Source organism: Mya arenaria, chromosome 4 (genome assembly GCF_026914265.1).
Source record: "Mya arenaria isolate MELC-2E11 chromosome 4, ASM2691426v1".
Taxonomy (NCBI): Eukaryota; Metazoa; Mollusca; class Bivalvia; order Myida; family Myidae; genus Mya; species Mya arenaria.
The window spans coordinates 48,629,198-48,701,286 of record NC_069125.1 but is presented as its reverse complement, the minus strand read 5'-3'; the positions used below and the strand labels follow the sequence as shown (position 1 = coordinate 48,701,286).

Genomic DNA, 72,089 nt, shown 5'->3' with positions numbered 1-72,089 from the left:
TTACCTGCGTTCTCTGTAATAAAATACAAGCTCCGACTTTCAGTGCAATTTTGTGGCAAGTGCTATAAAGCAACTCCCAAGTATATGGCTCTTTGGCGGGTAATAAAATTAAAAACAAAGCATGATATTATAGGACCTGTACCATAGCTTTTAATGTGGTCTTATACTTTTCGATAATATCTGCCTCAACTGTAATATTCTGTGATAACGTTTTCCTCTGTCTCTTTACGGTGGCTCACAAATCGCCTTCATAGTCGTTTGTGATAGCTTTCTCTTTAACAATTGCAGACCAAACAATTTTGTTTGTATGAAAGCCAAAATGTATATTTCACGTGAAGAAAGCAATCATAATATGTATGCGAAAAACTACAAACAAACATAAATCATGCTTCTATCTCTGCTATAGAGCTTGATGACAGATTAGACTTCCAACCGTTTTGATGAATAAAACCGCTTACATGATAGAAACTAGTATTTCGTGAATTTTTTATCTTAAGTTATGATACCAAACTAAGATGCCGATGGAAGAATATATTTTCTCCACATACAGGACGCATACATTTTTCAATATTTAAAGAAAAAGTCCACTTACCAGGCAAAACTTGGTACCTGAATCGGTACTTTTCATTCTTAATCCGCCATGTTGTTTGCCATGAAACATTTCCTCACTTAATGTTTGCATAAAACGAAATTACGTCCTCCCCCTTAACTTAAATAACATGAAATGTATACCGAAAGAAATCAAAACAAACACATTATTTTGGCCTTCGAAAATGGCAAAATATGTCGTTTATGCCTTATTTCAGTCGAAATAAAAATTAAATATACAAAGTCTTATCATTTTATCTATGATGTTCTGTATGCGTTTTCTTCTTTCATAGTTCGAGGTAAGATGAAAAAGTTCTAAGAATAACAGTCACATAAATAAAGCTAATCGTTTGGGCCACTTTTAACAAAACTTTGTATTAATTTATTATTAGATGGGCAATTCATTCCTTACATTAGAATTGTTTATATAATGGCTTGAAATACTAAAGGCCTACGGGTTAATTCCAATGCTTATCTCTTACTTAAGATTGCTCTTCATTATTAAAATATTGGGTATTCATGTCTTATCCATATACGTTTTAAAGGGACTAGACACCAGATCATACCATTGCAAGAAAAAAAGTAATTATTCGAAAACTTACATAAAATTGGTATCGTTGTGTACAAAGCATTAAATCTTGTTTTCTTATGTATCATTTCGCTTACGACACTTGATTCTTTCGTAGTTTTAGCGTGTTTTGTTTTTCCAATTTAAAATTCACTGGATCTGTCTACCACGTATCCAAGTTAATTTAAAAAATAATAAAATTATCTATACTGATCACGTGACTTTCACATACTAAATATACACTAAACTGGGAAACCATTATGTCCTATGTTTTAATGGGTATACTCAGCTTAGAAGACGACATAATTTTCTTTGTATCATGTAAATTAATGTATTACTGGTCTCATACCAGCTCATATTGACTATTCTAGTATTGTATTGAGGATATACTGTATTTTCTGATTTTGGGACCAACTCGTGTCTCGTCCATCTTTGACGACCATATATAGGTTATCACGGTCTTGGTCTAATAATGTTTGTTAAGTTATTTACTAAATCACAAAAACAATTTTCCTACTGTCGTTTTCAAAACCAAATAATGTTATCCGTAATATATAACATGAATCCCGGCCTGGCATATGTGAGTGTGTGAAGTACACGGAAGCAGTTTGGAATAAATGTAGAAACTACGTCTTAAAGTTGTTATTTTAAATGCGGACATACACACTCTGAATTCTCCATTTCGTAAGTCTAATCGACCATTATAATCAAACTGTTGTGAACGTCTTTGAAACTTCATCGTGCACATGCCTGTGCGTTTGTTATTGTATTCACAGGAGAAGTAGAATTTAATAAAGGCATTGACTTGTGTCCAGTGCAATAAAACAACTCACGAATACCCTCCCATCTGCTTGCATAGAGTAGAACAGTAGCCCAAAACCTGCATTTGATGTTGTCATAGCTTTGTCTAGACTATTATTCGATATATTTGTAATCGCCATCAACCTATTCATTAAAGTCGTTTATCTCTTTGTGCATTTGCAATAACATAAAACACCAGTATCTTGGTTGTATTTGCGTGGAGACAAACAATCATACGTGTTATTAATATATTTGCTATAAAACACGTTTGACAAATGTGTTTAAGTTTAATGCTATTCAAGCTGTTTGTTAAATTAAACCATCTACCATAATGGAATTTTTTTTTTCATACTGGAAAATGGCTTTAAACCATCCATATTTTCTGTCTTAAATCAGGATTCATTTTCGAAGCACACGCGATAGCAAATAAGATTATATTTATATCTTTAAAATAATATATACAAATGACATAACTATGTGTTCTTGAAAAAACAGTCGAAAAGAATACCCAAATAACATGTTGGTAATCGCACAGCTCAAACTGCCTTGGAACGCCCTCTATTAAAAAAAACGATAGAGAAAGAAATATGTGTGCGTAAAAAAGAGATTACATGAACAAACAAACGTTTCATTTACATTTGAAAACTCAGTATTAAGAAAAACCTGTCCCCTGATGTATTACATGGACTATTTTTAAAAATGCCTTTTTTATTTTGGTACTGCAAAAACAGTAACCTCTCTTCAATCTACACGCATGATGAAATCGTGTCAGCTTTTAGTCCTCGAAATACACTAGATACATTTTTTGACGAATATCTAACATTGTGATTGTAAGTAACAAAACATATACAAACTATTTACACATATGTGTGATATGGCATAAGCAAACACAAGTTGCGCCATGACATTTTTAAATTGTGGATTATGCAATCGGGCTTCAACTGTGTTGAGGAATTGTTTTTTTCGCAGGGAAGTTTATTTAAGACATTATATTTTTTACTGACAATACATCACGTTTCCCATATTCTTGCACAACAAGCGAAAACTATTTACGAAGTGTACTTCAATCGCAAATTAACGTCCAGTGGTATAAGCCAAAACAGTTCGTAATGATTCACAGGTAAGCATGCTAACACTTACATTATAACATAGCAACATGCCTTTGAAGAACTTGCATCAAACAACTTACATATTAAATTGTATTACTACTGTATTGACTACAATATGTTTGTTCTGATTTTCTCCCTCTGTCAGTTCACGTCGTGTTTACCCTGTTCTTAGATGATTTATTAAGATTAACGTTTTTTATCGTAGTCGTATTGCAAATTGCTCGCAATAACTTTTACAATCAAGCGCGCATGTTTCCTTGTATTTTCTCAGCAATGCACATGCTTAATCTGTGATATACTACCTCAACATAATGTTATACAATACGGGGACATACATCTGATTTGTTTATATTTTTTAATTGTCTAGACACGTATGGAAACGGCAACCTTATGAAAAACATTGTTCGGATATACTCAACATTACACTAAATCACGAGTTTCTCTGCCAAGGGAACGTCATCAGAATGTATAGCGTGAGTTTTATTTTTATTTTCGCCTTTATTGTGATTCCTCTATCATTAAGCTAATAAAGACAAACGACTTGTGGAATCTATCCAACTTCATTTTTTCTCAATTGCGTCTCTTTAAGATTAAAGGAAAAAGGAAATTTATGATTTTGCCAATTTCCACTGTCGTATCGCGTGTGTTTTGTATAAAGGTTGGCTCAATGTTTCCAATACAATTTCAAACTGTTTTAAAGTAAAGTCAAAGGAATATTACAACAAAACATATATATTAAACAATGGCCCGATTGTTTAGAAAGTCGCTAGAAGTTAGCGATTCCTGAAATTAACAATCGCTACATCTTTAATGTATGGCTTGCTAACAAATTGTTAAAATTCCGATTGTTCAGACTATCGTAATCGCTATCGCTAACTAATAATCGTTAAACTATTTAACGATATCGCTAGAAAATTTAGCGATATCGCTAAATTTTAAGCGACAAAAGTACAATGGGGTTGACCCATAATGCATTTGCTTTTTCCCACAATGCATTTAGATGCATCAAGTATTACCCACAATGCATTGAAAAAACATAATGGGTGCCCAAGCAGACAACACTTTGACTTTTCAGAAAAAAATAAGAAAACAGAGGTTGCAATTTTACTGCATATGAGAGGGAAATTCACATAACTGAGTATGAAAAAGTAAAGGACAAATCAAATAATGCAAAGGTGTCACAAGATGCGAAAGAAAAGATGTGGGATTGTATTGGTCAAGCTGTTTCACTTGCTTGAGTTGGACTTAGAACTGGAAAAGATGTTAGGAACAAATTCCACAACTTGAACCGGGTTGCAAAGTCAACAGAAATGCAACAGAGAAAGCATTTGAAGGGAACAGGGGGTGGACCACCATCAGAAAAACCATCAGAGGAGGTGCTCCGCCTTATCAACATAAATAAGGCAGACCCAGGCTTCAGTGGGATTCCTGGTGGGCTAGAAACCAGCATTGCAGCAGAGAAGGGTATACTAGGACTTCTTAATTCATTGAACATATCATGTTTATTCATAGATTTATTCATCAAGTACTACTTAATTCATTAAGTATCATGTTTATTTACAGATATATTTCTACACTACCAAATGCTTATTAAAATATTTCCGTCTGCTAAAAAGATATACAAATGAACTCGACCAGTTCTTAAAATAGAAAATGGAATTCCTACCTCCATTTTGTTTCCATATGGATTGTGAATATGGCAAATCCTTGAATAATGAAAAGAAGTCATGAAAATTTACCATAGTCAATTGTCCATGACATAAGTTCATACCTTTGCAAATACATGCTACGAGTCGCAGCTTCAAATATTATCCAGTAAAGCGATATTTTCTTCCAGCTCTAGCCAACTTCTTCATGATTCATGTGCCACTTGATTGTAGAATGGTTTAACCGGTTTATGTTATTAAAATTCGAATGTCACAAACTTTTATCACAATAAGATAATCAATAAATCACAAACAATTGTAAACAAATAAATGTGATACATGTAAATGTATCTTTTGCAAGCATTTTATATCAATTTGTTTAGAACTATTAATTTATTTATTTAAACATGCTAATCAAGCAATTCTATATTTCATGATAGTGCCTTCCCTTGATATTTGAGGCCCTGACATGGGATCACCATAAGCCATTGTATAAATAAAATCCATAGTTTGAGATGTTTCGATACAGCTCATTAGATGCATTCGATTTTATTTTATCCTTTCAATAAAGTTGATGTAGCTTTAAAAATTAAACTTAACTTATATATTTGCAGAATTAAAGGTCGATGAGCTGCCAAATGCTGATGTAGTTATTCAAGTCATACCAGAAGCAGATGTATGTTTATTTAATTCAATTGTAAATTATCATGTCAATATAATGTATACATTTATAAATTAATTTCTTTAATTTTTAGCAATTAAAATTGAAATATATATATATCAATAATTGACCATTAAAAAGTGAACATGTAATCACACCCTAGTCTTAAATAGTACACTTCAATGTATGCCTTATATATTTTCAGTCAGAAACAGAGAGACGTGCGGTGTTCGATTTGGACGTAAGAAATTAAAAATATGTTCTAGGCTGTTTTAAAAGTGTAAATGGATTAAGAAGGAGGAAACATATTCTGAAATATAATATAAAATTAAATGGGTGAGATTTAGTGTTATTGTCAAACTCAGCTGCAAAATATATATTTTATTACATTTTTTGAAAGTAAGGTACACACGTAAGAAGCCCAAATCATGACTTGTAAAACAAAAGTGTAGTATTTATGCAACAAGACGTGAATAGACATAATAACATTGTATTTATCCCATTGAATGTTTTCGTCTAGATATGAAGATGATAATACCTTTAATAACCTGAGTTTCAAATACTAGCTGATTAAGCAATGGTAGGGCAACGCTGCAAATGTAGTTTAAGTTAGTTATAAGATACAATAATGTAAAAGTTTTTGTTTTATTTTTCATGTTATCCTTGCAGAACATCTCTCCAAAAGGACAAAACAGAAAGGTTGAGCTGGAGATGGAGCTCTTGAGGGAAAAAAATAGCAACGTCTAGGGAGAAGAGGAACTTGTTTAAAGCTTTGCAGACAGAGTTGAAGGGGAAGGATGACATGAACATATTTCCATTAGTTTGTGACGAATAGGGTAAGTGGATCAGTTAACAGAGATGAACACGTAAGATAATCTTGTTATATCAAAACAACAACACAGCACCAGCTGCATGCTTCCTTCCAATAGAAAATGTTCCTATCCAAAATAGGCCTGCACGGATGGCAAATCCATTTTCACCAACAACATAGGGTATAAGTGGAAGTTCATCCACATCGCCGTCATCAACGTCAGGTTCACCAAACAACATGGCAATGTTATGTTAAACTGCGCAAGCGACACTCTCTCGACAGGCTTGAGCGGGTGTCTTCCTTACCTAGAGTATACATAAAAACAAAATGAATAACTAAACATAGGCAAAGCTTCTATCTAGCTATATATATACATATATATATGTATCATTTTTTTAAAACATATATAGCATTTTTATATAACCTAAATTAATCTATCAAACATACCTTCTTGCACATGACGGAGAATCTTCTCTTCCATCTACCAAATGTTCTTTCTTTAACAACCCTCGAACGGCAGTGGACTCTGTTGAATCGGGTTTTCGCCGGTGTATCAAAGACTCTGTACGGCGTCAACATGTAACGCGAACAAGCATATCTTAAAAAAAGGCAAGAGCGAGAAATACTTTAATTTTATGGCTGTTAATAATGTATATTCAATGTAATTATTTGTGGTTTCAGATTGGACCATAGCAGATAGAAAACAGGGAGAGATCATAAGTTCTGAAAATAATACTGTGTTAAAAAGATGACACTATTCATTCTGAGTATTAATATAACTTTAATTGGTCTCATCTTGAATTCAAAGGTTTGAAATATACATTAACAGTGTCATATACAGTTGTAATAATAATGTTGATTCAATGCATGTATTTATCAATGTTTTAATCTTATCGTAGATAACTTGTATCTACATGTAGATGACAGTGACCATCTATTCAATTTCAGCAGTTGAAGGTAAATTTTGCTTTGTCATTATGACACAAGTATAACATTAACAATTAATATCACGGATCTATTAACTGATTAAAGGTCTATGTTAGACCGATAAACACGTTTTTTTCTGATGTTTACATTCAGAGCACCAATTAATGTGGCCATTTTGTTTGTCGTTGTTAACCGTCGCTAAATTTTTAATATTGGGGCAAGAGGTGATTTAAATTTGTCGTTAGTTTAACGAAAATGATGACGATCGCTTTTGCTAAAAACTTCTGAACAATCAAAAACAAATTAGCGAATGTGCAAATGATCGCTATCAGTATATCGCTAAAGTTAACAACGATTTTCGTCGTTAAGTATTTAGCGACTTTCTGAACAATAGGGCCATTAACAACCAAAACATTGTATCGAGGGATATTTAATTCATGTTAAGATTTCGCGTATTTTTGGATCGATAGAGCAATTATTATATGGTCATATATATTATAATTAATTGCATTTACAAAATCAGAACAATTCCAGAATTACGTTCTATTCGGAAATAAACTAGTTCTTAACTGTTTGAAAGACACTAGTTAATTGAATGATGGTTCATTTAAAAAATACGCAGCTAAATTTGTTGGGGTTTTTTGCCGATAATTGTCAATGTATTCAAAACAATTATTCGGAGTTAATGTGTTCATAAATGTGAACGTTTGTCTTTTATTTTTGTTTTAGACTGAATTGTTATGTTGATTGCTGTTACTTGTGATGCAGTAAAAATCGGCATTCTGTACTTGGAATAGCTGGCTGGCGACGCTGTCGACTGCACCGATATGCTTATTTATCATTCTTTTCGTCTCCAACAATCAGCTGATTGGAATGAGTGTTGATCGCTTCCTTGCTTTGAGGGATTACGGTATCATTATTTAATGTCTTGTTTAATTAACAACGTCTGGTAGAAACACTATATTATCTTTGTATATTGAAATGATACCAATATGATGACATTTTGCTTTTCCTATTGTTTGCTACGATCCACAATTTCGTTAATCTGTAGCCAATATTCTTTTTATGTGCAACATGATGATTTATTAAGTTTGCATCCCATCAAATTTACAGGTTTCTCTTTAATATTTTGATTCATTCTATACCCCGTATTATTCGTGGTGTATCCTCTTGAATTGTTTAACCATTTTTTATCATACATTTTAAAAATACCAAATCTGAAGACCTTCAATACAGACGATGTAGTCAACATTATAATGTAGTGTAGCTAGGGTGTAACATATCCTTCGAATATATATCAAGGCATATATTGGGGGGACACTTGGGTTTTCTTTTTGCTCTTTTTTGCTATTTGTCTGCTATATTGGAATCTTTCTGGCAACTCCGGACGGATGGACAGAGGCTACAGAAGTGAAGGACAAGTCTCAAACATAAAGTTTCTATTTGAATCAACAAATGCTTATGTTCCTTTTGATAATAACGTCTGCAGTTGATTTCATGGTATATCGTTTCAGTTATAGTAATAATAAAAGGTACATCTATTAAAAGAAGCATGCAGTGGTTTCTTAATAATGCAAAGAGAATACGAAGTTGTATTTGAGCTTGATCTTAGAGAGTGCGCGACCAAAAAGGTCAGGGTTGCTTGAAAAGGCCAAAGAAAAGTCTATTAAAATTACTTTAATCGTTTGCCTTGGTGTGCTTATTTCAATGATTCTAAATTTTAAAAAAGGTTATCGGTTGATACGAGGTATGCTCCCCGACGGAGTCAATTTTGAAACTTGTATTGACCTATATCAAACTATATAGAAATTAAATGGGACATTTCTTTGAGAAAAATTCTCGAATCGGAACGGCATGATAAACTACGAATGTTTCTTGTAAATTAAGCTTCCCATCAGGTTTCAATGAATTCAAGTCAGTGGTTGCTGGCCATTTCCATTGGAAATTTCTACGGCAAAAACTCCCTCCTGGAATGTTTTAATATTATGCGAATCTTATATTGTAAGTTTTGCATATATTACCATTGAATGTATAGAGAATTATTGTGTATTTAGTGAAATATCATAATACGTTTCCGATTAAGAGCAAAAGTTATATCTTACGGCTGGCGTTTCACTGAGTGATATATATTGCGATCTTACACTGAATGAATCTGTTTATATATTAAAGGACATTTAATTTCATTGTTTTTAGAAAAACGCGTCAAACTGTATGCGCAAGTAACGTCATTTCGGAAATGATTTCTCTGATATTGGGTCCAAGTTAGGTGCCCGCTGATGATTGTTTTAAATAGCTGAACAGGCTAATTTTCCAAAATAGTGAAAACATTCAAATTTATGTTTTTAAATGTTTGAAACACTGAAATATCATTTTATTTTTCTGTAAATTACTATTAACCACCAGAAAGCATAAAATAAAAGCTGGTGGTTGCTGAGAAAAACCAGGACACGCATGAGCTATATCAAAAGTATTTGGAAATTAAAAGGGTCCACTTCTACGAAACTTGCTAATAATATGCTCATATCTTCCTCTTCGTGAACTTTTCCGTAAAGAGCTATTGAGTTCAAGCCGTTGGTTGCTGAGAAAAGCCTGCACTCGAATAGTGTTACGGACGGACAGAATGATACATTGGCAGACGCACGGAAGCACGGACGATGCGGAAATTATATATGTTACGGTCATTGTTTCCGGGGAGTATAAAACTGTTAAATTAATCGCCACCGATCTGTTCCAATATTGAACTACATAACGTTGTAGCCTTTAATTCTGCATACTATTTATATTGACGTTTTCCTTTCTGGTGAACACAATAAGATAAACGGAAATACAGAAAAAGAAGTAGTTGAGCATTAAAGCTCAGTAAATTGGCCATGTATTTTTTTTTCATTTATTTCAGTATCTTTGTCTGTTGGCTACAGCGGTAGTGATCTATCTTTTTCACGTCCACCGATTAAAATCCATTGACAACACGTTAAACACGATAAAGAGGTTATATATGCTGAACAACCGTTTTAACCCTCTTATCTTCATATTGTTCAAAACGAAACTATTCACGTGGTGTATTAAAGATAGACAAACACGCACGTGATAACGACAGCACATGTACACAGATGATAACAGTCTAAATTCTATTGGAGAAATTGCCTCGTTAGTGTGTGAGAAGTATTTCGCTTGTAATATAAGTTATGCTGAATTAGCCTCATAGAAACATGCAGTAGTTCATAATACGTATATGTTCATATATCGTCTTTAGAGTCTTATGCATGAGTTCGAACGTGTTCAAATGTCTTAATCATTCAATTGAAGTGTTTGAGAACGTAAAACGTTGGGCATGCTGCACTATACTGTACATTAGCAGTTTTTTATCATAATGTATATTTGAGTACAGAATGAGACGATAAAAAACAATGAGAATTGTAGTTACTTGTAGAGCGATCGTAAAGGTAGCTCTACCATGTATAATAGCAAGAGCGTTTAGGAAAAGTAGAACAACTAAAACATGTTGTTCAATCGACTATTTACATCCATCAACAATTGCAATGTTCCGTATCCACCTGTTCGAAATTTTCACTAATTTGGCTTTTGACAATTCCAAATGTAAAGTGTTGTTTGTGGAGTTTTGTGTTGTTGTTCTATGCTGCAGGTTTGAGATTGTTGGTGTTTGTGTTCTAAGTCATTGGCGTTGACCCTGTGCAATTAACCGGGGTGTATGTTTAAACTTTCGACTGCTGGACTTGTTTCTATAGTTTTTTATATATACATATTAATACCAACATATGGCTAAAGATCGATTAAATCGTTTTTGCTTCATTCTATATTTCAGATAAAGCGAATATGACACTCAAACCACATGGTTCTACTGATAAAAGTTTATTTTTTCAACCCCTTTTAAACCAAAAGAGTATGCGTCTCAAAGTGTAGTTTATATACAAATGTTTACTTATTTTCAAAATATTTTTTAATAGAGGAAAACTGTTTGTTTCAGATTGTAATATATTTCACTGAGTGAGAACCAAAAGCTAGATTTCACGATAGGCATAGTCACGAGTGTCATATTCACTTTTGGTATTCACGAGGTGAAATACGCTGTAAAAAGAACGTCTTGCGTTATTTTCGTAACGACCAGATTCAATGCGTAAGCGATGCGATGACAGGGTAAATTTTGTGATACGGTACTTGAATGGTTACAAACAAGGTTTGTTGCATATTAAATATTATTTTTACCAACTTAAACACAGATAAAAATGGACTAGCATGGACAATATTATACCATGTTGTTTTTTTTTAATTCTTGGGTTAATACAATTTGGAAATTCCTTAAATCTACACATAAGGGGTTTAACCAGACATTTGCACATCTAAAGTTTTCTAATAGTTTTTTGCTCTTTCTATTGTCTGTATCACTATTTAATGTCTTATAAAATGTACTTACAGTGATTATTTCTAGTTAGACAATTTCACCAGTATTTTATAACCATGGCATGTATATTTATATTGATGAGCCCCAGATTTTCCTTGTGTATTATTGTGATATTTGAACTATCAACAAAGAGATTCTTAGCATATTTGTTGTGATCTTTTCGTAAACGTGCGTGTTTCAAACTAGTGAGGGCAATAGCAATTTATACAAATCTGCCTTTGTTAATTCTGACAAACAGACTGTAAAAAATAATTAACAACCCTCACCATTTTCCTAGTCTTTTAACTGCAAAATTCATTTGCTGGACATTCTTGTCTTCTTTTAATCATTTCATTTCTTGTCATTTATATGCATGCTAGAACTCTGTGACAAAACATAGCAGTTGTCATTTTATCTAAACTTCTGTTATATTTCACCCACAATTTTTTGATTTGGGTCTAATGATCACCACCACTTTATTAACATTAACATTTAATGTCAGTGTGTGCATTTTATTGTTTTATTCCAGTAATCCAATAGGATTATAACTTTTTGGTTGTTTACTTTTTAGATGGCCGACATCTTGGTTTTCATAGAGGTCATTTGGATCGACAGAGGTCACAAAGTGCTAAGGTCATTTTTGGTCGACCTTTGGCAGATCGAACTTGGTAAGGTCGACCTCAGCGTCTGATTTTGGGTCGAACGTTTTTGTTTTGGAGGTATAATGAAAGACATCTACATTTACACAATTTACATTTTAATACAAACATGTATACATGGTAAACTAAACACTGTAATGCTGAGAATCGATTCCAGTTGATCCAAGAGTATTTTAACCTTTATATAGTACTGATTTCAGCAACTTTATTAGAAAAGAAACTTGATTTTTTTTCTTCTTTGAGTACACAGTGTATGTCGGTGGAGACTCATCGCGAACCATAGTGTTTTCGGTTTTGCACTGCTAAGCTTTTAAAGTTTCATTTGACATTGTTGTTATTCAACACATCCAACCAGTATTAGATTCAATCATGTGCAGCAATAACTGTTAAGTGTTTTTGGTCTTGGGTTTTCTTTTGAAGAGTTCAATTAAAACGGCATAGAACAAATAATTTAAACGGTCATTCAGCAGAAAGTTTAATTGCCGCACGGGTACACAACAATATAAAGCGGAAACATATGTAATTCCTCGTAAATATCAACTGTTGAAGTAGACCACTTAACATGCAGTTATGATTTTCAAAATGGAGATGGATTCTCTCCAACCTTTTGTTTTTATCTAAACCCCACACTTCATAAGCATAGTAAGGGATTGGCGTTGCACAAACGCATAAAAAGCTTAAATATTGTTTTAGGTTAAAAAAAGAAGATATTTGATATTACATCTAAGAACATTCAGCGATTTTAAGCATTTCCCAGCTGTTGTAACTACCTCTATAATTGAAAACTGTTCCCAAATAATTTCAATTCCCAGCAGTATCAAGTGAAGCATCATTAAATAACCACTTCTCGTCATATAGATAATGAAAACCGCGTTGGTAATGAAATCCAAATCCCAGTAAACACTTATTAAAGAGTTTGTTAAAATGCATGAACAATCAGAAATATCAGAAATATAATAAAAAGGAAAAATAACTTTTTTTTTCACTTTTATACTTCAGAAAATGTGATATATTGATGTTCGTAATCTAGAAATTGTGGTTTCATATATTCTTTTTCAATTCAGCAATAGGTTTAAGCATTTATACACTTTAATATTATAAACATATCGATTGCCTTTTCGGTTATGAAGCTATTTTATCTTAACTTAGATGTACATATATCTATGCTATTGTTAAAAGAAATACGTAAAATCAACTTATTTCTGAGGGTAGCTTTACGTTCCGTGCATTATTATATAGTTCGTAATTTATATATTGGTGAATGTCTATGTCGTGTCTCTAAATGAATACGATTGCATATTTCAAGCACTTGAATTCCAGATACAGACATATCGAATAGAGTGCTCACAGAGCAATACTAACATTATTTTCTTTTAGAGCTTGAACCAATTACATCATTGTTTAACGACATTACGACTATCCTTAATATTGATATGAAAATAACAAAAAAGACCCGGTAGTCGACAGTTTAAACCTTCTTTATACGTCCCTATTCATCACGTCTTGACATGAAGACCAGTAATTGAATCATCCTCACAATGCCTCTGTGGATACTCGGTATCTCGAGTGAGAATGATATATTGCTGGTTTCCAACAAACCAGTCTTTAAAAGGTTACTTGAGACATATGAAATGTTGTTTATGTGACACTGTATGTCCTTGCTTTTAATGTCATATGATGCCAACATAAAATCACATTAAAGTATAATTGTGAGATTGCTTTTGATAATCATGTCGACAATAAGCAACGAAGAAAGGAATGTTCGTTTTGTGGCACATCCTATTGCTTTTACTTTTTTAAATTTAAGTATTTAAATGATTTAATCCTCTAAAACACTAAAATTTTCAGAAGTTAAACAGTAGAAAAGTGTGAGTATAGAATTATTAAGGGTACTATATGTGTAAGTGAAAGTTTGAATATGAATTCATCAGACAATGTGACCAAAAGAAACAGTAGGTAAGCCGAAACAGTTCTTACATACTTGTTGTAATCCTCAGCAGGAAAACATTACGACATGATTGTTTTAATTTATCAGTTCCCTTTGTATACCGGGGCATATTAAACTGTAAATGTTCGTTATTTGCTATTACCATTTTAAAACTTCCATTTGCCGACTCGCATTTTTTTCAATTTAATATTTATGTTAAAAACTACAGAAACACGTTTTTTTTATTCGTCATACTTTCAAATGGCTTATTAAATGGCTAATGATATTGCCTTATTTAAACGCTGCTTTCATCTTTACACCTTACAGCTCATTTCCAGAATATTATGGTTGAAATCTCACACGCAACAAATTAATAACGACGGTTATCATGGTTGTTAAAACTCTACCTATGATAAAACGAAAATAACAATGAATGACAATATGATGTACATGTCGATAAACTTTGCCAGGACGTCATTCTTTGGAGTTCGCAGCTTTTATGCGCGTTACAATTTTAAAGAACCATACATTAATAACTAAATTTGAATGAACTTTTTTGATGTGCACTTTCTGTTTATTGTTCTCTCTAGGTATACCTTTTTCCAAAAGTACTATAAATGATACATGAACTGAAACATGTGTTATATATTGACATCGTCATTTTTTTATAAACAGTGTTGTTGAGCATGCTCTGCTTCTTTTAGAACTGCCATTAAAATACTGTCTATTTATGTTATAATATCATTTTTTTTCTATTAACGTGCAATAAACTGTCATAATGAGTGAACTGGTTCGAACAATCTTACATAAGGTATAGTTTTTGCAGGGAAGTCTTTGCAGAATTATTTTAACTAAAGACTCATCCGATGGCCATACATCTTGGAACAGTAGACATTCACCTGTACTGGGTTTAAGCATTCTTTATTGTGCGGAAATACACACCATGTCAAAACAAAAACAATTCATAATTATAGGCAGAAACAAAGGTATGAACAAGCCCAGAATAAAAACATGTCACAATCTAAGATAATTGATGCATTAAATCTATACGTTGTGTGTAAACCCTTTTTTGATGAGGAAATAATGTCACTTACAAAATCATAAGTAAGTTGGAAAACAACTAAACAGAACTGAAAAAGAAAAGCACGGTTGATATTAATAGTGTTAACGATGGATGCCAATAAACTCTTTTCATCAAGTGTAAAAAGCTGTGAACTGCATTGGTTTGCCCTTTTGTCGACTAATCGTCCAAATATTGCAGACAACGTAAGTTCATATTAGTCTAAAATTGCAGGAAGTTAAGCATAAGTCACCTTTTGTATGGTTACAATAGAAAAAAATAAGATATATGGTTTCTTGAAGTCCACAACTAAAGGGGATTGGTGAGGGGGCGGGTGCTCGGAGGGAAGAATGTTTTGAAATAGAGAACTACAGATCCTCAGAGAACTACAAATGTGAAGAGGTGTGAAGGTTCTGCAACCAATGTTTTCCATAATTGGCCCGACTAAAAACTCGAAACATTTTCAAATAGGTTCATTTGAAACACATGCAGTGACATAAGACGAGAGCAGCCAGTGACGATTCAAGCGGTTTCGTTGTGGATTGTGTCCCATTTATCATTTTCATATTATGTGCTGTTGTATCAAGTAATTTCAGCAAACTGTAGAATTGGTCTAAAGAAGTACTAAACACTAAACTGCTATTGAACGTTGTTTTTTTTCATAGCGCTGCCATACAGTTAATACCCGTGCTTGTTGATGCTGATAATGCAAAACAAAAACATTGTAACCTGCCAAACAAACTTTTTAAATATGTATTCACAACATGTCACTGATCGCAAAACTAAAATAACATCCCACTTACATGCATTCTTATCTTGTTTTCAAAACTTGAATGATATCTCTTTCCATACAATATCACAAAACAGTTGTTAATTATCTAATCCAAATAATAAATTTACACTATTAACGCTTTTGACACCCGGAAGCTGATATCAAAATACAGTTAAAATCATCCACAATCACCCAATTTTAAGAATTTGAAAATATTAAAAAAGACACCTTAGTTGAAACAAGATTAACACGTACAATGATTTGCATTTGAAGCAAATGCAACTCCAGTATCAATCAGTTATACCACCAATGAAGTTTGACATTTTAAGGAAACTTACAACAAATTTGAATCGTGAATTGTTTTATTGAAATATTTGAATTGTTTAATACATATTTGTGTGCGAATTTTAGTACATTTACCTCAAGCTACATCTTACATACGCGGACGAAGTTTGAGAGGTAACTATGTTTTTCGTACAAATGTCAAACAAACCTTGATGATGGAGGTTTGCAGAAACAAATAATTATTATATCGCTCCTCTTATTCGGATAAAATTTACATGATTCTTAAAACATTTCATCGTCAACCTTAATATATAGGTCCCGATTTGCCCGTATATCGATTGTACATGCACAAATGGTTTTACAGTCCGGCGATTGATATCACACCTTAGCAACAAAAAGCAATACATTTAAAAAGTGAAATCTAGATTGATCACTTCAAGGGTATATTTCTATTTCTGTTTTAGTGAGTTTGTCGTGTTTTTGAAATGTCGGACTAAATCATACCCTACCAAAACAAACCACACATTATTTTACGATTTTAAAGCACTGAAGTTGGTAACAAAAGGCAGATAAAACCAACCGCATATATTTTTACCTAGTTTTGAGACTTCTTTACGATATGAGAATGATGCGACTAACATCATACACATCATTAAGTTATCGTTTTAGTTGAACATCTAAACGAAATGTAAAATAGTTCAAGTATTATTATACATAGTTAGCCATATCACGTACCCAAACGTAAATAATCTTTTTAATACACACGAATTTGATCTCATTTCAAACCAGGACTATATCTGGTTCTTTGGTGCAAACTGCAGGTGGTGAACAGGTATAAGCAAATGATCATTTAACCGAGGCTGTAAATATGTGCTTAAATCATGATGTGATGAGCGAAAGCTACTAAACCGGAAGCGCATACTGAGTACAGGCAGTATGACCTCTAAGATAGAAATACAACAGAAATTAACAGAAATAACAAAAAACATAAACAGAAAAATGCATAATTCTTATAACCACATTCAGAAACGTTTAATTGAAGTATGATGAACATAAATGTTTGTATTATATGTATTCAGTCTTTAATTACAATACTAACGTTACTTTTTGCCTGCTAAATGTATTCGTTTTACTATAATATACATTTCAAATATTACTATAATGTGAAAGCCACAAAAATCGCATGTATGTTTTAGCTCATGACTTTTTAACAACCTGTTTTGATAATTTGGTAACTTTTCGTATTTATTTTACACTTTGTAGATAACATGTGTTAAAGTAAACGGAGAATCAATGTATTAAGTTATTACCAGTACTACAAGTCTCCAAACATTTCATTCATTACAATAGTGCCACAGTGGTTCCAATTATATGCCATTCAATTATAAAATGAACCTTTCATTAAAGTGATGATATCGCCATATTAAAATAAATATGTCCGTGTGAAAATAGTTGCGAATGGACTTAAAATCCTTAAGAATATGCAGCTTTTAATTATATTGTTCTCTAATATCATATCTTTAGGCTTCTCCGAAATTATTCAAATAACAAAGGTGTCTGTTTTGATAATTATTGATGTATATTTATTTCACTTAGTGTTCAGTTGTCACTGATAAGCGGAATAATGTTGGCGGTATTCACTTCAGAGCTTTATCTAAGATTTCAACTGATATTGACATTCTTTGCGTCCAAACATTGCAATACATACACAGAAACTGATGTGGAGCGTACATACTAAATTAGTTTGTATGCCTTAGACAAGCCTTAGGCTAAGTTATGTAATATCTGGAGCGTGGTTGGAAAGTGGGTGTACTACTAATCAGCTGTACTATAATCATACCTATACATACAGCCACTGAAACACATCGTTTGATATCTCTACACTTAGTATTACGAAAGTGAACTAAACTTTACTCTTCAAGCCAATATGGAACGGAATTTTCGGGGCGTTTAAAAGTTGAATGCTCACAAATGCATCACACATTCAAATGTTGAGACGTGTCGATCTTTGATTGAAAACGGTTCACGATCGCAACTTTTGGTAAACGAAGGTTTCAATTTGAATATTATTTTCTACCATTGAGGTTGAAAACCGAAGTGAATTTTGTTGTGTCTATATCATATTTGCAAAAGATATTGATAAATAAAGCATATTTGTTGTAGTTCTTTATTACTGAAATGTAACTAATTAGACATAAAACTGTTAGATAATCGCTACTTTAATGGTGCCAAAACTTTCAGAAGCTTCATCATCTTATTTTCAAGTTGTTTCTTACTATATTCACGTATACAATACGAATGCATTGAATGTATGGATAAAGGTAATAGGGGCAAACCAAAACGCCGAACACCACTATGCTCCTGTTTGTTGAAAATTGATCCTTTCTTCAATTCGGGCTTTTAACTACGAATCTTGACCGTGAAGTGAAAGGAGAAGATAACAGCACTAGAAAAGCCCCGTAGCAAAGTTAATTACGATGGAAAATGAAATCTCAAATTGTTTGACAGGTCGAATACGTTAAAAATAATCACCCTGCAAAAACTTAATGAACAGTGAGATTCACATTTTCCACACTATATATACATTCAATCATTACATTTGAACAAGTGATGGATATGTGCTTGACGAATAAACATACATTCAAAAGTCCCTATGTTTAATTTAAATGGTTAAACTTTTAAATAGTTTAGATGTAATTCACATACCTGTACTCTGTTGAAGTAAGATAAATCTAATCAATGTGAAATTTCTGTCATATATACAACAATGATTATGAATACTGTCTTTCATAATCATTTTTGTTTATATGACAGAAATTTACCCTCAAACCTTTTCTATGAAGTTCTCCTCATCACTAGTTTTCCTGACACCAGGCATGCATAAACAAATCTGATCACCTACACTATGTTCATGGGTCGACTGGGTATCTAGAAATAAAATGATATATGGCTGGTTCACGATAAGAAATTCTTTTAAAGGTTTATTCAGACATAAACATATAGTTCAGTGTAGATTATGGAACACTTTACCTCCGTGCGCACATTGCCCTAGTATGCATACATCCTAGTACATAAAAGGTTATTATGTAATAATCGTGTAGGTTTAATATTTAGTATTTGAAGAGTAGTACGGAAGAAGGAAATGTAAAGACTTTAAGTCTGTTTTCTGACTTACACATATTATGTCCCATTATAATGCAGCAGCGTTTAGCGCTCTAAATTATAAAAAAAAAATCAGAACAGAAGAAATGCATACTGCATATAGGCTGATTTGGGGAGCAAATCATCTAAATTGATATTTTAAACATTAAATAGTAAGATACCATGGTCAAATAGGGAGTGGGTTAGCTCAAACAGTCTGTTGTTAGCTGCTCATGTCCTCAGCGGGAAAATTTCATTTGTTTGAAATTAACTTGTTTTCAAGTGCTGGAGTGTTGCGTAAATATACGTTAGTCATTTGTTTATTTATTAAAAAGTTTGTTTATTGAAAATTGAGATTAAAAGCAACGCTAATATAAACTTGCGCAAAGCTCATTTTTCAGTTCACTTACAATCAATGAAAAAGGTGCATATATTTCTTTATCATACAACCACTAAAGACATTAAAGTCAAATCATTTGGACTTAATCCAGAAAATTGTTTAACATTTGCATTAACCTTGATTTGTTATTGAATCGTACCAAACTGCAATTACTAAAGCTCTGACTATTCATTATGTTTCATCCATATCCGGACTTCCATATTCCGATTACGTCACCTTTACCCTGTTTTTATATTTAATAATTTCAAATATTGAGCCTGTAAGGTAGTTAAACCGCATGATAAAGCCTGACTAGAAGGGGTTTCATCTTCTTAATTCATTGAAGTCATATCTGCAATGTTCATTTCTAGACAGGCTTCATTTGTTCTCGACCAAGATATTAATTTGTTGATAGGTTACACATAGTTTGCCATACTCGATATATGGGAAAAACACTAAAAAGACTACAAAACGTCTGTAAAAACATTTATTTTTAGCATTACTATAATTAGTTAACACTGTTTTATGCGACTTGATTACAGACGAATTTTCTGGAAATAGCAATTATTGTGTATTATTAAAGTGAGCAAATTCATATGTCAAGACAAATCATTGAAATTTTACATATTGAATTGCTACGGTTCTACTTAAGTGTTGTTTCTAAATGGAAAGAACCAAGCTTCAATGATTATGTGTAATGATTAAACAGACGTATGATCATAACATCTAATATATAATGAAACATAATGAATAAGGGAAAATAAAGTGTTATTTTTTTATAAAGCCATCCGAGTCAAAATACCTGCATAAATGAGTGATATGGATTTGTGAAACTATGTTTATCAGTAACTAAATTCCGTACATCGAATGTCTAGATTAACCGGCTTATAGGAGCTTAGCCTAGAAACGAAACCTATCTCATCCAATCTACCAGCTAAACCACGTAAATAAAGCAAATTGATGAAGGTTATTACATTAGTATACTGTATTTTTATATCACCATAGAATTTCGTACGTTTACGTCTGAGGTTTCAATTAACGCAGACAAACTACTCTTGATCATGAATGGAACATGTTAGCACATTCCTGTAACATGGACTCAACGAGTACTAGCATACTTGATAAGATGTAATGGTGACACTGGTAAGTTGAGAATTGCACTTGATGTACTGAGCATTAATTCACGCTATATAAATATATTTATTAATTCTATATCAAGGATTGGAACGGTAGAAATAAACTAAAACGCTGGAAGCGTTAAAAGACTGTAGCTCAATCAAGAACTTAGTCATTTCAAATGAAAAGCAATAAATATAGTTCATGCATTTGATGAACTCACTTAAAAATGGATAGAAAATAATAAATGCTACTTGTATTAGCACAGTTACATCGTCCCTACTTACTCGAGTAAACGATGGCATAAAGGTAGAATATAAGATTCTTAATACAAGCTTTTCTTGAGACAAACATCTTTAAGTCAGTATATTTACATACATCTTTTGATTATGTTCTAGATCTAGAATAGTTAAGATGCTTAAGTATAGGCTATTTGATATCTTTAATAACAGTTTTAAAAAGCGTCTACATGCTCTCATTTTTTATTTGATTTAACTGATGATTTTGAAATACAAATACAATACTATACGGTTTGTTCAAGGGTAAAATATGTTATGTTCTTTCAAAGGCTGAATCTGCCTTGGTTCCAGAACTTCTTCCCTCAACAGATTTCACAAATCTGCAGCAAGGAGACCATTGAGATTCAAATTGCGCTGCCAAGATTCATTTAAGTGAAGTTCAGCCTTTTTTCATCTAAAAGGATAAATGTGTTTGCTTGTAAAATTACACTATTTTTATATAGGTGCATTTTGATTTGCATGGTGCTGTGGTAAAACACAATCTTACATGGATTCAACCCACGTTTTTTATATTGTGTGAGTAACGAATAGCATAGCAGTTTGTACTCAAATTGGAACACTATAAAAATGTGCACTACGGTAATAAAACAAATATAAAAGATACCTGGATTAGTTTATAGTTTTAACTGACAGCCAGTTTATGACTGCAAAACTAAATGTACAACTATATTTTAAGATATTGTTTTAAAAAAATTGGTTAACAGATTCAGTCGTCAGATCGTATTAATCATTGCTTTTTAAGAGAAAACAACAATTTTGACTAAGGTCAATGCGCGGAAAAACAACAATAACGACCTCCAATTTGTGTTTGCAAATCCTAGATTTCGCAAACTCAAGTACCCTTTAAATACGGTGTAATCGAATACTGGCCTATACTTTAGTTAGAAGGCTTCATTAAGGTATGATTTTGGTGTTTTTTGTTTGCGAAATGTTTTTGGAAGTTTGTCTAATTGACCCGCCAACTTCGGGCCCCAGCGGGGTTTTCGCAGAAAAACACGGGGTTTTTCACTATCCCGCGGGATTTTTCTCCCGTTTTTCAAAAGCTGGGGAAAAATCCCGCGGGGTTTCAATAATACACGATTCAAGTTATTTTAGCTCAAAACAACATCTTATATCAAAAGGAGCATTATGCTTCGACACCGGAAGTGAAATAACGCGAAACAAAAAAAACCCGCTTTTCAGTACGGGGTTTTTCTCCTGCGGGATAAAACTCCAAGATTTTACCGATAATGCAAAATCCGTAAAAACCCCACTTCTAAGCTAGTATATTATTGTATGTTTTCGTATTTGTTTTGACTTCTAAAAAAGCTTGGCGACGAAACCGTGTTTAAAAAAGTCCTTATGTGACATAGAAAATTTGCCTACAGTTTCGCTTTTTGGATTTTTGACGCGTTAAAGGATTAATGAATAGTACTTCGTTTAACTGCTCAGTTCGGTGTGAGGATGGACGATAAGTTAGTTCCTTATTCCTTATTTCGAATAAGGAATAAGGAACTAGTTCCTTATTCCTTATATTCAAAATAAATAATTGTAGATATGCATTAAATCACTTCTTTGAAATGTGTTTCGTATTTGCATAACAATTAAACAAATTTGTTGATAGAATTATGCACGGAAATAGAAAAAAAATCGAATAAGGAATAAGGATCGAGTTCCTTATTCCTTATTCGAAAAAGGAATAGGAAATAAGGAATAAGGAACTAACTTATCGTCAATGGTGAGAGTTAACATATTTTTAATAATGTGTAACACTACGTTTGTTTGATATGTCGGGATTTAAACGCGTTGTCGCACTACTTTTCTGCTGAGAAAAACCTTAAGAAATCAAAGCATTTACTTACCTCATGGAAAACACGCCATTTAGAAGTAAACGTTCGATATACCAAAATTCTGCAGCCACTATTAACTTGTTATGGTCAAAAAAAAGGTTATATTTATAAATCAGTATTCTTGTTTAATATAAGCAACAACACTATGATTTTACAAATATCAAAGCAAATGCATACATTTGAAAGAAACTTGTCTGGCGTCTATTATGGACGCCATTTTCATTTAGATATTGTCCTAAACGGAGTTTAAATGCATAAAAGTATTTTTATTTATTACAAACAAAATCATTAAGATGGTTTCTGACAAACCATGATAGAAAATGAAGTAAGAAATAAAAAATGATATTTTGAATCACTTTAGTATAACAGGTGGCTATCTTCGAACATCTACAATGCCAAATTGAATACCTATGAAATGTGGTATTGTACGCAGTTATACTTTCCTTCATTTTAAAACTACACAACCGATGGCTGACGACTATAAGTGAAAGTAAATAAGCGTAAGCGTACGAATATTGTACAAAAAAACATACTGACGGTCATGTTGGACGCTATTTTAAATACCTGGGATTGTCCAATGGTGGCGCGAGGCGTAAATTTGATAAGTGTGTTAGATAGTTTCCTCTGGCAAAGTATTAAGTAAACATTTACATAAACAGCGATTCATTTTTCGGATAAATTAAGCTACTGGTCTTTGACCCTTTATTCATTAATATCTTAGTACATTTTCTTTATTCAAGTCTTGACGGTACAAAATGGCGTTCAGCTTTGTTACATTCTGAACTTATTATCTTTCTTCTTACGTATTAAATTTAAGGTTTGATAAAGGAGAATGATAGGAAACTGAGCACAGGAATACTAAATGACAAGAAATGAACAGTAAATGGCTTTCTTGGTGACAAAGTACTGGATGGATATTAATTGTTTTAATATTTTAAATCAATGTCTTTCTTTTTCCTTTAAAAGGGGATGAATGATATGATTATGATTTCAGTGTAGCATCAGACAAAATGCAATTTCATTCTACTCTCCATAGTGCTCATCACGAGCGATTCAAATGCAATGCTTAATGAAGAGTGATAATTGCTTACATACCGAGTATTATGATAACAGGAATAACGAAATATAAAACGAAACAACACACAGCAGGATGTCAATATGTATTTGTAAATGTAAAAAAGACGATTTCAGTAAACAGACTTCAGTTCATGCATCCAGATAGTGCTGTTCAATGTTTACGGAACAACGTATTTCAATATGGCGGTCTTCAATGGAAAGCAATTACCCTTGTGATATTTTCCACATCACAAGAAAATGAGATTTTATCAGACCAGTTGATTTTAGGAAACCTTTCATCGTGTCAACGCACGCTTAACTGAATCTTAAATTTGATACGACTTCCAGGTGATGCAACCATTAACCTTTGAAATAGAAAGAATACGTTTTATTTGTTTTGGTTTTAACTATTTTAACATTAGTTAACTGCCGAATCACACATGAATAATTTTAAAAACAGCACTATTTCAATATCAGGATTAAAGAAATGTGCAAAGTAATATGTTGAGACTGACTAAAACGGTATGAGATAATAAAGTATAGAAATTATTTCAACCTACCTATCCTATTTTAATTTAAAACTTAGGATGTCTCCCACGGATTCCCTGGGGTTAATAATCATTTTGTAACTTTTACCTCCTTCACACTGTCATACCGGTTGAAAGGGGAATAGGAAATTATAAATTAATAGCATAACAATTTAATTGTATTTGAGCTGTACGAGTTTGAGTTATGACAAATAACTCGTATAATGAATAATATAGTCAATCAGCAAACGAGATCTGGTTAGTAGAAAATATCATTTCAGCGTCTGATAAAACTTTACGATCAGTTTAGTATTTCTTTAATGGAATATTCTTAGTAATAAAAACAGTTATTAACCAAAGGGCGGAAATCATTATAAAAAGTAAATATGACTCGTTATTTTTACTTAATTCGCGATTATGCGGGCTCAATTTAGAAATCGGGGAATTCTATATTCATTTGGTGGAAAGATTTTCGATCTTACAACAATATTTAACTAATATGCAATGTATATTTAGTTTCTCAGTCACATCTTTTTTAAATTTGGCAGGAACGGGATATTTCATTTATGGCACAAATATTTTATATTTATGTAGTTTTATACAAATAATTGCAGGTACGAAAAGGATTTATTTCGCGTAATTTTTACTATCTACTTTAAAATTCTAAACTATGAGCTAAGAACACAGGATAGTATAACACCAATGCTTTTATTATTATACAATTTTATCAATAGAATACATGCATTTATACCAGGTATTCTATTGATCGTTTTGACATAGTAAGACATTACGCTTTGATTAGTAAAAGTCGCCCACCTTGAGTTGTATATTTAAGAATGTTCTAGTAGAACAAACATCATGTAAGATCCAAAGTTGACCCTTTCTGGGTGCCCCGTTTCTGAGTGTTCTAGAAGCATTTCAGCTCTTACTTGAACTGGTGCTTCCTGTTAGAAGAAGATGTATGTTACGGACACTAGCTGCAAGGTTCCACAACTTTGCCTGAAAACAATGATGAGCAAGAATCTCGAAAAAAACTTTTGTTTTCCTTCTAAGTAAGTTCTGCCTTGGAAATATATACAATTTACTGAAAAAAATATATCTTTTGAATTGTGTAACAGAGTGCACATATTATGAAGCTTTGAGTTTGAAAATAACCCTCCAATATTTAAATGCTTACAAACAGCGTGTTTCTATTTCTAGTGTAATAACCTCTGGTGCGAAATTTATATTATTTTTGTCTATTCAATATGCCTTCATTAAATTATCGAGATTTAAGGACAAGTTGGAGCTCTCCTGTGATCTGTAATTACATAAGTGTCGCATCTTCTGCCACTGGTGTCTCTGTATGTGATTTCCTGAACAGAATTAGGGGCGTCTGTATTGTGCTCTTTACGTGCATTAGTCGAATATACTGTTCCTAAAATGGTTTTGATAAACCATCAACAAAATGCAATGCTGTAGTTTTAAAACCATTATTTACGTTGGTCAATGTTGCAGCATATATTTCAAGTTAAATGGCAATATGATTTTCAATTAAGCGTTTATATCAAAAGTCGAAATTTTCAAAATATGCATGTATATGAAAAAGTGCTTTACATCAAACACAATTCATACATGAACATAAAACAAATACGAGTATACGAATGAAAACATGATATGTACCGAGCCTTTTGATGATTTTTTTTTTCTCACTGCTTAGTACTTTGTACAGTCATGTAAAATGTGCGTGATTTGTATGGTCCAGACAAAACAAACTTATTTTATTCCGTCAGAATTATGTCTTGCGTTTAAGTTTCAGGTCTGCAAATAATATGAGCAGGAAGACACAAAACAAAATGTCAAAGGAAGAAAGGTGGTCCCTTGGTAAGCCTGATTAATAGAGACACGAATAACATATACTGCATATAATTTTTTCTCCGAGTTAGACGTAGAACAGTTGTAATAACGCATGAATATAAGATTTCTTGTCTGTGATGACTTTAACCATACCGCCTTTATTGACTAAGGATGACTCCAATTTTTCTGGGGATGTCTTTTTTTATCTTATTGTTTTATAATGGTAGGTCATGTCACATAGACACTCTGGGCCTAAATATTTTCCACCATCAAATCTTACCTTCCTTTCTCACCTTAGCTGATATACAATAATGTTTTACACGGTTGCAAATTACATCAACCTGTATTTTATTAATAAATAATGATGAAAATGTTTTAATTATTGTGGTTCGTAATCATATGCTAATTGGAATCTGATGTAAAAGTGTAGCTTTTTGTTCTTCGAGATTATTAGTTTCGAGAAATACTTATGAATATAATAACGATAATGTAAGTGTAATTGTCGTTTCCAGTGGCTAATAAATATTTCTCCATTAAACGAGACTGTTACTCACATTATTTGTGTATCTTTATCTTTCTTCCAAATATTCTGAAGGTTTTGTACATGTGCATACTAAATACTAAGACCCGAGGAACCTTTTTTGCAAATTATATTTTAGTCCGCGTCCATTGTTTTTCATTCGAAATAGAGGTATAACTCAATTAATACTGTTACAGATATCGTGGGCCTTGCTTGACATGTGCGTAATACGTCTGACAATACTTCCAATTTCCATTTCCATTTTAAACTATGGTCAAGGTTACAGATTCTGCACACTGACGACGCTGACGACCACGCAACGACAACGACTACTTCTCACTTTTATCATGTGAGCCACAATCGGTAATAAAGTGATCCTCTTAATCTTCATTGACACATTAAGCTGCCGGGCTATGCACCTGTATTAATTACTGAGGTAGTTTCACTTAATTTATACAGACAGTATAAGTATAGTATACCGTTGTGGTCAACTACATTCTGAACTTTATATGATTTTTTCACGTATTCAAATTAAAGTATAAGAAAAGATATACGAATAGTGAACATATTGTAACTGAATAACAAGGACAGAATAACAAATGGTTCCCTCGGTATTCAGATTGTGACTTTAAAAGACGCGATATATGTAATTTGTCGTAGAATTAATTTCAATAGGACATATCTTTCTTTGTGTGACCAAGTAAAACCAATCGATTTTTTTCACCACTGCATCAGACAAGATATAAAAATTATGTTAAAACAATATTCATCCTGTTCATCACTGTAGATGCGATATTTAATCGAACCCGTGCTAGATAATTCCTTTGAAAAGTTATATATTAATCGCCGCAGAAATAACCAATTGATAGAACAAAACATCGTTTTTCAGAATGACTAATGACTATTTGTATTTGTCTAATGCGAACATTAAGCACAGTTTAACGCGCACCTGTTCAATTATTCAAAAGTCAATTTAAGGCAACAGTAGTGGTACATGTATCCAGGTGGTGTTTATCAGTGCAGTGTTAAAAGAAGAACGCAATTTAAATTGTATGTCATTACAGGAAAGCAATCACACTTGTGGTATTCTCAATATCAGCGAATCAGTTAATTTTTAGAAACCTTTTAGAAATAATATGGCATCACACGCTTTCAGGCGTTGCAATCATTCATATTTAAAATAAACATAAGTATAGATTGAGGAAGCAGTCTATAAACTTTTTCCAACTATTCTGAATATTTAGTTTAAATATTAGTACTTTATTTGCTTACCCATCGGTTTTCTATCAATTAACGTTGAAAATAGGCAACATATTGCACAAAGGTATTCTTGTGGAAGTTTTCATACCTATAATGGCTTATTATTAGCATTGTTCTTGAAGAGAAAACAAAACTATTTCTTACAATTATATTATTCTTAAATTCTTTACAAACTTATTACAAACAGTATATTTATATGGTACAAACTATTTCCAATTCGAATGTGTTACGAAATGATATTGTTTTAATGTAAAGCATTTCACCTCGGTATTACCAATCAAAATATTACGTATGTAACTTTTATTTAATACTCATCACATTGTGAGTTATTGTACAGTTTCTTACAAACGCGTAACAGAACTTGTATTGGTAGTCTTTATAATCAGCTATGATGTATTTAAGAACGTAGTACAAACAAGTTATGCTGACAAATGACAGATTCGCTGTGTATTTTAATGTATTATTTAAATCAATAAAATAATATTTACCAATTTACAGTCGAACGTTCAATGTAATCCAAACCCCTTGGAGTGAAAATTGTGAATAATTCGATATTTTATACTGTTAATTTCTAGAAAACTTATGCATATCATCAAACAATTTGAAGAAAATGAGTTAATTTTCCGCGAGGACGGAAGGTCATAAGGTATCGTTATCTCTTTAAAATGACAATTTCTCCTAAAACGTTTTTAAGAATATTTGTAATCATCGGTATTGATTTTCACACAGGAAACACCTTTCTTCTTGCAAGCGTACTTGCTGCAAACCAATTGGTGTTTATGATTTAATGATTTTTAACACATCCAAACTTTTAGAGTCTCTAATGGTAACCGGCAAAGCTTTCCATAACTATGTTGCAACTGATGGGCAATTGTGAACCACACAGTTCTGCTGTTCGGAACAAGAACTTGATTTAAGTTGTTTTTGTATCTCAAATTTATTTCTGGCTAATAAAGTTCTAGCATGTTTTTTTAGATAAATTGGTGACTGGTCATGTAGTGCTTTGTATCTGTGGACTAGAATCTTAAAGTCCACTGTGTCAGTTATTGGTATCCAATGCAGGCATGTGAAATATGATCATTACGCGGTGTTCTCATTATGCTGCGAGCTGCAATATATTTTGAAGTCTACTTAACGCGGTCTTTGGAACAGCATGCAAGAACACATTGCAATCATCAACACGTGACGTGATCAGAGAATGAGATTTTGTTGCACCTGTTTTTAAATATTTCCTGATGTGGCTTTTTTGACGCAATTGCCCGTATCCTGATCTGCAAACTGAGTTAACATGTTGCTCCGTGCTTATGTTGGAGTCTAGAAAAACACCATTTCACACATGCAAATGGTTTAATGTCAGTTTTCCCAGCCAGGTGTCACAGAAACGGATCCAAAATGTTTTTTGTTTGTTTGAGCTGTATATACGATGACGTCAATTGTATCGGCATTGCATTTAACAGTATGGTTCATTCAGGATACGATTTCGAAAAGAATGTTTTCAACACAACGTAAAGCTTCTTTCTAAGGGTCCTAATTTGTTGCTCACCTAGCAGGTAGTTTAATGGATTTGTCCCGATTGCCTTCATATTTGACATTTGTGTATGTTATTAATCAGGGGGAAAGCATTTCAACAAAAGAGGAGTCTCATAAGTGCGGCGGGCAAGCCCTTCATTGAGAGGAGCGGTAGCATACAAACAAAATATTTACGCTTTGCTTATATTTTGGGAAAGCGGCATGCACGCTACCGTTGATCTCCAAACATAGGGACTCTCATAGACAAAAGCGAAAGCGCGTTGTTAATTACCTGTGTATAGGACTGAAGTCCGATGAAATGTTGGAGGATTCATGTTGTTAAATGATATTTATTCGTTCCAAAAACAACCAGTAAGTAGTTCAGCTTGTGTTCAACAAATGATAGATACTAACATTTATGCTTTTTTGAATTAAGTATATTAGCTTTTACTTCTTATAATGATAATCATAAAATTACTACTACTTCTTCTACGCTATGGCGTGTTTACCTTGGTTAACTTTGTAAAGTATTTTCAGACTAAACCATACAATAAAAACATAACAGAACAGAAATCAAATCACGCCATTAAAGAACATGTTAACGAAATACTGTCAAAAGCGAAAAGGGTCTATAACATCTTGAACAAGCGTTTTGCGAGCGAGTCCATATTAGTTTACAGAAAAAAACTAACTTACGTAATGCCAGAATTTGTGTGAATAAAGACAAGATACGCAAGGGTTCAAATGCCTTTCCATTATTTAAGCATAAATGGAAGTCACTAAGCTGTTTCATGATTATGATTAAATTTGCCATTCGGTCCATTTTCAATAATCATTTCACCCGTATCATCACATCTATTTTGTGCCTATCAGTTCTGCGACTGACATACGATCATTGGATCAGCTAGACTGACGTCGTAGCTCTTTGCGTTTGCCGAATCATCACTGTACTAATTCAACCTCACTAGACTGGTGCATGAAGACATAATATTTATTATATTTGTTAGCTATTTGACAGTACCCGGATGTGATCGTTATATTATCTTATCAAAAAGGCCCTATGCGTATTTTTACTAAAGTTTTAATCTTGAATGTAGAGATTTCACAGTACAGCACTGACATTAAATTGAACTCCGGTAATACAGGCAAAATCTCCCAGTGGTGTCATTTTTGGGGGGAAATTTAAATCAAAATTTTAACTCAAATATATATTTTATGGGAAAAATGAGAAAACCTTTTTATATGCCATTCAATTCAATTCAATATTTTATTGCCTCCAATAATGAAGATAGGAAAGTACATATATAATAGACGAAACACATACAAAGGTATTTGGTGAATAAGTATGCATATATATAGATAGGATGAATATAAACTATTGTCTATTGGATATATATGAACGAAATATTAAATATAAGCAAATATACAAAGTGATCAATGTGTTAAATACCTTAGCAAAACGAAACAGCAGGTATTTGAATGGACACAGAAGAAGTTATCTTAACAATATAGCAAAACACACACTATATAACATTTGTGCCATATCCAGTCGATATACAATATTCAATACATCATTGAGTAAGTAATCATACGTTGCTTGAACGCTTTGGAAATAATTTAACACTTGTGTATCGGAAAACAGCAATATATGCTAAGGGCCATTTATAAGTGCATATGTACCTAGACATCAGTCATACTTCTACTAAGAGAAGTAAGCTTTCATGCATTTCATAATGAAAGAATACAAAGCGTTAAGGAATGCATATTCATCCGAACTATCAAGTAATGGCGGCAAAGGAGCGCCAAGATGACGGAGACAGAAACCAATGACATCAAGGCTAACAAGTTCGGTTACAAAGTCATTTGAACAGATTGACAATACATGCACTAAAAACTCATTAAGTAGGTGGACAGTGTTGTCGCATTTGGCAATTGCATGCGTCAATTCTTCTTGGTAAAAACAATATCATTGTATACAGTACATGTTTCTTAAGGCAGTTGGTTTGCACCATAAGTTGGCAATAGCTAGCGTCGTGTTTCGAAATTACCGTTGTTTACTTACGATGTAAATGACACATGGTTGGATACATGGATGCAATACACGAAATAACATAAATTCTGGATCATTTGCTATTCTAGTGTTCCACATGGCGATTTCATAAGCATTGATTGTTCTTTAGACATGTGCTTTCCAAACGTATTTGGATGGCAAAACAGATTCAATAATGTAATAATTTATCATATGAACAATATTATATTTTTGTAGGATATAGCAGATATCGGGAATAAATCCTGATTTAACTGTGTTTCTATCTCGTATATACATACAATATTTGCATGTAAATATTTGTTTCGTATAATAATGGTCAGGAAGGGATAATATTTTATGTAAGAACATGAGCTTTCTACTATCAATTTCAGAACATATTCTGTGTAGCCCTAGCATGGACTGTACCATATCTGAACGTGAACGCGTTGACAATACCTGAATTTTCTTTGATTCAAAGTGTTGGAAGACATCAATTTTATTTTCATCGGTTTAGACATGTCATTCCATAGTTCAGATCCATACAGAATTGTTGGTAGAACAACTTTTTTATACAGACTTACCGAGGTAAGAGGTTTTACGCATAAGGGGTGAACGCTTTTGAATTTGACCACTTATTCGTTCGCCTATTTTCAAGTTCGATTGTTGAAGTATACCAAGATGATTTTGCAAAAGGTGCATTTGAAATAAGAGCGTCGCCATAGACGACACTTATCGGGAGGAGAATGTTATGGTTGACGATTTTGTTACGTAAACTTCGACATTCCATCGGCGGCAGTATCTATATACGACGTCGACTTGAATCTGCAGACTGTTTGGGAAAATTGCTAGTAAGGAAATGTCGTCTGCGAATGTAGGGTTGTCACATTTAACAGAGATCACCTTTGCACCATATTCACTTTTTTCTAGAGTATGGATAAGCTCGTCGACGTAGACTAGATACAAACACGTAGACATGACCCCACCCTGACGGACCCCACGCACGATTTCTAAAGGCATTGGATGTCTGGCCGCTATATCTGATGACGCAACGCAGGTTATCATATGACGATTGAAGTAGGCGAAGGGGCTTACCCCTGCCGCCAAGACGTCAGAGCTTCAGCATTAAGGAGCCGTGCCGCACGGTATCAAAGGCTGGTCCAGACACGCCACGTAGACGTCGCTGCCACGTTCAATATTGTACAGAACGATCTCTTGAAAGTTAAAGAACGTTGTTATGCAACTTAAGTTTTTTTCTGGAATCCGTGTTGTTGTTGGCAAGGGAAGTCCATTTTCATTAGTTTTGTGAATGTGTTAAGCCTATTAAGGATAACTTTTTTCAAATATTTTACAGAAACATGGTATCAAAGAAATTGGCCGATAACTAGCGGGGTCTAATTTATCCCTACCCTTTCCCTCATAAACGGGGATGAGAACACTTGTTTGCCACGACAACGGGACGCGTTTGTTCGCGATAATGCTATTGAACAATAAGGTCAATCCCGAATTAAACTCAGCGCCTTCGTTAATTACGTGTTCATTGAACTTCTTCGTGAAAGGCTTTTTATGACGTTATTCACCCCTGTGAAGGTAATTATTTTAATAATAATGTTCGTGGCATACGTATCTTCTTGCAAATAGTCATTTAATTCGTATGTTAATGTCTCGTATTGTCATCGTACTAAATACTTTCGAGAAATGGTGTTTGAATCCCTCAGCGACCGCTTCATGTTTGTAAGAATGGTTATCAACAGAAATACAATTACATATTTCGAATTTTCTGCCACTTTTTGCGCGCAATAATTTCCAAAAAGTTTTATGATCCACTTCAACGGCTTTACCAAGGTCATCAAACACTTTGTTTTCAGACATATCACGATGGTGTCGCTGTGTGCGCCGGCACACATGCTTGGCGCTTTTATAGTCCCGTAAGGTCTGCAAATGGGCGTCGCGGGGTTTACGTTCATCGTACTATTTTTTCTTTGCACGCCGGCATGCGCATAGGAATGCTTTACCTCCGCAGACCAGTATGATTTTATGTGCTCGTTAAAGGTGCTTACGGGAAGGTGTTCCGAAGCTGAAGGAAATATAATGTATTTGTTTTGCAAAATATTATTTTTGCATACATGAAATTATAGAATTGTCTCTATAATGCATTTGATCATGACCAAGCTTATTTGAAATGTATAGGATTTGCTATTTATTATATTACAACATTATGGAAACAATTTTCGGACTTCTCGGACATTTAATAAATTACAATATTAGAGCAATGAATGTCTTTTAAATGTTATTGTTTGGACACGTGATGGTTAGCGTTCTTTTGCTAAAAGACTAAGAACATCGGATTGATAAAACTGATAACATTGTTACTGACTTACAATATAATATGTTATTGCATGATATAAGCATGCTTATTTTGTATGTTTTCTTGATATTGTAAAACTCAAACTCATTTAACGGTCAATTCTATTTAATAACCATCCGATAAGTTTTTAATACTGTAATCTAATATCTTGCAAATTGCGTTCTTTTGTGATAGTTTAGTTATTTGAATATTTGAGTTCTAAGTATTGTTATGTCTAACACGACATTTCATTATTTTACATTGCCTGTCCAACAAATCACATTGTATTCCATTATCTGCCATCGCTTGGTAGTAATATTACTTGCAGCAAAACTATCATTAATGGTGATTTTGATATTAAACTACCATTACAAAAAGTCCTGAACTAAAGAGTGTTTGTACTATTATTAGTAAACTGTCAGTGATAATTGTTTTCAGATTGTTTAATACCGGAACATTATGGGTTAAGAACCTGGGTCACTATCAATATGAACTTGTCTATTTTTCACTGCACAATACTCCAATAGTTAAGCTATTATATGCTAGATTTTATTTAAACTTAAATTTGTTTCGGCTATACATAAGTGCACCTTAGTGTTCTTGTCATTAAAGAACAACCTTAAGTTTTGTTTCTTTTCATTAAGTATCATAACAATATTGCATATTGCATCTGTCTTAAATTAAAGGCCCGGCTATAAATGAAAAGGCCCCATAAACACTTCTTAGACATACTGCACACATTGAAATAGTTATTCCTTAACAAAGCCCAAAATGCGACGAAATATCCCTAAAGTAACGGTTGGTCAGTTATGTATGTTTTATGGCTTAAAGAGCATGCACTGATTTTTAACTAAGTTAAATCGGGAACAGTATTACATAAGACTCTAAAGTAAAAAAATGTAACTTTGTCTTAAATTTAACAATTTCCTTAACTATTTTATTTCACTGGAAGAAAATACTATGCTTAATATATATTTCTTCAATTAAAAAATGGAAACTACAGTTTTTAAAATATTGAAATAACATTGGAGTATAACTGTTTCTCCTTTTTATAATATGGACCTAAGTTTATCCTTTGTTCAGTTATTGGGATTTGCAACGGAGTAGAGATATAAATGATCATGAACGATTTTACAGCTTTAAAGTACCTTTTTTCACGTTTCATCAAAAAAAAAATTCACAATATATACATGACGTGATGTTATCGACGCCAGTTTTTGACAAGAAGGCATCTTCTTTCATAACAATACATTACCTGGATATTGTTTTGGTATCATATTGTATTTGTGCGGGAAAGCTATTCATGATCTGACAAAAGCGTGGTAAATTTGTTTTGTTTTTTGCAATTTGGTTACATGGGTTTGGTGAAATTACGCTAGTTTTATTTTGCAAGTGTGAATCGTGGAAAAGTCAGCAGCTTTCCTCGGAGTTCACATTTTGGTGTATAGTGAAACTATTTTTACAAACAATAAAGATGTGTCATTATAATCTTATTAATGTATATAACTCACTGTTAGGCCACCATTAGACAAATTATATTTTTGGTAATAAAATAAGCTTGCCAACCGCAACATCACCACGAATGTGAACGTTCATATGAAGACTCTGAAAAACGTCATATCCGTCTTAGGTGGATTGGATCGACGTGTCTCAATGTGTTAAATCAGTGAATGTCTGATCATTCATCATAATGCACCGTTACTCTTCTGTTGAACAGATTATTCCGCATAGCTTTGTGTAGTTTGTGTATGGTTACATTTAAATTGGTGTAACATAGTAGTTTGTGTTTCAATGTTTCTTTCTGTACTTGATTATAGTTTTATTTTATGTTTTGCTCCAATCATATACGTTCTATTAAACTTGCCTATATATCTAAAGTGCTACTGTGAAAACTACATGGACCAGCCCAGTATCTATACCATTCAGCATTATGCCTTCCTTTACAAAAAAACGCATCAAGATTACTTTTATTTCTTCAATAATATAAAGTACATTTATGAACGCCAATATAATTTAACATCACGCATTTTAATTCACACTTGTCTTGAACGTTCAGTATAAAACCGGTAGTCTATGTATATATGATTTAGTTAAAATAGACTTCAGATTTCAGTCACAAGTTATTTCATTAAAATTCGCGTTTGAATAACAGCGACAATACTAAATTACTTCAATAATTTGTCATTATTATATACAGTGGAAACTCACTAAACCGGACAAGGTCCGGACTGGGCAAAATTTCCGGTTTAGTGAGGATTCCGGTTTAGTGGGGATTTGATGCACGGGGTAAGTTTACTAAAACTATTAACTGAGTTAACCTTTAAAGTCTTTTGTCCTCTAGGGACAGTTCAATACTCCGACGTTTAAACGGAGGTTGAGACATGATTAAAGCACATGCAAAAGTGATAAGCATAATTTATTATTTTTGCGTTTTTATAATCATCTTTTTTCTTGAAATAAAACAACTCGCGTAATTTTATTTGATTCAATCATAGAAGTCTTTCGATAAAACAACCCTCCAAAATGATCGCTAAATATCCGTTTCTAATTCTTTATTTTCTGCAACAAACAAATGAATGTTTCAATCAATTTTCTTTTCACAAGTTTGATTATCGTTTGATTATCGCGCGAACGTCAATCCACAGCGCAATCACCACTATCGAGTTAACACAACATCACAGGTGTAATATTTAACGACGCACCGGCTGTCAAAACAAAGTGACACGCGATTAGCGAATTTCTAATACACAAAATTATTTTGATATGTTTGAACAAATAAACGTCCGGTTTCGAGAGGTAAAATTACGTTGACAACTAATAAATTTTCTCGATTTTTTGTCCGGTATCCGGATTTCCGGGGTTCCGGTTTTGTAGGGATTTTTTTACATTGAAAATAGAAGGGGAAACACGGGACTCTGAAAAAAGTCCGGTAACCCGAGGATTCCGGTTTTGTGGAGATCCGGTTTAGTGAGTTTCCAATGTACTGCTTCAGTTTTTTGTTATTATATGTTTAATACCAATAAACCTGTGTAGGTGTTCAAAGACCGAACTGTTTTGCTAACGATGCAGTTGTAAAAGCTCTGTTGTTCACTCCTCCTACAAAACCGCGGAAATTTATTGGTTTTGTCTGCAGGTTTCCCCCATCTGAAGCAAGCAGTGGCAGTGATCATAACGGTGGTTGCCAGTGGTGGTGTTAACATTGATGTTTGGAAGGAAATACATTTATACATAAACTATCAATAAAGTTTTAATAAAAGGGGATTGATACAAAATAATTCAAGATGAGTAATTCGTCATTCAGTGAGAAGGATTTGGTAAGTACAGAAATCAAATAGTCAAAATTGTAGATGCCATGTTGCAGTAAATTCTTTTAGCGTTGCATAGTCGCTTTTATCCCAAAGGCAGGTTTTACCAAAATCATATCGCAAATATTGCTTATTTCAAATTGCAGTAAATAATGTATATTAGCGCTGCTTGGTTGCATTCATCAAAATGGTATTTTGTACAGATTATGGATTACACTTTGCTGTTTAAAATGTGTTTTTTAAATAAACTTTTTTAACAGTGTTTGATGAAAATACTTGTCAGCTTGTAGTAAGCTCCGTAAACGGTTAAGCTTATTAATTTTGTTCGAACGACAATTCTGGTTCATTTAGACAATTGTTTGAAATAAATATAAACTTTTTGGTGGTTCATTTTCACTTCTTTTGTTCTAAATTTAAATTTAAGATATACAGGTTTGTGTGTTTCCACTTCTCCGACCAAACCTATTTTATTCTGCTACAACATCATGAAGGGCATATTCGTCTGGCGAGTTTTGTATTTGTTTGTATTAAAGAATGAAACACACTGTTTGGTACACAGATTTAATGTCTCAATTAAAATTCAAAGCACACAATATGAGTTAATAAAATCACGTATCAATATTTGAATATTTGGTTTGATATTCTAACACAAAAAAGCAGGCTCTTGAGAAAAAAATTATGCAAAGGTTTCCACTAATACTTTATTTAACCTGACATTCATAAGAAGAAAACAAGCTTCTTTACGATTTAAAGTTATCTACCATCATCCGTTTTTTTATTGCCAATTTCCATCTTGTGTTGAGTTCTGTTTCATGGGTATTTAAACACCGGTATGTCTAGAAGTTTGCTTATTCCACATGTTTTTCAAGCGACTATGAGTTATTACTGTATTTTCATTATTTCTGAGTAGAACATTCAGCGAGTTGTATTGCATTGTTAAAGCTTTATGTGCCATCGTTATCATATAAGTTGTCATGCGGTGCCTATAAGTTTGCTTTCGAATTCAAATGAGACCTCTTTGATTTGTAATATTTTGCTAATATTAAAATAATATTTGAATATGTTTGTTTCCAGACGAAATACGAATAAATGGTCAATAACAAATTTTATAAAGACTGTATGACATGTCTGCTTTTCTTTTGTCTGATAGATAAATTGGTAGTGTTGGGATTGCCTTAAGAATCAGAAGTTATGTTTGTATTTCTATGCCAAATGTTCACATGGGCACTGACAGCGTATGCGTTTGATGTTTGGTTGTATGTCCGCTTTTCTTTCTGCATTCGATCGTTTTGCAAAGTATCAAATCTGTTTAAATTATTTGCTGTTGAGTCAGAGATTAATATTTTCAAATTTAATTCAGGTTGGAAAATATGTTGTAATCTTAATACAAAACAATTAACCATACAACTAAATAATGGGAGCGCAGATGTTTAGAATAATTACAATGCTGTAATATTATTTCCTTTCATGTGTTTGTTCTTTCTTAATACGCATAAAAAAGTGAAAATGATATTGCACTGTAACTATAATTTATTCCTGGGTGTTTAAGATTGCTCATGTTTAGACGGAGCCAAATCGGTGTTTTAATGGAAATCATTTACGATCGCTACTAACTGAAAACGTGTGGTAACGTGATTTACGACCTGGCAGTGCACAATTCACGAAAACAAACGTAAACGCCTAGTTGTTTTTACGCTTTTTTTCTAGTAATTTCAGATCGACTCTTTGCATTTTAACTGTGGAAATGTTCACAATGTGTAAGTGCAGGCAAAACACGTTGTAAAAAGTGTCTGTATAATGTTTAGGCGGTGTAGAACTCTTATCATTGGAATAAACAGGTTATATTTTAATGAATTATGAACATTAAAAATATTTTTGCTTCTTAAATAGAAATCGGTTTGCAAGTTGAAATATTCAAATATGATAAGTCAAGAAGAACGTTGTATTTTTCTCTTTTTCTCTTTTACTGTTGTCGATTAGCATTTTCAGCAAATCAGAAAGTCATCACGCGTTTCACTTGACAAACGTGTTACCAATTACTTTTGTTGATATATATGAAGTGTTAATCGCGCTTTATGTCACATATAGGAGACACATGGAACTCATAACGTATACACCTTTTGATGTTTTCCCTTGATGCAATATTGTTCTAGAGAAAGATATTCAATACGTTTGTACGTTTACATGTTTTACATTCATCTTGTAGTTTCAAGTGTTTATGAATAGGATTAAATGGTTAACAGTAAATATATGAAACGTACTCTTACTGATAATGTACTATATCGAGGAATTACAGATTAAACTCATTTCACTTAAATGAATTATTACCTAAATTTGTCCTACAATTACGGTCCAATCTTTTGGGAAGAATGATACTGTGTACTATATATTTGTTGTGACAGGATGGTTTCTTTTTTTGGGATTTTTTGCCTTTGGCACATATATGTCTTTGATTGTAATTCTGTGGAAATTAACACGCCTTTGATAATCATTTTTGATATGTAAATATTTTGAGGGGTTTTCTGTTTATGGACGCGAACTATTGTTTTACTCATGTGTATACTAGTGTTTTCTCGGCTATACATATTGTCAGCTATTAACAAAGCCGAAAGACCAAATAAAGGGCAGATAATTTAACAGAAAGTTTATTATTGTTTGGATAAGAATGATAAGACCGATTTCAGTTATGCACATGTACTTTTGTGAAAAACTACAGAAAGTCAGTAGCCAAAAGTTTAAACATAAACCCCGTTTAATGGCATAGGGTAAGAATTGTTAATGTTTGACAGAAATATATAACAAAACTATTTGCAAAGTGCATATTATTTTACTTACTTTCAATTCAGACAAAACTACGAAGCCAAACTAAAATATATCTAAACTAAATCAATAGCATATGAAACACTTGGCAATACACTTCAACATTAAAGCTAACATAACTATGAAAAACATATCTTAATAATGAATGCTTCATTAGTTGTATAAGCCTACCAACCGCTGCGATTGCTATCAACCGAACATATTTTTTATCTATTATTAAGACGACCCCACTTGTACTTGTTTTGTTAGAAAATAACTGTTGTAAGACTATTATCCTCACATGTTCCGGAAATATATGCAGGTGAAACAGTACCAATGTTCTTGATCATCTCGAGAGTCAGGGCATTTAGGTAATTTAGCAAGTGAAGCTGTAAAGTTATTTTGTTGAAGATATGATGAAAACAATTCTTATATCAACAACTAATTCTGATAATTTACTAATAGTATAAACAAACCAATATTGGCAAAAGACAACCAAGGTGTAATACTTCGTCTTAACGAAATGATTTCTTGTCTGGATTTTGCCGTTCTTCAATTTAGTTAACAACCAGTATGTGTAATTGAATGCAATATTCGATATTTAAGAGAAGCTGGAGATTAATTATATTACCTACTTAGATGTTCCCATTATATAAAGATCGTTAATAGTCTCCGTTTTGATATACTATGAGCGATAATGATGTAAATAAGAAAATTAATGAATGCAAATTTGATAAGATAATCTGTAATTAATGGCACGATTTACCTTGCATACACTAAATGGTGTTAAAACTTTTTTATCTAAATCTACTAACGGGTATATAAATTATCTACCTACACTTTGTTTGATTTTGTAAGCTGTACCTAGAAACCGCTTAAACATTGTTTATCGTATTTATATTACACATTTTGCTTTGATCTTTGCATATAGTATGATTGTGGTGTGTAAAGTAGAACTATGAAGCTATATATAGATGTATGTAGATGAAAAAAAGGCTGAGTTTTGCGGAAAAGTCATACAACATACGTGTTATTACAAACTAAGCAGTCGAACAGACTAAGAAATAACTCTTTTTGTGAAGAGACAATAAGATCACCAAACACCCATGGCTTTCTCCCAGATATGCCCATTTGCATCTAAAACCTTCTTCCACACTGTAATATCGACTTCAGCGAAATATGCAAACATGAAAAAATACTTCTTTAAACTGAAGCTGTAAATGACTGGGGGAGCAAACAAACTGGACCTGAACTGCTAACGGACACAACAAAGTGTTAACACTTTAACTCAATCATTTGCATTCAGGTCTAGGAATACTAGGAATGAAGTTAGACATTAATAAAAAGGCAGAGAATTATTTAAATGAGTGTACAATGAATAATTTGTTAACATTGGCATTCGCAACATAAAGTAAAAACAATCGAGCTTTTTACACAAAGTATAGGAAATAAAGTTCTTAAATTTGTACCGAGGTCACCATTTGTCAATTACAAATACGTTGGACTTGCAAACCAAATAGCACGAGAACATTTTTTCATTTGACATCTAGTTTATTTACCCTGCCAACACAAGGCTCCAGCATGTTATGCAAGTTTTGAACGATCATATTCTTATTTTTTATCTCAACAATTTTACATTTAGCACAACGCATAGTCAGTCATTTATGTAACTACATTTCAAACTGTAATTTTATAAATCTCTGAAAAAGAAAAGAAAACAGACCATGCATATCGTTTATTTCCATTTTGACTAATTTGGCACCGCAGAGGATCACGTTGGAGTATTTTCAACATTTTACTAAATGTGGGATCAGTTATACCCTGACATGCATTTGGATGAAATTAAGATTTATTATTATAAATGTCAAAATTTGCTGTTGAGTATTTCGAGAGGTGAATGCGAAAAGGTTCTAAGTGACAATAAATAAAAAAGAAGATAGAACCTTTTGTCTTTCACCCCTCGATTTAAAAGTACAATTGCAAGTAGTGATGTTTAGCACAAATGCTAACAGTTTACAAATGATTTGGGAGTATTTTTTTGCAATACAAGTGTAACTTTTAGTTCGCAGAATCTGACTCAAAATTTAAGATTTCTATATATTTCATTTAATCTAGATCTGGGAGCCTGAGCATTTAAAACTTTACATCTTATTTAATTATCCATTATTTTTTAAATGAAACTGTGAACCAGCAGGAAACCTCATTTGAGTTCAATCACATCTGTCATTTTCTCGTGTGTGTTTTTCACCGCTTTTTGTCCTTTCACCGACTTTTCTCGACAGTCATTTGGCAAACTAGATGAACAGTTTGAAAGGATCCCTTCAATCCTACTAATCTTTCAGCTACATCAGCAGCTCCAAGGTCAACACAAGCCAGTAGAAATCCTGCTTCTAAAATAGTTACCAGTGAGGTGAGCCAGACAGCTGACGTTTAATTCTGTTTAGAGGATTATCACTGGGCACAAACACTCCGTCACAGGTGAAGATGAATTTTCCTTTAAGAATATCTAAATCACCCATCTGCTCCTTCGACAGGTTCTTCCCTGCGTCGATATATCTGTAATATGGAATAGGGTGAGAAGATTATGCGAGACTATTATTCGTTGACACAATATGTCATGCATATGAAGATCATGACTTTTGGAACTATATTAATTCAGTGTAAAAAACTTAAGACCAGCTAAGCGCTGTCATTGTTGCCACCTACTGATGTATACCATATAAAATACAATACACTAGTTCTTAAATATGTATGATTAAACACATATTTATAAACTGAACAGCTGATCAACTTGAAACTACCAACCTATTATGCTTAATATTGAATGAAAGGTAATAGTTAGTGTTATACCTCACTAGACATAGCCTTAAATGCAATATAAATCACATCCCGTTAAAGGTGATATCATACATTGGTTAGCCTCGAAAATATTACACATTTATTATACCTAGGTTTTCCACTATGCACACACAGTAAATAGTCACGTTCTCTTTTTGAAGACATTCAACTGAGCAGTTTCTGCGTTAATAATGGCCCTTATAAAGATTTGGTTATTGTAAAAGAACCCAAAAAGAAGAAATAAAATCGTCGTGAATCGAAAGTGATAAGTGTCACTTGACGCCTGCGATTTCGTTCATATCATTGGTATCAATTGTCTGATTGATAGAGGTTTTAAGTATATTATGCGGATATTCGTATCGTTAACTGTTCAACTAAAATTATTGATGTCAAATCAGCGGACATCAAAAATATTTCAGTTGTTTTCGCTTATGAATTTTTAAAATTAATTTCGGCCCATAGAGCTCATGAGAGCATTATGATCATAAAGTAGGGCGCACGGGGACGCCGAACCAAATTACAAAATGGTACAATATCGATTCCAATTTGTTTAAACTTTTTCAAAATTTACATTCAAACATGCAATAATTCTTTTAAATAATTATCATGGCATGAATAGTAAATAATTAATCACAGCTTAAAGCTGCACTCTCACAGATTTACCATTTTTACAACTTTTTTATTTTTTTGTCTTGGAAAGAGCAAATTTTTGCGTCAATATCTGCAAACCATATAAGATTGCTGACAAAAGATCAGATCGCAGATTTTCATATTTCCGTTCGAAAATTAATGTTTTATGGCTTAAACTGTTAATAACGGTTTAAGAAAAATGCATAAAACATCAATTTTTGAACTTAAATATAAAAATCTGCGATCTAATTTTTTGTCAGCAGTCTTATATAACTGGTTTCCATGGATTTTAGCAAAAAAATGGCTCTTTTCAAGACAAAAGATTAAAATGTTGTCAAAACGTTTAATATCTGAAAATGCAGTTTAATGAAACTTTCAAGTAAATCCTTGTGTGTTCCAGTGATTCTTGTTATAATAACTACTGATTGTACAAAGACATACGAATCATGGACCGTTAATCTGATTATCGTTTGAAAGGGTGATCTCTGAGCAATCGTTTAGTGGTATATTCGTTGCATTATGTATAACCTGGATCATAGTGACGCATCCATTTTACTGGGGCTGAACCTGTTTCTGTTTATACATTTTCTCTTATTGCATATCCATCCACGCATTTATAACAGTAGTGTTTTTATTTTTGAATGCGATAATGCCAGTATGTGTAATTTCGCATATTAAGCTCATATTGCAATAACAAATGTGAATATATGAAGTTCTTAATAATCACGACCATTTATAACACTGGGCTTACAAACACCTTTCAACATTTTGTAATATTTTATGTTGAACAGATAAACAACTTTGACAAAGAATGTAATCAAACGGTATATAACGTAACACTCGAGTGGTTCCGAAACACGATGAGTGTGTTTATGAATTGCGTTCAAAAAAACTAGGGATGCAAACGAATGGCACATTTGATATTCGAATATTCGATAATTCTTTCGATCGTATATTCGAATATTCGATTACCTAAATGAATGTTTTAGAAGTTGCAGTAAACTATAAACATTTGCTACACTAATAGCCGGTACAAGCGACGGACGCTGATTTTTCCACTATGATGCACCAACGGAAGGTCGTTCTGTAGGACGCGCAGCCTCGTTTAGGAATTGATCTCTACTAAATATAACTATGGAAAGTCCAAACCTACTCGGGAATTGGTTCCATAATAAAACTAAAATAACCCTGAATTTTGACTAATATAAAACGTGGATGAGAATCCATTGTACAACAATGTCATATAACGCTATTCTATACAGTTACATTTCAAAGCACGGATGTTATATTGAAACATGGAAAACAGTTTAGAGCAAATAACTAGCACATGTAATTCATATCATTATGGCGATTTGAGCTATATTGCACTTCTTAAAGGCAGCCACGATACCACTTTGGTAGCTGATTCTATATATCCATTATGTGTACGGTCATTAAAATTTACCGAAAAAAACGTTTTTGATAGCCAGTTTTCGTAAAATTACGGGTACTGCTTACAGTTGTAAAAACAAGACAAGCGATTATATACAACAACACAGGTGAAGGCAAAAGGTTTAATTTTTTATCAAACAAAAAACATCGAATATTCGAATACCAATTTTGACATTCGAATATCAAACGTTCGATCAAATATTCGAATATTCGTTTGCATCCCTAAAAAAAACGGAACGAAGAGCAACTAATTTAAAAATAATATTAATATTTAACAAGATCCCTGTCAGATACAGTCTCAAATTGTATTGCATCTTCTCTCTATAGCCGACACTTTAAATATATACTTAAGTACAATAGATATGTACGGTTTGTTTTAATTCGAATAATGTATGGTAACAACAAAGTAAGCCAATAAGAAGAACCTGTTTCTTTAAAACAGTAAAACAATCATTTTCTTGCCTTACATTGTTTTAGCATAATGGTTGTAATGGTTGGATGGTCAAAACTCTGAATAAGGGCCATAATTGATTGTTTTATGGAAATATCCACACCCGACGTTCAGATAAAATATTAACGTATTCGCAGCGTAACGTTTACGACTTTTTTCCACGGTTTCGCTCAGTATGTACGTACTGCTTTGGGCGTATTATAACGGTCAATATTTTGAACATGGACGCATCAAAATATATCCAACTGATGTGTCTGTAATTATTCATTATTCATTACTTTTAATGCTTGTTTATCTCTTACTTTCGTTTAGGAAGGTCAAACTGCCTTACCCCGTTTCTTATTAATACGTGTACGGACAATGCCCATTTCTTGCACAGTCATAACATATAAATTATAGTTAATGCTTAAATGTCCCCTAGTCCTAAGACTGTTTTACATGTAGTTTATACACACAGTATGTTACATCATGCTTCGGATATTTTACATGTAGTTTATACACAAAGTATGTTACATCATGCATCAACCAAATCTCTTACGTTCACTCACGTATGCATGTGATTCGTAAGTGCTTCACAATATAAATTCATAATTCCGAGATTCGAGCTATTTTAGAAAGTTAACGAGGTAAATTTATGGTTTTGGATGCATTCTGGTGCACCTGCCATAAAAAAATGTTAATTTGATGATACAAAGCTCTTTCTGCGTTCAAGTCTGCAGAGTATAATAACAAAGTGGGCCGCAACACATCTAACGCCACTACCTCTAATTAAAATCATAATCGGTGCTATCCCTAAAATATTTCATAGAATATTTGCTGATTTTAGATATACCATTCGAACTTCACTATCAAGAGCATAATGCCAGTTTACATTTTAATTATTTTAATGTTAAAACGTCGGTGAAGATAGCTAGGTCGTAATAAGTTTTGGTGTGAGAAAGTTGCCTTTACATAATATTAGAAAAAAAACAATACATTTTAAGCATCGCTATGAATAAGTTAAAAAAAACTGGGATAATATCATTTGAACACCGAATTTTCCAGGATTGTTTGAGAAGAAAGACAAACCGTCCAAAAGAATAATCATGAACCCATATGAGATTAATCAATATCATACAGTGAAATAAACACAGTCAATAGAAATGTTTCCTCAAGGTGACCAGTAGATATGTTTTACTTGAGGATCATTTGCAATTAAATATGTTATACATTCGCAAACGTATTAAAGATAAAATAGAATCAAGCTATTTCAGCAAAGCACGTAACGCATGGATGTTATTCAATACCTCATGACATAATCAGTTATTGCTGATACAAGGGCACTTAAAGTGGGTCTGAATAAGCATCCGGTGATCATAAACTGTTGTTAAGCCAACATTAGTTCACGAATGCTCTACTGCAATAAAGACAGTTTTAGAAAGCAAAGTGCATTTTACCTATATTGCGGCAGAAAATATTGCAAAATCGTATGCTTTTTTACTGAAAACGGTACTTATATTCGTAAATTTTCGAATGCCATACTTGTACCTTTTTTGTAGACATCCGTTTCGTCGAAGAATTAATTCTTTATTAATATATTGGAAGCTTAAAGACAGTAGAATCGAAAGGAATTATTCATTTATGCGGAATATTAAAGCAATCCTACATACGAGGCGAGCATCTGTTCAAATACACATTGGTTTTACAATTTTTACGGCAATCTTTTGTTGAAGACTTAAACAATTTAAATCTGCAAATAATGACAATGCCAAAACAGCCATATTTTAGGCATTTTCGTTTGCAGTATATCTCTTAGAAGTAAAATAGCACCATTAATTTTGTTAAAATCTGCTTAATGTGAAGATCACAAAACAAGTTTATATAACTTTTAGCATATTTATTTGCAAAATAAATTCTTAAGTGGTATCATCTGTTGCTACATTATTAATATTATATTTCTTATAGTAACTGTTACTGTAGTATATATCCTTACTATGCGATTTTTACAGTTTAGATATATTAATTGTATTAAATTAAATATCTTGACATACGACAGTATTCTGATACACTAATGATTTTCCTTACATATTAAAATGTCAAAATGCAAAGTTCGGACTTAAAAAGGAGCATTCTATGAATATGAGTACTTCTTCTTTCCTTACAATTAAATTCAATGCCAATTGGTTTAAACAATAAAAAAGGTATGTCAAATTTCTCCTTAGAATAATCAATCACTTTGAAGTTAGGTACCGCTAATCTTGCCAGACGACTGTTACATCGTTCAGTTGCTTGACATCATTTATTTCTTTGCACAGGTATACTTGCCAGTACATCTGTGACATTATGCAGTGTTTGTACAGGTATACTGGCCAGTACATAATATGTGGCATCTTGCAATTTTTGCACATGTATACTTGCACGTACATCGTTGGCATCATGCAGTTTGTACACAGGTATATTAGCAAGTCCAACTGTGACATGCAATTTTACACACAAGTACTGGCCAGTCCCTCTGTGATATCATTCAACGTTTACACAAGTGTACTGGTCAATCCCTCTGTGACTTCATGTAGCTTTTACACAAGTGTACTGACCAGTCCCTCTGTGTCATCATGCAGCTTTTACACAGGTGTACTGACCAGTCCCTCTGCGACATCATGCAGATTTTACACAGGTGTACTGACCAGTCCATCTGTGACATCATGCAGCTTTTACACAGGTGTACTGACCAGTCCCTCTGTGACATCATGCAGCTTTTACACAGGTGTACTGATCAGTCCATATGTTACATCATTGAGTTTTTACACAGGTGTACTGGCCAGCCCCTCTGTGACATCATGCAGCTTTTACACACGTGTACTGGCCAGTCCCCCTGTGACATCATGCAGCTTTTACACACGTGTACTGGCCAGTCCCTCTGTGACATCATGCAGCTTTTACACACGTGTACTTACCAGTCCATCTGTTACATCATTCAGTTTTTACACAGGTGTACTTGTCAGCCCCTCTGTGACACATCATGCAGCTTTTACACACGTGTACTGGCCAGTCCCCCTGTGACATCATGCAGCTTTAACACATGTATACTGGCCAGTCCCTCTGTGACATCATGCAGATTTTACACACGTGTACTTACCAGTCCATCTGTGACATCATGCAGCTTTTACACAGGTGTACTGACCAGTCCCCCTGTGACATCATGCAGATTTTACACAAGTGTACTGGCCAGTCCCTCTGTGACATCATGCAGCTTTTACACACGTGTACTTACCAGTCCATCTGTTACATCATTCAGTTTTTACACAGGTGTACTTGCCAGCCCCTCTGTGACATCATGCAGCTTTTACACACGTGTACTGGCCAGTCCCCCTGTGACATCATGCAGCTTTAACACATGTATACTGGCCAGTCCCTCTGTGACATCATGCAGATTTTACACACGTGTACTTACCAGTCCATCTGTGACATCATGCAGCTTTTACACAGGTGTACTGACCAGTCCCTCTGTTACATCATTCAATTTTTACACACACGTGTACTGACCAGTCCATCTGTTACATCATTCAGTTTTTACACGCACGTTTACTGGCCAGCCCCTCTGTGACATCATGTAGCTTTTACACACGTGTACTGGCCAGTCCCTCTGTGACATCATGCAGCTTTTACACACGTGTACTGGCCAGTCCCCCTGTGACATCATGCAGCTTTTACACACGTATACTGGCCAGTCCCTCTGTGACATCGTGCAGATTTTACACACGTGTACTTACCAGTCCATCTGTGACATCATGCAGCTTTTACACAGGTGTACTGACCAGTCCATCTGTTACATCATTCAGTTTTTACACACACGTGTACTGGCCAGCCCCTCTGTGATGTAGCTTTTACACACGTGTACTGGCCAGTCCCCCTGTGACATCATGCAGCTTTTACACACGTGTACTGGTCAGTCCCTCTGTGACATCATGCAGCTTTTACACACGTGTACTGACCAGTCCATCTGTTACATCATTCATATTTTACACAGGTGTACTGGCCAGTCCATATGTGACGTTATTGGCATGCAGTTTGGTTAAAGATATAATTATCCTGATTTATGTACTTATTATCGAATTAACGCAACACTAAAATTTCTTTTAAACAATTGATATCTACTGTTTATGTATCTGCTGTAACTGAATAACATATAATATAGCAGCTCCCTTATATCCGTGTATAATATGTTGTAACTTTGACTGATGTAAATTATGATGTCACATTGACGGTGTATACATGAAATTTATACAAAAAACCTTTGGCATAACATTTTCATACATCAAAAGTGAAATAGCACTTTACTGTAAGCTGATGTTTATATTATGTTTACCTATGTCTGTTCTCTATATATTAGTAATAGCTTTATCGGTGTGTTAGCATTGGTTTATAATGCTTAAACTTAATAACGGCTTTTTTTTATATCATCCGTACTTTTGTGAACAAAAGCAGTTAATAAATATGTCATTGCCCCTATTGATGCTATAAAGTATGATGACAAATTATTTCTGATTGGGTAGATTGTTTATGATATTGTGTTGAACGAAGCTGTCAACCTAATGGAAACCTGTATTCCTATCTAGAAATTACAGCTTAATCGTTAATGTTTCTGTGAACAAAATGTCTGCATGTTTTTCGGGACAAAATATTGTGTGAAACTTATACTACAAAACAAAACTAAAATGTTTTAGTATAATTTAAAAGTTAAACGGACGAGTTGTACAAGCTTATCAAATTAAATTTACTGATGGAAATGAATGACTCTCGTTTAGTATTTTTTTGTCATGGGTAAAGTGGTCTGCCATATTCACATATCAATTGATATAAACGTTGGCCCTTTGCTTTTGACAGTGATTAACTGTTGAAAGCAACCTTACAGACTTGTAAAAACAGAAACAAATTTAAATTATCCCATTCCGGCCATACATTATTACCAATAGGCCGTTTATCATTTGAGCACTGTGTGTTATTTCTATGATTAGTTCTTAAGCAAGAGGGAGCAATATCATTTAGAAATATGTTCACAGGCCTAAAACCCATTTGGTTAATCAAAACGAATCTATCGTTATTTCTAGCGGGCATAAACTAATGCTGTAATAAGACGAGCGATATAAATGTTTCACTCGAGAGTCGTTTGCAAAATATTGTGTTCCTAATTTTGCCATAGTATTAAAGATAAAACATGTTTTGAATCAAGCTTTTTTTAGATAATTACATAAAAGCACAATGTTGATGACTAACGCATGACCAATCCAGTCGGTGCAGATATATTTCGTCCGAGTTAAGGGAACACCAAAAGATATGAAAATCTAGTGATTGGTAGAAGTCTTCTTATACAAATCATCAAGTAGCATTTATTGATCCTCTTAAATCGTTTTTAGATATTGTCCTTACGATTGTGTGGTAAAATATAAAAAGAGACAATCAGTGATTTCACAGGAAAGAAACAGTACTACAGTTTTACAAAGACATACCTCAGTAGCACAGACCGATTACGAAATTTTAAAAGATTGATTGCTAATTATAAAAATAGTTCCTGCGATATCTTTTTTTAAGATGAATGTTTTCACACATGCGTCATTAATAAGACACTTCGACAAGCCAAGAACACACAACACCTTGTAACATTATATTCATTGAAATATAAGCAAAAGACGATTATTACGTCTGATGCCGGCGATGATCGATTATCGAAATTTATAATCTTTAGTAGCTATGTACAGCAAAGGGAAGGTGACGCTTTATAGTGTGAAGGCATGTTCTAGTATTCTATAAAACGGGAAACGTAATTGACAATTACGGCAATTATAAATCAATGGAGTTAACCAATAGAATCATGTGATCTTTAAGATTTTCATGGCAATACTCGGTCGAATGTCTGGAAATAGTTCGGGTTCTAATATTCTAATGTTCTGAACTTTTTTAAACTTCAGTTAAAGTTATTGTTTAAATTCAAACAGTTCATATTAGAGTCTTTATGTGTTATACACATGACTATGATTGCTAAAGTAAGCATTTGTAATGTTGAAATGACTGTGATTAACTGAGTTGGGGTATCATTGTTAAGGTTTATTTGAAGTTGCAAACCAAAAACAAAAGGTTTCCATATACAAGGTAAGAACATTTGATAACAATGTTTTCCGGTTAAGAGCTTTGGACATTTAAAATAGTATGTTTTTTTTTAATAAGATTGTTATTTTTTATTTTGTCAGTGGAAAGTGATCTTCTCATTAAAGATTTTTCAAATATGATTCACCATACATCACACAAAAAGCAAATAAAAACACATATGTATTCATATATGTACAACTAAGTAGATGTATGTCCATGGATACATTTTAAAGTTCATTCACTTGTTCAGTTCGTTTATATAATCAATGATTGAACAAACATGCTTTGTCTGATTTCAATCCCTATGAAACACCGTACTTGCCCCCTAGCACCGGTTTAACGCTATCTTATTTTATTTGTCAAAATATCATGATAATAAGGTAAAGATATACTTTTCATGAATGTAATGTGACTTACACTCGCTGAAATAGGTATATCTATCGCGTATTTTAACTTTGTGTTTTGTTTCTGTTTTTAAGGACGGTCGTTTCTTCCTCTTTTAAATCACAAATGTTTCCGTTTGCTGATGGCATGATGAGTTTTCAGTTTTACTAACTGCTACTTTTGGCCATATATTACAGTTGCCTTTCGGTAATTGGTATTATTGTACGAATTTTATTGCCTTTGTGCACTTAAGCCAAGTTAGGAACTCTGTTTACAAAAGGTCAGACATACGGTGTCATTTTCTGAAGATCTGCAACTAATGACCTTTTTATACGTGTTAAGATAATAAGTATGTGTGTGTAAACGTTTGTACAGGATAATATGATTACTGTATTTTGAAAGTAAGCAAAATATGACGAATTTTATGAATTGTTTTGAAAACAACATTAAAAAAAGGTTATGAGGAGAGTACCTTTCTCCGATTCTTTGCTAAGTTCTAAATGTGTTCTAAGTAAATATTCCGGATGGAGCTTCAAAGATATTTCTGTTCCGTACATTATGTAAATTGGATGACTTCTCCAAAGGATATTGACCCCCCACTTAACTACTTTTTTACCCCAACAGATGTCCATTAATTTTATTATATAATTGTTGCATGAGTTATAGTCTGAGTTTTCTTTGTCCATAAAAATACGTTTTTTATATCAAATGCCATATAAATACTATTCGTAAACATCTGTTATCATTTGATTGGAAATGTCCGTTTTAGTTGTCTTCTCATGTGTAATTTCCGCTCTTATCTAAGGACAATACCTGATTTTATCTCATATAAATTGTCTCTCCAGAACGCTTTATATCATCAATAGCAATATTTATATCTTTATAAGGTCTAACATAATGAAATTGATTCCGATTTAATGAAATACGCTGAACTTTTAAACCTGACCATATTTTCATTTTTTCCACTGGACAAACTGGTATTGCCCGATTAATTTTATTTAATGTTTTTTTGTGTTTCTTTCAGTAATGCCTTGTACGGGCAAGATGCACGAATGTCTTAAAAATGGGTGTAGTTGATATAGCGACGATGTTAAGTGTGAAATGACATTCAGACACAACTGAACCAAAGACAAGTTTTGACTTACCTACCCTTTTTCCAGTACAAATTGGCCCTATAAGTAAAAAGATGCGGGGAGTGTTTTTCACTACCTGTGTTTAGACTGTCCAAGTTAAATCGTTATTTAATGCATAATATTGTTCATAAATACCTGACATTGTATCATCCGTTGTGTTCTCGTCTGTGACTGCTTTAATGTATGTTGCTTGTTTTGTCGCGTTGTCGCCAATAGTTGCGTAACCAGCAATGTGTGTGTCAATAAACCCGTGTGTGTGGCCGGGTTGCATGTTGATTAGATAAACCTGAAGGTTGTGTACAAAGCTAATACTATTCGTTAGTATAGACCAGATAATGGCAGATGGTAATTTTAATGAATACCGCAATTTTCAAAAAAAGTATCCAACTTCTTGTCTTTGCGTCGTAATAGAAAAGGAATAATTGTTTTTTTATTAGAATCGGTCTTATCCGTCGTGTTCTGATGTCAATCGACATATATGACATATCAGAAAATCTTTTACGAAGTTCAATCTTTCTATACAAAAGATTTTCGGATCGCTTTTTTGACAGTCTGGTTTTACATAAAGAGCATTTCATTGATAAACATGAATTAAAGAACGAAAACGAATAATCTGTACGGTGTCTGAATTTCAATCGCATTTTCACGCAGAGAAACCTGCAACATCGAATGTCGCAAATTGATAAATCAAACTAAGTGTGTTGAAATTGTTTATCTTCAGTTATTATCCTCCACCACGTTTGCCTTCGTACTTACCTGCGCAATATATGAGACTAGCTCTGACTTTCACTGCAATATTGAGGGAAGTGCAGTAAAGCAACTCGGGAATTTATGGCGCTTCCTCTAACGCCTATCTAAATTCGATACAAAGCATGATTATTATAGGAGCTGTACCATATGACAGCTACTGGTACGGTCTGAAACTATGGTATACTAGCTGCATAAACTGTAATATTTTAAGCTTGTAATGTTTCTGATGTCTGTTCTCGGTTGATAATTAAACGTCATAGTAGTCATTTGTCAATTTTAGCCATAACAATTGCAAACCAATTTTGATTGAACTAAAGCGAAGATGTATATTTCGCGTGAACAATGCTATCACAAATGAGGCTTCTACATTTGCTGTAAAACTTGTTGACGGATTGGACTACCAAAGCCAGCTGTTAACTTTAACCATCTTCATGGTGGAAAGTAGTATTCCGTTCTTGAAAATGCAACCTAACCATTATTTATTTCAGAGAACCGTCTGCATCAATCTTTGACTAAATTGCATGTACTACATTACTATTGAAATTGAAAAGAAAGGAAATGATAAGAGTTAATTTAATTCACCTAACACTTTTCCTATTTCTAAGGTCTAAAACAAAAGAAAACAATGCCATGATGTAAAATATTTGCTTGCAATGACAAGAGGAGCAATTTTCGTTTACTCGACAGTCGTTTACGATACATAATGTTCTTCATTTATACTAAGATAAAACATAGTTTAATTCAAACACGTCTTAGCAGGTAACGCAGCATGCATATTGACGACTACCACATGACACACCAATGAATGGTAGTTGTAATACAACGTTTTTCTATTTACCCTGGCTGAGTGTTTTCTATGCAAGTGATGTTAGTCTTAATACATTATAATTTCTCCTGCCTTGTGTCTGATAAACAAAATACTGACTTCTAAAGGAGCAAGTTTGCGTCCAGTGTAATAGAGGAACTCACTAACGTGTATAAAATTATGTCGGTACGACCAGCGCATAAAAGTATCTCATAACAAATAAGATACATGTGATAAGTCATAAATAACAATTATAAAACAGTTGTCAGTGTTCCATCACAAAACATTTCTTTGATATTACACAGACGTGCCCAGTAGCACAAACCGAATGGACACAGATTTGCTCCATCTACAGATCATGGCATCATTCGCTTTTAATGGCAAATATTGATTGCTTTTGATAAGAACTAGTTTCTGCATTATCGATTTGTACAGAAATGAAAGATTTCTTGCATATTTAATGCTTTAACACGCATGTGACATTTATGAGACTTTTCGTCAAGTCTAGAACACATTATATTTCGCGACAGTATACTCATATTAATATAATCATACCGTGTGGGAAAGGGCACATGTGGTTCTATTTCGTGAGGTTGTAATGCTTGCTGACCTCATATTAGTGTGGTATTATCTTGTGTGTGAAAAACGAACATGTAAACGTCTACCGAAAGTAATATAACATACAAGTAAGTGTGTTCTTCAAAGATTGCAACTTTTGTCGTTTATATTCAGTTGAAACCAAGAAAAAATATCATGCATCTGCCATGCATTTTACATTATAATAATTTGCATGCAAATACTGTTTGACGATGCTTAAATTGAATATCGAATGAATACGCAATGAATGGATATTAAGGAAGCAGCTGCTAATTTGCGAGTTGGATTCCTAATGGTTCCTGAATAACGGTTCGCGTTTAAGAAAAAATATCGTTATAGTTCTGACAACAACTTCTTTGAAAGTAATGGAGTGTTGTATTCTTTAAACGTTTGAAATAAATACGTAGATAAAATTGTAAGAGGGATTCTCAGGAAGAGCATACTATTTCCATTGTAAGAAACAGCAGACGAGGTGGGAACGAGGCTGGCCATTGACGGCATGGTATATAAAACAACTTATATGCTCCTAGCCCCGGCTTAAGCTATATTTTTTTATGTGTTTTCTTCCTTCAAAATTATATATAAGGTGAAGGTATAGAAGTATATGTGACAACAGTTAAACTAATTTGTGTGTCATTGTGTCACGTTATCGTTATCTATTCAGGTATTTAGAAGGTGTGTAAGCGGTCGGGTAGCTTAGTTGGAAGAGCACTCGCCCTATTATTGAGTGCTCAAAACACAGGGCTGTGGGCAGTGATATTTGCTAAAACTATTTTTGAGTTCTTGTCAGTGCTTTCTCTGACCACATGTCGTAAATATAAAGAATCCAACACGTTTGGTTATGGAGTCTTAGAAACGGTGTGAGAAATTGAAACTGTATGTGTCGTGCAGACATGGAGTTTTCTCTGGAAACATATGTCTTATTTTATTTGCTATTTACGTTTTTTTGTAATGTATATTAGCTCAAAGTTTATGAAACGGGTCAAATACACCTCAATGTGTATCTGTTACACATTTTAGTATGATCAATAACAGTTCTCATACATTGATAAACAGCGTTTTATCCACACAAACCTAGTTCTTTTATTGTCATCTGACAAAAATCGCTATTTTTTTATCTTTTTTGGATACATCTTTTCAGTCTATTCTACATACGAAAGGACGCCTAAATGTATTGCTTTTAGCGAGGGCTTTAGAAAATGCTATTACCGATTTGATATATAATAGCAATCACGAGGGTTGCGGATGACTTGAATGTTATGAACCCCATTTTCAAGGACAACGTCCCATAAACAGTGTGAGGTATCAGTGAAGAAGGCTTCAAATTATCCGCACGTAGTTAAGGAAACGGTTACGCCAATTCTACTTATCACTTTTCCGATAAGTGGAGTTTATATGTTATCCAAAAAACACACACTTAAACGTGTTAACCTTACGTGGCTTTGCCGTTGTTGAATTACGTTGCCGTTGTTTGTGCACGTAAACTCGTTTAAACCCCCAGTGTGTTAACATTTTACTGACCGTTCCAACGCGGCCCTTAACAATCCTTGATAAACATACCTAGTTTTTTTTATATATTATACATGCATATGCACTGTATTGTTTGTAGAGTTTTGTGCTGTTGTTCCATGTTTCTTGTTTGTTATTTTTTTGTGTTCTATGTCTTTGGCTTTTACCCTGTGCCATTAAACGGGGTTTATGTTTAAACTTATGGCTACTGAGCTTGTTTCTGTAGTTTTTTTACATAAATATTTACATAAATTAATCACTACTTTTTCCGTTATACATAATGCAACAATTGCCTTTGACACCCTCTAGTGCAGTATAAGATTATCCTTCTTGGTGGCTTTCCAATAAACGCTATCCGCCTTGATTGGATTCTGATATTTATGATATAATATAGCATCAAAGACTATAAATCCTGACATGGTTATTACTAGTTATTAGAGATCTTTTAGTGTTCTTGTGTCTGTTCATTTTGGATCATTGATAATGGAAAAAAGCGATTATTGAAAGATATAATGTTTCACGCAAATCATGTAAGATATTCTTTATGTATTCATTTTTTTTTATCTTTTTTAGTAATGTTATAGCGAACCAGGATCGTAAGTTGTTCAGATGAAATAGCTTTTGGAATTAAGAATTGCGCGATCAAAAAGATAAAAGTAAAACAGAAATGTGTTTTAATCATTAAAGAATGAACATTACGGTAACACTTTTGATAATAAAAACACAATGATTAAAATGGTGAGCAAACACATTGCATACACATTTTTACAAATTGGCATTACAATGGAAACAACTGTTCATAGATATTAACTTTGACTTGTTAAAGAGTTATAGGTTTAAGGCTTAGTGGACCAATAACATTACAGAGAATAAACGCAGCTATCATTCAACAGCAACCAACAAAAACAGCAACAACAGTGTTTGCATAGACAACTATAAATTGCAAAAACAGACTTTGACTCCAGTCAATCATGGTCGCATGCGGGTTTCGAAAACAATCACACATTAAAAATTAAAATGAAAGATCGTATAACTCGTATAAAACGTTGATATGTTAATAATGAAAAAATAACAGAGTTTATTTACATAATAATGATACGATATAAAATCGAATATGCTGACTAGTCGTCTGCTTGTTAAGCCAGTGTTTCAACTGTTTTGTTGAAATCAAATGATTGTTGTGATCCCTCAGTATTGACTCATTTAGAACGTACTGTAGATAATAAAATGGCATTACCAAGGACAAATACACTGGTCATTTACAATGCAAAGCAACACAAAATAATGTGTATTTACATGATAAAAGATAGGAGACATAATGACATCAAAGGAGATAAGCAGATAAACGGAATCTAAAACAAATTCGTAGATCTTCAACGGGTCTAGAACAAAGGGTTTATGATGTCAAATGACATTTAAAGTGTTTAATTCTTAACTATGTATAGGCTAGTAAATATACCACTTCTTCTTTATTCCACTGTTATGGTATATCTTTAGTATGTATTTTGATATTGGAGATACTATGCTCGTCAGAGCGTCGAAAATAACAACATTCTAATGAATCTTTTTATGCATACTACTCGTGACATAAGGCACATGGTTAAATAAAGCCTCCCATGGTCTTGATGATCCTGTAAGAGTCGTGCACAAACACTAACCACGTCAAAGCTCGAAAACTTATCCAAATGAAACATTATACACGTGCCACCACTGATAATACGCAAAACGTCTAGGAAGATCCATTTCTCTGGCTTAACATTCACTATTGTCATGTTTTGTCCGTTAATTAAGCGATGAAGTCGTGCAAAGATTTTGGTAAAATTTCAAATGCTGTTCAAGATATGTTACCTTAAACGTTTTAGTCGTCATCATTGATTGCATGGAATACAAGGGTAATGCGTACACAGAATACACTTCGTTGCGATATTTGCCTAGACCATTATTTCGAGTGTGTGTGTCTCGATAGATAAGTTATCGCCATCAACATATTCATCAAAGTCGTTTATAATACTATTTACTTTAATTGCAATAAAATTAAGCGCCAGCGCGTTTTTAGTTGCGTGGAGAATAGCAATCATAAGTGATATGAATATCTCTACTATAAAACACGTTGGACAAAATGAACATTTCTGAGTTTTCAGACTGTTCAAGCTGTTTGATATATGAAACTGTCTTCATAATGGAAGCTTGTATTCGTGCTTAAAAAATCCTATTAAGCATTATATTTTCTGTCTACGAAACGTCTGTATTAATTACGGAAACAATAATATATTAACGTCAAATTTCAATAATACTATAAAGGAAACCTAAGGGATCAACAGACCGTAAATTAAGTGTTAATATAACGACATGTCCAATCCACAATTTTACAACATGAGGATTAATGAATTACTACAGCAAACGCTTTCTTTGAGACATACTGGCTAAGGTCACAAATCCGAGCACTTTTTGAGGTTTTCCACAATTATCTTGAAGAATTTTTTTGTAGTAAGTTAAAATTTCGTATGAAACATCTTTGGTTAATGTGACATCTGTAAAAGTACAGATTTATTATCTCATTAATTATATGTCGAAAATCGTTCATATTATGGACAGTAAATCACCCTTAAATTAAGGCTATGGAGGGCACAAATACCGAACACTTGCAAAGCGAAAATACATGGTCATACAATTATAATTAATAAGTGTGCTATATTATATAAACACTTAGCTGCAAAGTTATTTATTGTTTCCGATGTTTTTTTTCAAAACATGCAATTCAACTGTAAAGCGTGATTTTTATTTATAAATATCTTGAATGTAGGTCAACATAACTGCAAAACTTAAAGATGCGCGTGCACCCTCTGACGTCATTTCCCCCCGTGTGCTACATTTTGATCTTTAAGAGTATAAATATTGAATGGCATTTTTTAGAAAAATACTTAACAAAACAAGATGAAACTTCGCAAGTGTGACCAAGGCAAGCCTCTGTATTGATCTAGGTATTGAATAATCGATCACGGTAAACAAACGCGTGTTTTAGCCGGTGTTCGGTATTTGTGCCCTGTTCGGTAATGTACCGTCAACCAGTACAGGTATTCACATTTGTTTCATTATTTTGTAATTATTTTTTTGTAATTTTTTTCTTGATTGCCTTTTCATATTCAATTTGTATTCGTATTTGCTTGTGTATTTTAAAATTTCAAAGAAAAAAGTAATGTTTCCTTAGCAAGATAACATAATTATTTCTGCCATATTTACTACCTACGTGGATTCGTAACAAGATGGGATTATCCAAGATTGGAGATAATTCTTTAGATTAGTTCAAAGGCATTCACAGAATGTAAAGAAGGAAATCCGAGCGTGTTTGTTATCGGTATTTACATATTTCTTATTACTTGGACTAGACAATACTTCAGGTACTCAGTATACTATCATGTACTTTATTTAAACAGTGCTTGAAATATAAGTTGAAAGGAGCACATTGATAATCATCCCCTCTATGACTTATCTCGACAAAAGAGTGAAATAGGATGCTTTTTGTTTTGATTTTAACAGTAATATATCCAATCCAGGATAAGCATAAACCTTTAATGAAAAAGTTGTACTGCTTGTTCTATCAGATTGAAATATATCTTCTGTCGGATAGAACATACCTGATAGCGGTCCCTCACCGTTTACTTTGTGTGGTTTATGTTCTTGTAACTGGGGGAAATCTCAATGAATTCCGGTAAGCGTGCATTGACAGTTTCGGTTCCTATGCTTTTCTAAAAAGCAATATCTCTTACACAACTAGCATTAAAAAGGACTGCTAATACAATTGCAAAAAAAGCTATTTGATTTCGTTGTGTACAAAACATTGAATTTACTTGCTGACGTATCACATCGCTTACGACAGGGGTATCTTTTACAGTTTGTGTGTATCTTTCCAATTCGAAATTTATTGAATAAATACATAAATACCAGTAAATTTAAAAAAAATAGCGTCGGTATATATATTTGTACTAATCACCTGGCTGTCACAAGCTAAATAAACACACTATAAACTGGGAAACCTTTATGTGCCTTTTTTAAACGAGTAAACTCAGCAGAAACATCAGCATAATATTCTGTTCATCATGTTTATTGATGTATTATCGGTCTGATATAAATTAGTATTGACAATTCTAGGCTTAATTTTAGGAAATAGATATTTTCTGATTGTTGCACTATCTGTTGTCTAGTCCCTTCAAAGTATGAAAATAACGGAATTTAAACAGTGCTCTTTTTGCGAAAAACACCCGGCAGAGAAACAAAAACAGAAATATAATTTTACATAATTGATGGAATTGATACGACCTGATTTTCTTGCAAAGTAGTCTTAAGTGTATTCAAATTAAATATTGGTAATTGCACTGCCCTAGATGTATGTGCAAGTCCCATTTTTAGAAAACTTTGGACAAAAAATGATTGTACGTAAAAAAAGAGATTTGATGAAATACAACTGTTTACTACACTTTATAAAATTGAGAATTTAGAAGTGTTCACTAGTGTATAGTATGGAACATTTTAAAATCGTTTGCTTTGTTCTTGATGTGGCATATAGTTGTTCTTTTCAGGGTCCCTATAAAATGAAGCTTTTTTGCACAACGAGTTGTGTAAGTTTATGGTCCGCGAAGTAAACACAATGCAATTAATTTTTCGATTTTCAAGCATTGATTCTTGTACTCGTAGTAACTGTTAGTAACCAAACAAAACACAAACTTTCTACGCGTATGTATGGTTGCCTTCCATCGCATATATATTGCCAGTGCCTTAAGCCATTACATTGTTGATGGTTTACAAGCTAATATTATAGCATTATAGGTTAACATGCAAAGCATGCTATTCCACAATTTGTATCAAATAATTTGTGTTATATTGAGTATAACCTTGAGCAAATATTTTAAATACTCACTGTCTTAACTACAATCCGTTTTCTTGGACGATGTATTGGGATTCGCGTTTTATCTTAGACGTATGACATATTGTATGCAATAACCTTTAAAATAAAACGCACCTATTTCCTTGTGTTTTTCCAAAGACATCAGTGTCCAAAATATTTCAGTGAAATTGATCAAAACAAAATAACTATAATGCATTTTCATTTGGGCAGTAAATTAAGTCTAAAATGTTTTAAAAATACGAGCAATATAAAAATGATTGTTTATTTGAAAGGCTTTTGCAATAAGGTTTGATGTTTTATGGCCAATTATATCAAAGATATAAAGTCACATTAAATAACATTAATTCTGACATTTCAACGAAGCTTTATTGAGTTTCCTATGCTCGTTGAATCGCTAAATAACATTGGCAGTGTTGAGCTTACCAATGCTTTAGTTGAGCTACTCTGTGCTCCCGAAGCACATCCTTTCAGAATGTTGTCATACTCATCTGTAACCAATTGTTAAGTTGTCCGCAGGTCATATTTTGGTCTGTTTGAACATTAAATTCGATTAAATTTGGTTAATTGTTCATCATTGCAAACATATTGACCAATCATCGACTGACGTTGACCAAACCAACGATCTAACCACTTTATACAGTTGGCTGTTTGTAAATGTGTTGATCCACTACCTAACTGTGCGAGTAATGTACAGGGCGATAGTTTATCTGGTAAACTGTTTGACTCATACATTATGCCAACATTGCAGATGATGGACAAGGCGATAGCTGTTACCTGCTTCTCTATGGCCGTGATCATAGTTGGGCTCAACGGCTTGGTCATAATAACCCTCAGCCGACAGAAGGAAAATAATCGCTTACACTTTTTCATACGTCATCTTGCCATTGCAGGTAGAACTTATTAACATCATTTAAATTATTATCTTAAACTTTTCATAAACCTGTTACAAAATGACATCAAGCACATTAAATTGTACTATTAACAGCAAAATATAACCGGCGGAGTAGATATACATTGTATTGCATTAAATATAATGATAAATGAATCAATAGTAGTATAAAATAAACTGCAGAACCCTTTAATTAAACATAAGAGTTTGCCTTCTTCTTTCAACATGATCAGTATTCAAACCAGTATATACAACATACAAAAAACTAAAGGGGTTTGACACAAGTTGATACAAATTATATACTGTCTTCCCCATGCACACCCTTATTACGGCTACGTATACCATGCAATTATTTTGAGTTTCAATATAAATATACTTGCTAAAAGCAAAAGATATTATTCTTATACATTATAATTATATAACATTATTGTTGGACTTGTTGATAAGCATTTTGGCAGTAAGTAATATTAATTTATCAATGTTTAATATGCCATATCAATAAGACACAGTCGTTTGTCAGACATAAACGGTACTGCAAATAGCAAAAAACCTTTAATAAAATGTCTGCTATGTTTTGTTTTGTTTAGAATGTCATACCTCTGACTTGGGTCGTGCTTGAAGAATTGCCGGTGACATGATCAAACGATTGCTCAAGTAGTTATGTAGAGAATTTCAATTTGATTTTATATAAGCATCACCAGTTTTTATTCACAATTATTTTCTTTAGCAAATGCATTTTGTTGGAGCCTTTTAGCAGATACACAAAAGTGCTTATGGCTTAATATTTTTATAATCATTCAATATGTCTTTGAACATCTATTTTTTTAACACGTAAACAACTTTTTGATGAATGACTGATAAACAATCAGCGCACATTTTCAGTTTGACAGAAACATAATCAAGGAAATATACTTTTGTGAAATAAAATCCTGCTGTAACTTACGCAACATTATCAAATTAATAATGTTTGCTTTTGATAACAGCTTAATAATTATTATTTTTATGCTCTTTATCACTATTCTGTCTGCCAAGATTTCAGTCAGAGTTTGGCTTCCGAATGTATCATCTGATGCATAAAAAGAATAATAGTTTTAAACTCACTGGTGACATATAACACAAACCATAGATTGAAATAATTTATCGCAAGTTTAGAAAACCTAACCATTTATCACGTATATTTTTGGTAAGGCACTATCAACACGTATTTTCAGAAATCGTTTGGCGGTTCAATCATTCAGTGTGATACTGTCACTTAGTGAGCGTAAAGATCAAGAGTTCGCTGAGAAAAGAGTTCAATCACATGAAGGGAAAACTACCGTTTCGTACCACCCAGATAGTTTAAATTCTTTGGCCAATCGTACCAATGTTATCGGGTCTTTAAATGCACTGATGGATATTATCCCATTCTGGGTGTTTAATGTGTTTTCCTAACGAAAAGCTACAAGATCCAATTCTACAAAAGCACATAATAGGTTGAGGATATTAAACTGAATATATATTATAAATATTGGTCATACAAACAACGCTTTTCAAGTGCATTAGGTACATCCCAATGCAGAAATCAGAAGGACTTTCGTCACACGATTTCGGAGTGGTATATAGCACCGACTTATCACAGTGATGGTGATGATGATGATGATGATGATGATGATGATGATGATGATGACGTTCACATTCCAAACTAAACGATTTTTGATGTTTGACCCTATACAATATAAACGAACCTTTCTAAGATATAATGATCATAACGTACAAACAAAACTAAGGGTCATACCTTGGGCATTTCTTAAACTCTGAATGTATTCTCCACACCATGGAAATAATTAATGAATCTCCAGGCAACATGGCGAGGTTCACTTTGCAGTACTTTCTAAAGTTTGTTTAACACTAAATTTCGTTGATAAATTTTATGTGTTTATTATATTCATGAGGTAATTCTTGCAAGTAAGGTTTATGATACAATTTAATTTTGTATATGTGGAAAAAGTGACAATTCAAGAAATGTGAATGTTCCAAAAATGTGTACAGATCATTTATTTTCTTTATTATGTTTATTTGTTCTTTTACATAATTGCACTCACCTCTTAAATTGTTGAATGTTATTGATCAATTTAGCAATGGCTCTAATGGCTGTATAAAAAGTATGGTTTAATTCGTTAAATATGTTTTTATTTTTAAAAATAAAACTTTTACTGCGACTTTTTAAATCAGTTTAACTGATAAAGACAAATAAAACCCATGCTCGAAGTAGCATGGGAATTGTAATGTAGTTTAATGACGTTCTTTTTGCTCATGCTCTCTTGGTGGTCCCAATGCCCGGGGTTATAAAATAACTTTTCGTTTTAACATAGAGGTAGTCGAAAAGTTTTAATAATGAATATTTGCACATATTATTTTCATTCCTAAATTTTGGCATAGTTTTAATGAACTGCCTTTAAAAAAAATGTTGACAAATATTGGTTGTTTTTATTGTTGTATTTTCTGTTGGATTTGTTGCTGTTGCTGTTAAATTTGATATTGCGTCTTTTGTTTTTGTTTTAGACTTACTTGTTGGGTTAATTGCTGTTACTGGCGATGCAGTAAATATTGGCATTCTGCACGCGGAATGGCTGGCCGGCGACGTCATGTGCCGCTTGCATCGGTATGCTTGCTACGTCATTCTTATTGTCTCCAACAATCTGCTCATTGGGATGAGTTTTGATCGCTTCCTTGCTGTGAAGTATCCGTTAAGAAAGATCACGGGAGGTATTATCTTTTAATGTATTGTTTAATTTACAACGTCTGGTTGGAACACTATGTATTTTTGTATATTTAAATAATATTAGTGTATTGACATTTTGCTGTTTCTTTATTTCGTTCAGTCCTGAGAAATGTTGTTCTAGTAATGAAACTACGAATTTGTAACTCTTGATGAAATCTGCGCTATATAAGTTTACGGAATTTTCTTTTTACCGAAAGTTAATTTATTGTTTCCATTTTTAGCTCGAGTGGCCAAAGGCCAGAAGAGCTTATGTGATGGTAATGTGTACGTAGTATGTGCGTCCGTGCGTACGTGCGTTCGTGCGTCTGTAAACACTTGCTTGTGAACACGATACAGTCTTCAGTTTTGATTGTATCTCGATGAAACATTTACAGTATTTAGATATCCATTAGAGCTCGGTTCCTTTCGAAGACCAGACAGATCCGCCCATGCATGCCCAGATTAAGGGTCTTGAAAGTATAAAAAAATCCGTGCGTCTGTAAACAATTGCTTGTGAACACGATATAGTCTTCAGTTTTAATTGTATCTCGATGAAACTTGTACAGTTTCTAGATATCAATTAGAGCTCCGTTCCTTTTGAAAACCAGCCAGATCCGCCCATGCATGCCTAGATTATGGGTCTTTAAAGTATAAACAAATGCTATTTTTAGCTAAGTCTATTTTAAGTCAAGTCTACATGAGCGTAGTCTATTTTTAGCCAAGTTTACATGTAAAGTCACAATTGCTTGTGAATGTTTGTTCAAATTATGCCCTTGGGGTCATTACTGGCCACGCCCCGGGTTCACAGGTTTGGTATACTTAAATTGAGAAATGTTAAAAATCTTTTTGTCTGAAACAGTTATGCAGATCCTTGCTATTTTGAACAAGGCATAATTTATTGGTCCACTACCATGCTTGTTCAAATTATCCCCCTTGGGTCAAAACTGGCACTGCCCTGGGGGTCACAAGTTTCCTAGAGACTTATTTAAAAAATATTTTCAAAATCATCTTGTTTCAAAACACAAGGCCCATACCTTTGATATTTGTTGTGGAGCATCATATGATGACCGTCTAGCAAAACATTTGAAATTATGCCCCTTGGGCAAAAGCTGGTCCCACCCCTTTTGACTTACTTTTTAATTTTTAAAGCTACAGCAATGAAATTTTGACCATGTGTACAGTTTTGCAAAAAGCATCAATGTTGTCCTCAGATGTCCTTGGCTTTGACCTTTTGATCAACTTTTATTATTTTTAAAGCTACAGAAATGAAATTTTGAGCATGAGTACAGTTTAGAAAGCAAATAATTTTTACCCTCAGATTACCTTTACTTGGCACATATTAAAATAGTTCATGCAACTAATATTCTTACAACACTTTCTGTCCTCAGATGTTGAACGTGCAGCGTTTTCAGCTGACCCAAACACAAAAAGTGAACTATATATTTGTTGCCTATTACTCATACGTACATGTTCTGGATTGAAAATGACCACAAGAGCCATGCCAGTAGAGCATAGGCCCTCTTGGGTCTCCTGTTATCTGATTGCAACTGTTTCTGTCGGAATACTTGTATCATGTGGCTCTTGCATTTCGTAAATCTCTAGCAATAGTCGTTTCAAACATGATTTTTTGTCACATCTAACTTGCAGGTTATATGCCATACAGAACAATTATCATAGGTTGCTGGGTTATCGGATTAGCCTTACCTTCATGGTTAATACCATTCTTTGGGACAGAGTATAATAAAAAGTACTCGAAAATGTTTTGCGAAGTTAACTTAAAAACAGACGGTCAATGGCAGGTAAGATATCTTTCAATTTTGATTGATTCTAAAAGCTCCAATAATTTTACGTCGGCATACTCATCGTTTGTTTGTCCAAATTTACAAACATGCTTAAAATACCGTATCATTCAATATAAACGATGAAATGTACATTATGATAAAGTGTACTCAATGTGCAGCATGCATTTCAATTCCATATTCAGGCGTATGTTTGGAGCACACTTACTGGGGTTTTCTTTCTCCCTCTTGTTGCTATTTCCTTCTGCTACATTGGCATCTCCATTGTCATCTGGCAGCACTGGAAGGATGGACAGAGGCTAACAGAAGTAAAGGACAAGTCTCAAACACAAGGTTTCTATTTGTATAAAATGATAATGTTATGCTGTGTTTTTTAAAAGTACTCTTTCATAATCATATTTCTGTAATAGTTCTACTAAAAAGAACCTTCAATTAAAGTACCAAGCATCAAGTACCATGGTTTCTTAATACGGCTGAAATAGTGTACAAGTAAGCAATAGTATTTATGTTTACAGGGATGTTACAGAGTGCACGACCGAAAATGTCAGGGTTGCTTCCAAAAGCCAAAGTAAAGTCTATAAAAATGACCCTAATCGTTTGCTTTGGTGAGTATATTTCAATCAAACTAAACTTTCAAAAAGGCTGTCGTAGGATGTTTTCTCCCCGATCGGGTTGAAATTGGAAATGATCAATTGACCTATTTAACACTAAAACGAAATTAAAAGGGACGTAACTGAACCGGAACGAGCTAAAAATGTGCACATCTTTTCTAGTAAATAAAGCGTTACATAAGGTTTCAATGAATTCAAACCGGCTGATAAGTAGCCCCTGCGAGAATGAACATATATCACACCATATAAAAATTAATAGGGCCATAACTCAAAAAGCAACGAGCCGGAGCGCGCTGATTCTAGGCGAATATTTTCTTCATACTGAAGCTTCCCATATATTGCCCTCAAATAAAAGCCGGTGGATGATGAGAAAAAAACAACCCCAAACACGAAAAGTGGGACGGACGGACGGACGGAATGACATAAAGACAGACGGAAGGACAAACGGACGAAGAAGGTACTTTATGCTCGCCCGATTTATTCACTTAATACACTTAATCAGCATCAATAAGTTTGATACTTGAACTACTTCAATGTTGAATTAATCGTGCTGCATGTTATTTTATATTGAAGCTATACTTTCTGAAGATAAACACAAATATTAAAAAAGAGTAAGTTCAAGTGATCTGGTAACTTTGTTTTCAAATTCATTTCAGTATTCTTTGTTTGTTGGCTACCAGCGACAGTGATCTATCTACTTGACGTCCATCGAATAAACACACTAGACGCCACGGTTAAACGAATGTTACAGAGGCTGTATCCACTCAACAGTCTTGGTAACCCTCTCATCTTCATCATGTTCAATACGAAACTATTCACGTGGCGTAAAAACAACTCTCACGCGCGAGATTACGACAGCATGGCCACAGAGATGACGACAACCTGAGTTAGCGGAGATATTGCGTTGCATATTGACGTCATATAGGCGTCTGAGATACGCAGTTGTGTAATTTATTGAAAACACAACACCATAATAGGAGCATTCATTTGCCGGGTTAGTTTGTTAGAAATATTTCGCTTAGTTCCAAGATTATGTTTATAAAATGTGTCTTGAAAATCGGTCTGTAGAGCATAATGCTTATTTATTCACATATTTTCTGCGCATACATGTACATATGTTCGAAAGAGTTTAAATGTCTTATTTATTCCATGGAACTGATTTAGAACGTAAACAGGTAGTTGTGCATGCTGCACTATTACACGAATGCGAAACAGTGGCTCCAGCTCTATTAGTAGTTGTATATAAACAAAGCATATTTATATGGCACTGCATTCTCCGATTTCTCAAATAAACCCTCATAATTGTGATATTAGATAGAATAACGAGTCATTCTTACGTTTTATGATCATTTCCGTTCTTTTGCTCTAGCTCGGAAGTGTCATTGGCTCTTTTTTATATACAGCTCCTAAAAGAGCTGGAGCCACTGTTTCGCACTCGTGTATTAATTAGTGAATTGTTTATATCATGTTAAGGAGATGTCTTGTCTGTTATTTATTTTGCATATTAAAAGGAATTTATATTTAACCTTTGTTTTATCAATATGTATATTTGAGTACGGAATTGAGGTTACACAGAAGGGAAAGTGGTAGTATATAGTACATCGATAGTAGATATAGCTATAAAGAGATGTAAATTACAATTGAGTGTTTATTTTAAAGCAGTACATACGTCATTTCGACAGGCAATGAGAAAGTGACCATAGCGGGCCTTAGCCAAAGACATCTTGAGTAAGAGGCGGACGCATTTACCTCTACAATTCCTCAACATTTCAGCATTAATACTACACAAAGAGCTTATGACACCATAATATAGTTGGAAATCTAAAACAAGTTGTTCAAACGTTTATTTTTTTCATCATATTTGTATATTTCTTCGGAAATTCGTTACAATTTTGATGACAGTCATCTGTCAAAAGCTGGTCGAGTGAAATTTTGGCCATAAAATTTGCCTTAAAACCAAAAGTCAAGAACCTGTAAAGGTAGGTAAGAAGTAAGTGTTTATAGTTTTTATCAATACTAAAACGTAGATGTTGGAACAATAACATACAAAATATTCATTGTTTGATTTTTTTATAAATATTGACACATACTTTTTATTTCCAATCGTTTAGGTAAACATTTAATTATTTAAGCAGGACGTCAATGAATTTTATAAGGTTAGACTGTAATATACATTTTTTAAGATTAGATTAAGTGTGGCGTTTGTGTCCGCATATATAACGCTATCATATAAAGTCATAAACCACAACATGAAACAAGCAATAACGTTTTTGTGATTGAATACAACTGAGTCGAACTAAACGGACTCCAACCGATCAAGCTGCAGGAAATTCATCAATTTTGTCATCACCATCAGTATTGTTTTAACAGTCGAGGACATGCCCGGTAAAAATGTTACCAAGGGAAACTCATACAAAACAACACATCCACATAAAACACCGATAACAGATATGGTCTGCAACTAAATACATAATTACAGTGACAACCAACACTGTTTATCAATAAATTTAAAGTTACAGTCAAAGCTACGGCCTTGGAATAGTTTATTTAGTGAAACCCGCGTTGGTGATGAAACCAATATTCCAGTACAGAGACTAATCCAAACGATCATTAATGTACATACTCAATTGGAACTATAATTGTTAAATGTTAAAATAACTCCCGTTTTATTTCCAAAAAAACGACTTAACAAAAGTAAGTCTAGGGTTGTGATTTGAATCAATTTCTCCTCAATTCTGCAATGCCTTCAAAAGACTACATATTTTAAATATGTCATCATATTGTAGTTTTTTGTCTTATAAAAAAGGTAGTCTAAATGTGGAGATCAATGTCCTCCAAGGAGGACAACATTACACTTGTTTGCAAATATATTATGATTGTTTAAAGTTAGTTGATTGAAATGAATAAACTGAATAAGTAGGTCGAAAGGTTTTTAAAACAATCTTAAACATACTGCAATTTTCATCAAGAAGTTTCTACAAACCTAAGAACTTTAAACTTGCATTGATGGAAATAATAAAAAAAGTCTAGAACGTTCAGAAACAAATCTTGATAAAAACATTCTGAATGAATAACGTTGGAAATACACCTTACCGGGAAACTTGATCATTAAACAATGAAGTACTGAATGCCAAAACACAATAAAATGTTACAGCATAATTGTATTAATTACATTATAAAACATAAGTGCAAAATAAACTCTACAGCTGAAAAGATTTACCTCTATTTTATTTAAAACACTGTTACATGTCTGTGGGTTTGACATTATATGTAAAATCAAAAATGTATTTGGTATTTTGTATAGTTTAGCTGGACTTGTTTCATTTTAGACTTTATATATTTCCAAAATAAGTCGCATTGGCGTTTAAGCACAGACTAGTTTTAAACAATCTATGAACGATTCTACTCAAACATTGTGTTTGCAGCCCTGTTATTTAAAATCCTCCGATCCGGGTAAGAAATATCAGACTAATCTAAAAGTATGCACAATTTGATTACATATTATGTCAACACAATGGAATGGAAACAGTGTACTTACTATGGTATTCGGCATTAAAATTATTATTTCGTTGTAAAACATAGTTGCGCATGGCTATTACTACTTGACAGCATGCGATTTCCAAGTATATTGTTTCGTTGATATCATTGTTTTACTTCTGCGTGACAATCAAACCACATCATGTGTCGGGTTTAGAAATAATTGATGTACGTTTATTTCGTTTCTGGTTGGCTGCCAATGATTAGCATAATCAATGGTAGCAGTATGCACTTCAGGGTTTTATCTAAGATTCAAACTGATAGACATTCAAACGTTGCGATGCATACACAGAGACAATAAACAAATATTGGCATACGAGCGATTTGTCGAGAAAGGATTTTCGCACGAGTTGTATATTAGAGAATTAAGCGTACTTCAACCACATTACTGTCAATATGCAAAACAAATATCGTTAGCTACATCAGTACCAAGACATCTGAACAAGACTTAATCTATTTTGCGCCTTACACACTCAATTAAAATAACACACCCATCTGTATTGTATTAATGTTGTTCGTCGTAGGATAACTGAAAATCTAATAAGAAATTCAAAGGATAGTTTGACTGAGGTGGGGCGTATAATTTTTAAAGTGCTTAGAGAGTTCTTCTACTATTTGTCTGTTGTATTATATTCATACCTATACACACGTTCATATATACGTTTCACACTTAACATAACGAAAGAGAATTAACCTTTATTCTTTAAGCTAAAGTTAAGAAGCATCACACACTATAATGTTGCAGAGGTATTGATCTTTGATTGAAGATGAAGGAAGACGCTGGGTCACGATCGCAG

At 33.3% G+C, this 72,089-nt stretch overlaps 1 protein-coding gene across 3 annotated transcripts; it reads left to right on the top strand.

Moving 5' to 3' along the window:
* Positions 1-37,226: 37,226 nt before the first annotated feature.
* On the top strand, positions 37,227-69,309 carry LOC128232280 (cardioacceleratory peptide receptor-like). Of its 3 annotated transcripts, XM_052945755.1 has the most exons (8): positions 37,250-37,372; positions 42,505-42,640; positions 62,465-62,606; positions 65,147-65,350; positions 66,993-67,144; positions 67,330-67,477; positions 67,660-67,749; positions 68,412-69,309. In XM_052945755.1, exons 3-8 carry the CDS (start codon positions 62,465-62,467, stop codon positions 68,639-68,641), a joined length of 966 nt encoding a protein of 321 aa, XP_052801715.1. In that variant the 5' UTR covers positions 37,250-37,372; positions 42,505-42,640; the 3' UTR covers positions 68,642-69,309. The 3 variants fall into 3 exon arrangements, with proteins under 3 accessions (XP_052801714.1, XP_052801715.1, XP_052801716.1); XM_052945754.1 differs by lacking the exon at positions 42,505-42,640 and having other exon boundaries at positions 37,227-37,372; positions 68,412-69,308; XM_052945756.1 differs by lacking the exons at positions 37,250-37,372; positions 42,505-42,640 and adding an exon at positions 60,158-60,211.
* The last annotated feature ends 2,780 nt before the right edge of the window (positions 69,310-72,089 follow it).

Coding starts and splice junctions, on each gene's coding strand:
- LOC128232280 (XM_052945754.1), top strand. CDS start 37,340: ATGAGTAATTCGTCATTCAGTGAGAAGGATTTG. Junction 65,351..66,992: donor GTTAAGAAAGATCACGGGAG/GTATTATCTTTT, acceptor TCTAACTTGCAG/GTTATATGCCATACAGAACA. Junction 67,750..68,411: donor GACCCTAATCGTTTGCTTTG/GTGAGTATATTT, acceptor AATTCATTTCAG/TATTCTTTGTTTGTTGGCTA.